This window comes from Nicotiana sylvestris, chromosome 8, assembly GCF_000393655.2.
Source record: "Nicotiana sylvestris chromosome 8, ASM39365v2, whole genome shotgun sequence".
Taxonomy (NCBI): Eukaryota; Viridiplantae; Streptophyta; class Magnoliopsida; order Solanales; family Solanaceae; genus Nicotiana; species Nicotiana sylvestris.
The window spans coordinates 30,191,195-30,263,283 of record NC_091064.1 but is presented as its reverse complement, the minus strand read 5'-3'; the positions used below and the strand labels follow the sequence as shown (position 1 = coordinate 30,263,283).

At 39.6% G+C, this 72,089-nt stretch overlaps 3 protein-coding genes across 3 annotated transcripts; 1 reads left to right on the top strand and 2 right to left on the bottom strand.

The window, feature by feature from the left end:
* Positions 1-19,181: 19,181 nt before the first annotated feature.
* Positions 19,182-28,502, bottom strand: LOC104240134 (cytochrome b561 and DOMON domain-containing protein At3g61750-like). Its single transcript, XM_070155661.1, has 4 exons — positions 28,042-28,502; positions 26,688-27,084; positions 20,579-20,874; positions 19,182-19,734 (listed from the first exon to the last, which is right to left on the bottom strand). The coding sequence occupies exons 1-4, from the start codon at positions 28,261-28,263 to the stop codon at positions 19,459-19,461; spliced, it is 1,191 nt and encodes a 396-aa protein (XP_070011762.1). The 5' UTR covers positions 28,264-28,502; the 3' UTR covers positions 19,182-19,458.
* A 5,722-nt stretch (positions 28,503-34,224) lies between these two features.
* On the top strand, positions 34,225-35,188 carry LOC138874847 (uncharacterized). Its single transcript, XM_070153633.1, has 2 exons — positions 34,225-34,829; positions 35,119-35,188. Exons 1-2 carry the CDS (start codon positions 34,225-34,227, stop codon positions 35,186-35,188), a joined length of 675 nt encoding a protein of 224 aa, XP_070009734.1.
* Positions 35,189-67,920: 32,732 nt separating this feature from the next.
* LOC138874846 (uncharacterized) lies at positions 67,921-68,336 on the bottom strand. The gene is made up of 2 exons (XM_070153632.1): positions 68,241-68,336; positions 67,921-68,148 (listed from the first exon to the last, which is right to left on the bottom strand). Exons 1-2 carry the CDS (start codon positions 68,334-68,336, stop codon positions 67,921-67,923), a joined length of 324 nt encoding a protein of 107 aa, XP_070009733.1.
* Between the last annotated feature and the right edge of the window lie 3,753 nt (positions 68,337-72,089).

Here is a 72,089-nt window from a genome sequence, read left to right as displayed (position 1 = left end):
CTCCCACATATCAGCCCACTTTACCCAGATATTCCCAACCCGCACATGTTTACCAAACCTACAATACTCAACCACCTCCCACCCACTAAAACTTTCCTAGACCCCGAACAAACTTCGACCGCAGACCCCCCAAACAGTATACCGCCATTGCCGAACCTATCGACCAGCTATATGAAATCGAGGAAGGTATCAAAAGTGGTATGGTCACTAACTTTGAAGCTTTGCAGGCCACCAACAAGGCTCTACAGTCTGGTGGCACGTCCAAGAAAAGGGACGTGAGCACCGTGATGGTTGCACAAAGAACAAAATCCCCAATTGAATACCAAACCTACCCAATACCTCCACTCACATATCAACCTACCCTAAATTACCAAGCACCCTCGCCCTATTACCAAACTCCACCACCTACTTACCAATCACCTCCACCTCCCACATATCAGCCCACTTCGCCCAGATATTCCCAACCCGTACATGTCTACCAAACCTACAATACTCAACCACCTCCCATGCGCCAAAACGTTCCTAGACCCTGACCAAACTTCGACCGCAGACCCCCCAAACAGTATACCGCCATTGCCGAACCTATCGACCAGCTGTATGAAAGGCTCAAAGCTGCTGGTTACATCACCCCTATTCCTGCCATAAACCCCGAAAACCCCTCCCAATGGGTCAACCCAAACAAAACCTGTGCATACCATTCCGGCATGAAGGGGCATACCATTGATGAGTGCCGCTCTATGAAGAATAAGATCCAAGATTTGATTGACAACAAGATCATCATAGCAAAGGAGCCAGCTCCGAATGTCCGCAACAACCCTCTGCCTGACCACAAGGGTATGGGCATTCACATGATTGAGATAGAGGACGATTGGGACTCCAAAGTGTTGATCGGATTGATTGCTAAAGGTGACGAGCCAAAGGAACCAACGGTCACACTCAATCCAATTGTGGTCCAGATCCAGCCTTTTGAAAACGTTGAAGTAAACATGTCCATACCACTTGAATTCGAAGCACCTTCTTCTGTAAAGACACCAGAACCTATTGAGGTCGAGTTTGGGTCTCCAAAGACACCTGTACCATTCGAAGTGGCTGTGTTACCATCCAAGGCAAAGGTACCCATCCCGGTGGCCATGACAGCCGTAACACCATTCCACCCAAAGGCCATACCATGGGATTACACCGCCGAGGCGAGAAGGAAAGGGAAAACCAAATCTGGAGAAGCAATTGAAGCATAGGGTATGACAAGAACCGGCAGGGTTTATACCCCAGAACACATAGCCAAGTCCAGTAAGTAGGACTCTAGACGACCAACCGTCACTGAAACCGGTCCTGATGATCTCTGGAGGAAGATACAAGCCAAAGAGTATTCGGTCATTGATCAGTTGAACAAAATGCCAGCCTAGATCTCTATCTTGGCTCTGCTACAAAGCTCTGACGCACATAAGAATGCCTTATTAAAGGTGCTGAGCGAGGCATATGTACCCAACAACATAACTGGAGGAGAAATGGCAAACATGGTGGGGCAAGTATTGGAGAGTCACAAAATCACTTTCCACGAAGATGAGCTGCCACCTGAAGGGCTAAGCCACAACAAGGCCTTGCACATCATTGTGCAGTGCGAAGATCATTTCATCACCAGAGTCCTGATTGACGGAGGGTCCAACCTCAATATTTATCCATTGGTGACTCTCAGAACATTGGGAATGAGCTTGCATAAGATCAAGGATGGAGCCATCAATGTCAAAGCTTTCGATGGATCCCAAAGGTCCACTATTGGGGAAATCAGTTTGTGTCTGCAAATGGGACCCACTTGGTTCGACGTTGATTTTCAAGTGATAGATGTCCCAACATCTTACAACTTGCTATTGGGACGGCCCTAGATCCATGCCATTGGGGTTGTGGCATCAACCCGGCATCAAGCAGTGAAATTCGAGTGGAACCACCAAGAGGTAATTATTCACGGCGATAGTAGCAATCCCATATACAGTCGCCAGGCCATCCTAACAATCGGATGAAGAAGGAAGATAGGCAGAGAAACCTACCATCACATTGAGCGAGTCAATGCCGTGGACAAGGACAAATGGTAGGATAGCAAGATTGAAAGTATACTGAATTGGTGTGGATAAAAACCTGACAAGGGACATGATAAGAATCTCCAAGGAATCGCTAAGCCTATCAAGTTGAAGAAACACGGTACCACTTTCGGTTTGGGATATGAATACACTTTGGAGGAATTCAACCATTGGTCGCCACCATGGCATAGTACCTACTACCCACTGGAGCATCCAATACCTCGCTTGGAACAGACTTTCCAGCCCGCCAATGTCATATATGGGTCGAGAGAAAAGGAAGCACTGGCGGCAATGAGGAATTTGTTTTTGGAAGATGATAATATGGACTGTTGTGTCATTTTTGATGAGGAGATGGAGGAAAGCCCTTCTACACAAGCTGTGAGCCGAGGGGCATGCCTCAACAATTGGTCCATCAGAACCACCAGGGCCCCAAAAGCTTCGGGGTAGCAAGGTTGAACAAAGCACCATGCATTATCTTTATTTTTTCGCTAATTGACTTTCTTTCCGCATTTTTAATATTGAAATAAGAGCTCCAATGTTGAAAACAGTTATAAAAACTTATCAAAGCATTTCAGTTTCTTATAAATCTTGCTCTTATTACTTTTTATCATTTACTTTATTCACACAACATTACTATTACTTATCTTGATAAACCGACGATTGTGACGTGCGACGAGGCAACGCAACAAACGGATATGGACTCAGAAGAAGATGATATACCAGAAGAGGTTGTTAAAGAGGTTGAGGGTTTTGAGAACAGACCTAAGTCTAACCTGGACTAAACTGAGATTGTCAACCTGGGAGATGCAGAAAATGTCAAAGAAACACGAATCAGCGTTCATTTGTCACCATCAGAAAAGAAAGGGTACATGGAATTTCTAAGGGAATATGAGGACATATTCGCCTTGTTTTATGATGACATGACTGGTCTCAGTACATCTATTATAGCTCACAAATTGCCAACCGATCCGACATGTCCACCAGTAAAATAGAAGCTCAGGAAGTTCAAACCTGACATGAGTTTGAAAATCAAGGAAGAAGTCACCAAGCAAGTCAAAACCAAGGTTCTCAGGGTTGTAGAGTATCCAACATGGTTAGCCAATATGGTGCCAGTGCCAAAGAAGGACGGGAAGGTTAGAGTCTGTGTCGACTACCGGGATCTCAACCGGGCCAGTTTGAAAGACGACTTCCCCTTGCCAAACATACACATTCTAATTGACAACTGTGCCAAACATGAACTACAGTCGTTCGTTGATTGTTTTGCTGGGTATCATCAGATATGGATGGATGAGGAAGACGCGGAGAAAATGGCTTTCATTACGCCGTGGGGGATGTATTGTTACAAGATGATGCCTTTAGGGTTAAAGAATGCTGGGTCCACCTACACGAGAGCCATAGCTACTATTTTCCATGACATGATACACAAAGAGATTGAGGTATATGTAGACGACGTCATCATCAAATCCAAGAGAGCAAATGACCAGGTGGAAGATCTGAGGAAGTTCTTCAATAGACTAAGGAGGTACAACTTGAAGCTGAATCCCGCCAAGTGTGCATTCGGGGTTCCTACCGGAAAACTACTTGGGTTCATTGTGAGTCGTCGAGGAATAGAACGGATCCGTCAAAGGTCAAACCCATCCAAGAATTGCCACCACCGAAGAACAAGAAAGAGGTTATGAGTTTCTTGGGAAGACTTAACTACATCAGCCGGTTCATAGCTCAATCCACTGTTATTTGTGAGCCAATCTTTAAGATGTTGAAGAAGGACGCCGCTACCAAATGGACGGATGATTGTCAGAAAGCCTTTGACAGAATCAAGGAATACCTTTCAACGCCGCCAGGTTTGGTCCTGCCCGAGCCGGGTAGACCTCTATTACTCTACCTTACAGTATTGGATGGAGCTTTCGATTGTGTTCTGGGGCAGCATGATGAAACAGGAAGAAAGGAGCAGGCCATCTATTATCTCAGCAAGAAGTTCACCCCGTACGAGGCCCGGTATTCTCTATTGGAACACACCTATTGTACCCTGACTTGGGTAGCTCAGAAGTTGAGGCACTATTTCTGTGCCTATACTACTTATCTCATATCAAGAATGGATCCTTTGAAGTACATCTTTCAGAAGCCCATGCCCACTGGCAAGCTAGCCAAGTGGCAAATCCTGCTAAGTGAATTTGACATTGTTTACGTGATTCAGAAGGCAATCAAAGGACAAGCGATGGAAGATCATCTTGCTAAAAATCTCGTGGTTGGAGAATACGAGCCTCTAAAAACATATTTTCCCGACGAAGAGGTATCTTTCATAGGGGAAGACATTGCAGAATCCTATGACGGTTGGAGAATGTTTTTCGATAGAGCAACAAATTTCAAAGGAGTTGACATAGGAGCAGTCCTAGTATTAGAAACTGGTCAACATTATCCGGTGTCTGCCAAGCTTAGGTTCCCGTGCACCAACAACATGGCCGAGTACAAAGCCTGCATCTTAGGGCTCAAGATGTCAATTGATATGAACATTCAGGAATTGCTAGTGATCGGAGATTCAGACCTACTTATACATCAGGTCCGAAAAGAATGGGCAACCAAGAACTCCAATATACTCCTTTATCTGCATCATGTACAGGAATTGAGGTAAAGGTTCACAAAGACAGAGTTCCAACATGTTCCCAGAGTTCAGAATGAGTTTGCCGATACATTGGCTACCCTATCATCCATGATACAACACCCAGACCAAAACTTCATTGATCCTATTCCGGTAAAGATCTATGATCATCTAGCTTACTGCACTCATGTAGAAGAAGAAGCGGATGTAAAACCTTGGTTTCATGATATCAAGGAATATTTGACGAAAGGAGAATATCCAGAACTCGCAAATCCTACCCATAAATTCACATTTCGGAGATTATCTAACAACTTCTTTCATAGCGGAGAAATCTTGTATAGGAGGACTCCTGATTTGGGGTTATTAAGGTATGTCGATGCAAAGGAAGGATCCAGGCTATTGGAGTAAATTCACGCAGGGACCTGCGGTCCGCACATGAACGGCTTTGTCTTAGCCAAGAAAATACTCCGAACTGGTTATTTTTGGATGACTATGAAAACGGACTGCATCTAGTATGTCCGAAAATGCTATCGCGTTCAGATACAAGCAGACATGATAAAGGTATCTCCAAACGAGCTTACTGCAACAAGCTCGCCATGGTCGTTCGCCGCTTGGGGAATGGATGTTATCAGACCTATCGAGCCTGCCGCATCAAACGGTCACAAGTTCATTCTAGTGGCAATTAATTATTTCACCAAATGGGTTGACGCAGCATTGTACAAAGCAGTGACTAAGAAAGTGGTAGCAGATTTTGTCCGCGACCGCATTGTTTGTCGGTTCAAAATTCCGGAGTCAATCATCACTGATAATGGTTCCAATATCAATAGCGGCCTGATGAAAGCCATGTGTGAAACCTTCAAGATCAAACACAAGAATTCTACAGCTTACAGACCTCAGATGAACAGAGCTGTAGAAGCTGCCAATAAGAATATCAAGAAGATACTGAGGAAGATGATAGAAAAGCATAAGCAGTGGCATGAGAAGTTATCATTTGCCTTGTTGGGATACCGCACCATAGTTCGCACATCAACCGGGGCAACTCCCTATATGTTGGTTTATGGTACAGAAGTAGTCATTCCCGCCGAGGTAGAAATTTCCTCCTTAAGAATCATACAGGAAGCCGAACTTGACGATGCAGAATGGGTAGAGAGTCGCTACGAGAAGCTAGCTCTTATAGACGGAAAGGGAATGAATGCAGTTTGCCACGGTTAGCTCTATCAGAACAGAATGGCCAGAGCCTTCAACAAAAGAGTCAAGTCGAGACAGTTTACACCTGGGCAGCTGGTATTAAAGAAGATTTTCCCACATCAAGAGGAGGCCAAAGGGAAGTTCTCTCCCAACTTTCAGGGTCCATACATGGTTCATCGGGTCCTCACCGGAGGAGACCTCATACTTGCAGAAATGGACGGTGAAGTTTGGCCGAAGCCGATCAATTCAGATGCAGTGAAGCGATACTATGTGTAACTTTAATGCTTTCCTCATATGATGTAATTTGAACTACGTCTTACCTGATTCCCGTTTAAGAGGAGATACGTAGGCAGCCCTATGGGTTCGGTCATAATTCAATAAAAATTTCATCTCCCCCGCTATTGGAAACTGGGGCAGAATTTTGAGGAGGACCCATAAAATTCCGAAGTGATTTCAGCCATTCGATGCAAGCGGCCGTCGGAAGCAGAGCCCGGTAAACTGGGGCAGAATTTTGGGGAGGACCCTCAAAATTCCGGAGCGAGAGAAGCTGCAGTATCTTGGACCACGTTGCAGTCGTCAGTTCATCTAAAGAAGACTATTCTTAATTATGTATTTACTATCACATTTCTTTACTAAATCATGCATTCCTGTTACTAAAGTCGTTTCGTTTAGCAACGCTACCCCAATGATACGCCCAATATCATCGGAATGGAGCCGAGCAGGTCAAGCAGAGCCAGCGGAATACGAACTAACCTCCCTTCTTTACAAAACTCACGATTTTTCTTTGAATACAGGCACTTGAGTTGCAAAATCACCAAACATACTATACACTCACGAGACTCACATTGCTCAGGAATATAACTCTCAGGACCGTTGCACTTACTCACAACTGCTATCCGCACACAGTGCTCCCAGTAGACACAGTATCCCCAGTAGTCACAATATTTTGATCCGCTATCAGCTAAGAAAATTCTATCATCATTTTGCCCTTTTACTCCTTGCATAAGGCTACCTTTCTGCCTTCCGAGACTAAGCATTATCTCTATCTGCATTTCCTGCATTGCATAAGGCTACCTTTCTGCCTTCCGAGACTAAGCATTGTCTCCATATGTATTTCCCTGCATTGCATAAGGCTACCTTTCTGCCTTCCGAGACTAAGCATTGTCTCCATATGCATTCCTGCATTGCATAAGGCTACCTTTCTGCCTTCCGAGACTAAGCATTGTCTCCATCTGCATTCCTACATTGCATAAGGTTACCTTTCTACCTTTCGAGGTTAAGCTCTACCTCCATCTGCATTTCCTGCATTGCATAAGGCTACCTTTCTGCCTTTCGAGGTTAAGCTCTACCTCCATTTGCATTTCTCTGCATTGCATAAGGCTACCTTTCTGCCTTCCGAGACTAAGCACTGTCTCCATCCTGCATTGCTCTGTATTGCATAAGGCTACTGTTCTGCCTTCCGAGACTAATCACTGTCTCCATCTTGCATGACTGAAATATCGCCACTTTATCACTTTTGCATCGGCTGAAATATCGCCACCTTTTATTTATGTCTTGTATCGGTTAAAATACCGCCACCTTCTGCATTTCAAGGGCTGAAAGATCGCCAAATTGTCTAAAGGCGTCATTGTTTGGAGGCACCATTTGCATAGCCCAAGAATGCCATGCCATGGCCTAAGGACCTCATTTTATCTCTTGCATATCATCATTCAAAGGCATCATAGTTCGGAGGCATCATTCTCATAGCCCGAGAACATCATTCCATAGCCTGCGAATCCTTTATCATACGCTTCATGGCCCAGGACGTCATAGTCCGAGGACGTCATCCTAACCGTCCGAGGACAGCATTCATGGTCCAATGGGAACTTGCATCACATTTAAATTTATGCACAATGTATGCTCCCTTGCAGGTAAACTGTCTAGCAATGGCCATCTCAGCATGGGCGATCTCGCTCTAGTTCCCGTAGCCTATTAGACTCTGACCATCCTTCTCAACCCAAACATCGCGTCCGCTTTTCGAAATTACCATCGGTATATTCCGCCAATGGATCCTGAACTACATATGGCCTGATTTCTATAAGACCAGGGATATGTAGGCAGCTCAGAAACCAAAACTCGGTCAAAATTCTTCAAATCGTTTCATTCGATCAAAAATTGGCCATCATATCTTTACCCGGCAACTCTTTCATCCTTCCCGGGTAAAGAGGGGCAGCTATTGATACCCAATTTCTTTTCTATGTATTTTTATATACAAAATACTTTCAAAATAGCATATATATGCATACATAAGCTTACCCAAGTGTTTTAGTATTTTTTCCGATCTTTTGAAGAGTTTTTAAAATCAATTTACTATCCATTTTAGCAGGTCAAAATCCATAATTATTCCCAAAATCATCAATTTTGGTGAATAATTTATTTTATTCCCATACTTATACCAAAATATAGTTAAGATAATTGTTGTACATTTTTACAAATTATATTTGGTATTTAAAAGACTAAATTGCATATAATTGCAATTCTAGCCTACTTTAAGATTAATAGCATTTTATAATTGTAAAATTGGTTCCAATATTTTTAAATTGATATTTATGTATTATTAATTGGCTCAGTACTTTTAATTTACTTTTAAAATCATTTTTACTATTTTTTATGAAATAAAAGGAAAAACTGGCTACTTAACATTTAGCCCCATTTCATTTCAATTACAGCCCCATTTCATTTCAATTTTAACCGCAATTTGACCCCAATCCTAACCCCAACCAAACCGGCCCAATTCCAATTTTTACCCAACCCACGACCCGATTTTAAATGACCCAACCCGTTCCCCACCTACCCTCTTAGATCTAGGCCGTTGATCATACAGATCAACGACCATAATTCACCCTTCCATAATTAAACTCGAATAACCTACCCTAATCCTTCATTTCCACCTCTCAACCGCCTCTGAACTCTCTAACTCTCTCAAAACTCTTCGGAACCCTAGCCTCCTCCTACCCCTTTTCGACCGCCTTTCACCAGAATCCATGGCTTCTCAGGCTATGGATGGTTGGTACTCACCCTCTCCACCATCAAACCATGGTTGTTCGAAGCTTCTAGGCCCGACTCCGATGGCTATCTTCAGATCCTTGTTAGATCTGCAGTTCTATGGCTTCTCCGGCCATGCTCCGGCATATTCAAGCATTAGGAGCCTGATTCTAACTCATCCGACTCAAGATCGGACCTTCTTCCAAGCCTTTCTCATTTTTAGGGTTTCGCCGAAACCCTAAGCTATTAGAGGTTTTTCTCTATTTGTTTGCTTAGATCTGTGTTCTATCTATGCTTTACTTGACATTTAAAATGTTTTCCCCAAATTTTCTTTTCAAAATCGTTTGTCTGCAATTTAGGGTTTCTGAAAGGTTTTAAAAAAACATCTTTTTGATTCTTCTTCTTCTTTTATTTATGTGTGTTTGTATATATCATGCTCGTGTGACTTCTTTTTACTATGCATGTATTGTCCTTCTACTTTTCTTTTATACATGTTACTCATGTGCTCACATGATTATCCTTGTTATGTTTTCATTACTCTTCTACTAAATGTGTTTACTGTTAAGTTCTTCAATTTTGTTTGCTTTACTGGACTCTGTTCGTGTTCTTGCTAAATGTGTTTCATCTACGTCTTCTTAAATTTGTATCACTTTTTCTTCTGAACTTGTTTAAGTTCTGAGTTTTTCTCAAAATGTGTTCTCTATGCTCTTGACTGTGTATCATGTCTGTTTGTTTCTCATGAGTCTTTGAAAGAGACCTCTGAGCCTGTTATCTATCCTTTCGTCTCTGCTTCTGATTAAATTTGAAAACCCTAGGCTTGGGGTTTTGGCAAGTTTTATCTTGGACTAGGGTTCTACTTTGGGACCCTGGACTCTCAGACTCATTATGAGTCCACAAACTGAACTCGTATCCCTTTGCTTATGATTCTGAACCTTTCTATGTTAGACTATTTTCTAAGTAACATGACAGTTCCTTCTTGATTCACATATTTGTGTGCTTTATATATGAGAAACTCTGCTTTCAAAAGGTTTACCAACTAATGATTGATTCTGAAATCCTCTAATGGGGGTTTGATTGATTGTTACTGATTTTCTTTGATTAAACCTTTCTTCACCTTTTTTGATTGGATTCATTCGTACTAAAACTCAATTTCTGATTTTTACTGGCTGATGATTGATTGGCTTTCCTTATTTGCACAAACTGTGTTGCTATCAAACTCTTTCCTTAAATAGTTTCTATGTATTTGCCCTTCTTGTGTTACTTTGGAAAAGATTTTAATCCTATTCTTTCCTTAATTGTCTTCTACCCGTTTGAAATCAGAATCCCTTAACTGAAGGGAGATTCTGTGTGATTGATTGCAAACTATTTCCTTACCTTTTCTTACTTGTTTTCTGCACTATAAAAGGGGCACGACCCTTCTGCACTTAGACACCTTGAACCTTCAGTTCAACACTTTACACGCACACCTCTCAATTACAATACTCTTTCAATACTCTACTCTCTTTTGAGATCTTCTGTTTGCTTGCAATTTGGTTTACAAGACTTCAACTTTCACTTATTTATTTTCCTGAAACTGGTATGCCTTAATTTCGATTTTAGCACCATCCCTATGTGTTTATTTTACCGTTGATGCACTCTTGTCTACTTTGTTGTTCATGTTCTGTACTGAGAATGCTACTCTCTCTTTGCATCTGCTGTTTGTTATGAACTCCCTATACCCCTACCCCCTTCTATGTGTTTGAGTTAAGGTTCATGGCTTGACAGCATCCCAAATTGCCGCTTAGGTCTGAACCTGATCATCAATGGATCCCAACTCTCAAAAATGGCTAATTAGCTAGTCAGAGGTGTACCAACACTCCTGATTGCTGGGCATGACCACCAGCCTGCCATGGCACTCCCTAATTCCCCCTCTATGCACTTACACATACTCTTAGATTCTAAGTTCTTCCCCCCTCTTATGAGCCTTGCTTTGGGACCTTGAGTTCCCTCTGAACTTGGACATTTGAGGGTTGGCATTTCCACACTGCACTATGCTCTTAATTCTGCAATATATTTGGGTTGTAAGCACTGCCCGGAGTCCATTTGAGGCTCTTGAGGAACTTTGACACATCCCAAATAAGAGAAGGCTTTGGAAACCTAATCCTGGAAGTTGGTTCACCTCATATTGTTGGACCTTGAGTCTGAATTAGGCTCCTTGGTTGTAGCTTAACTTCTGATGTAATTTTACTTTTCTTAATTCATTCTGATCTGTAATATATTGTAATAACTTATGGGGTTTTAGTGAAAAGGGGGGGGGGGGTTCACTCATATATGCAAAGGGTAGACAACATGCTCATAGGTGTTGCTATTTACAATTTCTGCACTTCCGCATTAGAAATCCTGCCTCTAAGTTTTCTGCATTCATGCACGCCATATAGAAATCCTGCCTATAAGTTTTCTGCATTTGTGCACGTCATATAGAAATCCTGCTTATAAGTTTCTGGCATTCATGCACGTCATATAGAAATCCTGCCTATAGTTTTCTGCATTCATGCACGTCATATAGAAATCCTGCCTATAGTTTCTGCATTTCTGCATTTTACATCTATCATTAGGCAAACAGTTGTAGGTTAAGTAATAATCAATTTCATTCTAGATACCATGTCTATATGACTCATGCACTTTTATAATCGTCTTAAAACCAACAACGCTTAGAAATCATGCCTATAGGAGTAACCAGTTGAATCTGATTCGTTTATTTCATATACAAGTCTAAAATCAGTGGTAATGTCGTTTAACGTCTGCAGAGCTTACGTGTTTTCTACAATCAGTAAGCCTTCTTTAAAATCGGAGTAAGCACTGTTAGATATCATGCCTATAGGTCTCACTTAGGCAAACCATTATGTAATTAATTAACTGCATCAGTCTATGATAAATTACAATCAGGGAAGGCTAATTCAGACTCCTCATCTGAGAAACATGTGATGAATCAGCCTATCCTACGCTTTAATTTGATTTCAGACCATAACCAGTACTTGTAAGTCATGCTAGCCAATTTGTCTCTTTAAATGAGGAGGCCTATTTGATCCCTTTAAACTGTTATGTGTTCTCCCCATACCTGCCTTATATGTTTTGATTGTCGCCCTAGAATTTTATCCTTTTAAAACTCTGAAAAGCCAAATTTCCTTTCCTTTAGGACTAGTAGTCCCAAATGCCTGCGGGACTGATAGGATTGGGGCGGGTACTAGCATGCAATAAGTAACGACACCATTCTGTGCTTTACTACCTTAACGGGGTGGGAATGGTAGATATGGATATGATAACCGGTGCGCTAATACCACGCGTAACCCCTCTTCTGAGGAGCGATTACCGGGTATTGCATTGATGTGATCCATATTGTTTGTAAACCTAGAACCCCCTCTCTTTTAACTTGTTTTATTGTCCGAACTATTTCTGCTTTCCTTATTCTCTTCAAACTCTCAATTTGCTTGCAATAATATGTGAAAATCCCCTTCTATTTGAGGCCCTTAATTGCTTATTTGATTATGTGAAGTCACAATTGTAACATGTCCGGGAACCACACTAGTGGATCTTGAGGGGTGCCTAACACCTTCCCCTCGAGATAATTTCTAGCCCTTACCCAAACTCTGGTTCTTCAAACTCAAACCCTTCTTAGTGTCCTAATGCACTTAATCATTAGGTGGCGACTCTTCAAGTTCCAAAACCCAATTCCTAAGAGGGAACGAGTTGTCCTTCCAAATGTCACAAGCCCTATTTCGCGAGAAAAAGGGGGTGCGACATCAACTCTGGAGGGGTCATGTGGTATGGCGGAATAGAAATGGGTTGGGTGCCTGGAACCAAGTCAGTACATAAGTTAATATCCCTATCGGGTGGCATCCTCGGCAGGTCTACAGGAAATACATCTGGAAACTCTCGAACAACTGGTACAGAATCCATGGAAGGAACCTCTACACTAGAATCACAAACATAAGCCAGATAAGCTAGACACCCCTTCTCGACCATACACTGATCCTTTATATAAGAGACAACCCTGCTGGTAGAATGACCAGGAGTCCCTCTCCACTATAATCGAGGCAACCCAGGCAAGGCTAATGTCACTATCTTGGCGTGACAGTCCAATATAGCATGATATGGTGACAACAAATCCATCCCCAAAATGACATTAAAATCAACCATACCGAGAAGTATGAGATCTACACGAGTCTCAAGACCCCCAATAATGACCACAGATGAACGATATACATGATCTACAATAATAGAATCCCCCACAGGTGTGGGAACATACACATGATCACTCAAAGAACCACGAGGCAAAACTAAATATGAAGCAACATAGGATGACACATACGAATAAGTAGAACTCGGATCAAATAATACCGAGGCATCCCTACTGCAAATTGAAACCGTATATATGATAACCGCATCACATGACTTAGCCTCATGTTTGACTGGAAAAAATAGCATCAGGGTTGAGGCCCACCACTCTGAACTACATCTTGAGGACGGGCCCTGTCTGGCTAGCCTCCACCTTTAGCGGCCTGACCTCCACCTCTAGTTGTCTGACCCCTACCTCTAGCTTGGTAAGCAGGCGGTGGAACACCCGGTGCCGGGACCATGGCGCAAGAACTCTGATACTGAGAACTGCTCGATGCTCGAGGGCAAAACTTAGCAATGTGCCTCGGATTGCCATAAGTATAACAAGATCTCGGCTGTTGTGGCTGATGACCTTGAAACTGACCCTGGCGGCCTGAGTAACCACCCTGAAAACTCTAGAGCAGAGGTGCACTGATATGAGCTGGTGGTGCACTGTAGGCTAGCTGATCGGAATACTGCATATGAGGGCCACAACCACTTGAAGCATCGTGAGAAGCCTGAATTACTGAATGAAACGGCCTGGGAGGATGACCTTTGCCAAAAGTACCACCTCGACCTCCAGATGAGGCCCCACTAAATCCATCGGAATGACAGGGCCTCTTGTTAAACCCCTGACCACTCCCCTGAGCTAAAACCATCTCAACTCGCCTAGCAACATTGGCTGCATCCTGGAAAGAAATCTCACTCCTAGTCTCCTTAGCCATCTGCAATCTGATAGGCTGAGCAAGTCCCTCAATAAACCTCCTCACCCTCCCTCTCTCGGTAGGAAGTATAATAAGAGCATCACGTGCCAAATCAACAAATCAAGTTCGTACTGAGTGACGGTCATATTCTCCTACTGAAGACGCTCGAACTGCCTGTGATAGTGCTCTCTCAGTGTAATAGGAAGGAACTTCTCAAGAAATATCTGAGAGAACTGGTCCCAAGTCAAAGCAGGCGACACAGCTGGTCTAGTCAACACAAAGTCATTCCACCATCTCTTGGCGAACCCTATCATCTGGAATATGGCAAAATCGACCCCATTGGTCTCCACTATCCCCATGTTCTGCAGCACCTCATGGCAGCGGTCAAGTTAATCTTGTGGGTCCTCAGCAGCTGCCCCACTGTAATGAACTAGAAAGAACTTGGTGAACTTGTACAATCTCAATAAGGTCTCGGAAAACATAGCTAATCCACCAGCGGCCTGTGCCGCAACAACTAGCTAAATTGCTCCAACTGGCTGAGCTGCTAGAGTCTGGTACTGGGGAGCCATCCGCTCCGGAGTGTGAGTAGCAGGAGTCTGTGCTCCTCCCCCAGCCAGAGAAACGGTTGGTGCTATAGGAAATGTGCCGGTCTGGGCCACACTCTCTATGAGGCCCACTAGACGGACCAAAGCATCAATGAGTACGGGCACAGCAATGAAACCCTCTGGGACATGAGCCGGTCCGGCAGGAACAGTCTGGGCTGGAACCTCATCATCAAACTCTACCTAAGGAACTACTACTGGTGCTGCTGCTCGAGCTCTAGGTTGAGCCCTACCTCTACCTCGCCCTCTAGCACGGCCTCAGCCCCGATCTCTGCCCCTCGTAGAAGCTGCCACTGGGGGCTCTGGCTGCTTCTCAACTGAAGACGCGGTACTTGTTCTTGCCATCTGCGAAGGACAAGAGTTGAAGAGTTCGATTAGTATTGAGGGAACAAAATCGCACGACAGAGAAGAATAGAAGTGAAATTGTTCCTAAACTCTGTAGCCACTAGGAGATAAGTACAGATGCCTCCGCACCGATCCCCCAGACTCTAGTAAGCCTGTTCGTGAATTGTGAGACCTAAGTAACCTAGTGCTCTGATACCAACTTGTCACGACCCGGATTTTCCACCGTTGGGACCGTGATAGCCCCTAACCTTTCAGGTCCTAGGCAAGCCAACAATTAGAAATTAAATATGTTAACTCCTAAACGAAGCAGTAAATAACATCAATTATATCATAACAGATTAATGAAGTGCGGAAGTTCATAATAACCCAAATATTTATACACAACTACCCAGAATCTGGTGTCACAATTCACAAACTTCTAAGAGTCACTGCAAATAGTAGCTGAAGGAAAATACAACTATTTTCGAATAAAAGAAATAGTAAACTGAAATAACTGGAAGGGGACTCCAGGGTCTGCGAAAGCCATCATATTTACCTTGGGTCTCTTGTGGGATTGAAGTTAGCAGCTCAACTCGGGTCAACACGGTCCAGTACCGAATCTGCATAGAAAGTGCAGAGTGTAATATCAGTACAACCGATCCCATGTACTGGTAAGTGTCGAGCCTAACCTCAACGAAGTAGTAACGAGGCTAGGACAAGACACAAACATAAACCTGTGCAGTTAAAAAATATATGAGCAATAACAACTAATAAAAGCTAAAAAGATAATAACGGGAGAGGGGAAACATGTTGAGGGGAGTACAAGATCATGGAAATGGTAACAGTAAAGAAACACAGCAAACAACATGCTTTGCACCAATGAAAATATTAAACTTATCAAAAATAAGTGCACGACATCACCATTCATATTTTTACGCTCAATCTCACCATAATAAATGAAAGAAACGATGATAATGAATATAAAATGGCACGACATCACCTATACGTGCCATTAAAGAATACCACGATTACAAGAATAAGACTCACTCGCATGCTATGACTCGACAACAACGCATAGGTACTTGTCACCTCACCTATGCGTTGTACTCAACAACCAACACGTAGCAAATAGGCAACAATACCTAATCTCTCAAGCCAAGGTTAGACACAATACTTACCTCGCTCCAACGGCCAACTCAAAGCTCAATCACTGCTTTTTCCTTCACACAAGCCTACAGACCAATAGAATCTAGTAATTACCAATCAAACAATTCAATTTAAGTCGTAGGAACTACCCACTATTACAAGGAATTCAATTTAGGCCATTTTTGAAAAAGTCAACAAAAGTCAACACCCGGGCCCCCTGGTCCAAACCCGAAATTCGGACCAAAACTCGATTACCCATTCTCCCCCGAGCGCAGATATATATTTGATTATGAAATCCGACCTCAATTTGAGGTCTAAAACCCCAAATTTCGAAATCCCTAGTTTCTACCCAAAAATCCCCAATTCCACCATGAAAATCTTAGATTCTAGGTTGAAATCTTGTAAAATAAGATGAAAGATTGAAAGAAACTAGTTTAGAATCACTTACCTATGATTTGGGGAAGAAATGGTCTTTGGAAAATCGCCTATTGTGTTTTAGGTTTTGAAAATTTGAACAATGGATGAAAATCTCGTCTAAGTCCCTTTTACACAGCTGCAGATGTGGCGTTTGCTACCTATACCGGGCTCCGGAACCAAAATACGGACCTGATGTCGACAAGATCAAACATTAACAATCTCTTAAAAACCATTAAATTTTCAAACTTACAATTTTTAACAAAAACTCATAACTCAAGCTAGGGACCTCCGAATCCGATTCCGGGCATACGCCCAAGTCCCATATTTCGATACGAACCCACCGGGACCTTCGAAATACGAGTCCGGGTCCGTTCACTCAAAACGATAACCGAAGTCAACTAAATCAACTTTTAAACGCAAAAATTACTATCTTCATCAACTTTTAACATAAAAGCTTTCCGGAAACACGTCTGGATTGCGCACGCAAATCAAGAAAGGATAAAAATGAAGTTTTAAAGGCCTCGGAACACAGAATTTAATTTTAAATTATAAGATGACTTATCAAGTCATCACAAGTTCAAGATTTAAATACTCTGAATTCAATAGCACAAAATATTGATTTTGATTGGGGTGACGGTGAAAGTTAAAAGCATAAGTTTCTAAGATTGTTGGATTTTTTTATTAAAAAATTATTACATCAGCGGAAGGGAAGTGTTCTGAGTTACATAGATTGTGTATGTATGAATGTTTCATTCTTCATTATAAAATAAACATTTAAACCCTCTAAAACTCTTGACTTTGGAAAGTCCTCTTGCACGATCTAAGAGGAAATATCAGTGGATAAAAGTTGATCAAATAATCAAGAAAAAGGAATACATACTTTGCGTTTTAAATTCCAAATTGCATTATATCTTGTTATATAAAGGTTAGCCCAGTGCACTAAGCTCCCGTTATGCGCGGGGGAGCCGGACCACAAAGATCTATTGTATGCAGTCTTGTATTTTTGCAAGAGTTTGTTTCCACGGCTCAAACACATGACCAGGAACGGAGCCAATGAAGAAGTTATGGGTTCATCTGAACCTAATAACTTCGGCTTAGACCCTATGTATGTGTTAAAAGATCCAGCTAATTAAGTGCAATAATAGATTTTGAACCGAGTAAATTAGATGCGATGTGGTAGCATTTCGAATTTGAACCCATAAAATTTAAATTTTGAATCTGTCTCTGCACATAACCTCCTGATGATATGGTAGCAAACTTTATCAGATACTCCAAGGCTGACCTTCAATATATCTTGCTATACTTGTACTAAATATTTCTCTACTTGACATGGGACGTGCCTGATTGTACAGCTTGTGAAGATAAATTCGAGTTTTGTGGATTTGAAAACTCTATGAGCAAAGAAATTCGTTGTCTTACAGGTAAAGATTCTTGTTCTGCTCATGATCTTGTTTTCGTGATATATGAATTTTGTTCTGCTTTATCACACGAAAAAACAGGGTAATTTGGATCTTAACTTTTGCTTTATTTGGATAATTAGGTCACTTTTTCCTATTAATTGGACTCTAATTAGGTAAGATTTTTCAAGGAAGATGTTTTTCCCTTCTTTCATCTTTTATTCGCTATGGGAGAGTGAATGCAGTTGGGTAACGGAAGCAGACCTATACTTGGAGAAGAGTGGTCACCTCGGTAAAAATTCTGAATATATAATATATATGTGTTAAAAATGATCATATATTTTGTTGGGAGCTCTTACGATTAAAAGTCCAAATTTGAGCAGTTTGCTCATTTGCCCAGTAATCTTCAAATCATGGGTCCGCCTCTATTTGCAAAAATCGGGTTTCTAGATAGGTAATAACCAGATTTGCACGGGGCGCATGCATCAAAATAATGTTTTTAATTTTACTTATAGTCGCTTAATTTTACTTAGTAGTTAGTATAACGGTAAAATTGCAACACTATTCTTAGAAATAAACCACCACGCTGAAATTATAATTATAGAGCGACACATTGGCGCAAAATAATATACATATAATATATACAATATATTTATACATCTTTTGTACATTTTGTTAAGGAATATAATTATTTTTGGTTGATCGGCTAAATATGTAACTTGCCCTTAATTTAATGTTGCAGGAAGCTCAGGGAGTCAGTCAAATGCTAAAGTGATAGCTATGTCTGTGGCCATTCCAATCAGCCTTTTGCTACTGTTAATATTTGCCATATCATTGAGGATATATTGTAATAAAAGAAGGCAAACCAGCAGCTGAAAATCCTGATGCTTCATTGTGGATTATGGATTTCAAGGCATTAATCGCTTTATTTTGTTTTAATTGTACATTTTTTTTTTTTTTGGTTTTGTGATTGTTCGAATTTTATTTTGAGGTAACTGTTTCCCAGGTTTCTTGAGAGAGAATTTGGTTTCGTTTTGTTGCCTTTTGCACAATAAGTGATATTGTGAAACTATTTATATCCGGTAGCCGTAACAATGTGTAAAATTTGTATATAACATATGGAAATGTATATATACACAAAAATATATATTTTTCAATTATTATTTTGCGAGTGGTTTTTTTCCTAAAAACAAAAACGTTAACTATAAATGTGGACCATGACAGGATTCACTTAAATCATATTCAATTACAAGTATAATTGCAATTCTGCTCTCATCCTCTTTCTATTTCTCTACTGTGTATTTCCTTTTAGCTCATTTCCGTCTTGTAATTGTGAGTTGGTTTATTTGCTTAGTATATTGCACCTGTTGGAATTGCACTCTTACATTATTTATTGACAGTGTTCTTGTATGGATTGAGCTCATTACAAACACGGAAAATACACATTGATCAATACATACAACTTTGCATTCAATCTCTACAAACCAATCTTCACTCCAACAAAATTGCCAATACATTTAACCTTTCAAGAACACCAAAAACATTTGTAATATACAAAACTGGAAGTTCAATTTTTAACATGTTCAGAAAGAGAAGCACTAGCAAAGGCATTTGATCAACAATTAAACAATTCTTCTAAATTGAATTCATGGGATAGGTTGGAGGAAGAGTTGGCTCGTCCAGTTTCTTAAGCCTCAACAGCGTTTCCAGAACGATACACACCAGCATTATTGTGCCGAGAAGAAATCCATAACCTATTTTCCAGCTTTCCCCTGCGCCAGCATAATGCATCCCCAAAACTATGTTCACAGCTCCAAAGAAAAGGGCAATCCTCCCGGTCCAACCATGATACAAATTCCAACACTTGCGGTATTTGCTGTCTCTATCTGGTCGTAGAAAGAACGCTAACACCTGCATATTGAGGCGGAGCCAGGATTTTAAATTTATGAGTTCTGAACAATCCCCGGGACACATAGCTCTTCCTAGTTACTGAGTTGGCAATTAGATAGTGAGTGGCAGTGTTAGTAAAATAGGCTTTTACCATGATCTGAGATACATGACATCAGAAACTGTGACACAATATAAAAGAAGAAAAACATCAGTTTCTCAGAATGAGGATTGTAATCATTTCAACTATTTTCTCTCTTTGATATTTGATGATGCAGTTTGGTACTGCTGCTATTCTATTTGTCCCCAATAATTAATTCTCGCTGGGTAGGTCCTAGTAGGAATCATCAAATTAATAGTGGTAAGGCTGGCTTGAGATTGCTCATCTATGGAACAGCACAAAATAGTACCCCGGGGAGCCTCAATTAATAGAAATTCAGAAACTGAAATTTCACCCCTCCTATCAATAGGTTTAGCCAACGTGTTTATAGAACGGCCCAAATAGGCCTCACTCATAGGTATCTGGGAAATTCTTCCTAAGCAGCTACAATAACAACTATGCCTCGGTATCAAACAAGTTGGAATTGGCGTTATGAATCCCATTTCTTTCTTAAGCTCAACTCATATCATCATCATCATTACCAACATAAAATAAAAGTGTAGTAAAAAGTTATAAATCTTTTAAATGAAGAAAGCTATCTAACCGATAATATCCATGGGAAATATCCACCCAACTCCCACACAACAAGAGAAAAATATAAAAGCACAATACAGTACAACAGAAAATTCTTGTTAGTTAGGATCCCCTCCGGCGTAAGGTTAAAAAACTTTTGAGAAATCAATTTGCTGATTCAGATAAGAGAAAAACCTGAAGAATGCTAAGAACAAGAACAAGAATGCCAATGCCTTCATGTGCTGCAATATGAACCTGCAGCTTGTTGTGAAGTTGAAGTCCAAGAACCACTCCAGCAAGTCCTAATATGAATCCGATGAACTGAGCGGATACATGAAAGTAATACCAAAACTTTTGTTTTTTTAAGTATCTCGCAAAAATTGCTCCGAAGGGGGAGAATAGTCCCCATCCCAATATACCCAACACGCCATGAGTCTTTGTTGAGCAAATGTAGTTATTAGGTGCACCAGCATTAACATCAAATGAAGTACCTGAGGAGAAGAGAAAAGTAGCCCAGTTGAAGTAATCAAATATCTTACAAGCAATACAGACTGCATTTCAAAAACAGAGAATAAAGCTAACATGTATATATTGAATTGAATCAATCAAATGAAAAGTAAATTGAAAACATTATAAAGACAATTCATTAAGTGCAATTTCCCTTCCTCTTGAAGAAAATTAATCAGTGATATCAGTCAATACAAAGATGCAGGTAAAAAAAGGTCAAATACATCGACAACCCGTTAAACATTGCACTGATTTTCATTTAGATATCATAACTTAAGATTTGACCTATTGAACATATTATATTATCAGACATGAGTTCATTAGACGCATATTTGACAGTTCATGCCTGTTGCGGAAGCCAAATGTATATAGTGTGAATAAGTCACAACTACTATACCAAAATTATGACAGCCACCAAATAATAAATAAGACAATAAAGCAACAATAAAGGGAACACCAGAATTTACGAGGTTCGGCTAATTTTGCCTACTCCTCGGACACAACCAATATTTTATTTCACTCCAAAAATACAAGTGAAATAATACTAAAGAGAGAAGATACAAATGTCTTAAACAGATGAGAAGGCAAATGAGAGGTGTGTCTCAATCCTAAACATTAGGCCTTCTTTTATAGGGGAAAAATCCCCTCCAAACTTAACTCCCAACCAATGTGGGACTTTGGCATTTTGCCAAACTTCAACAAATCTCCACCTTGGCAAAATTCCACATTTTCAATTCTCTCTCAATAACAAATTTTGGTTGTGTCTTCATCTTCAATCTTCAGTGTTCAACAATGTTGATCAAATCCAAACAATGTTGAAACTTGACCGCAGTCACCACCTTTGTCAGCATATCAGCAGGATTCTCTGTAGTATGAATTTTCTTCACCGTGACTCCACCTTCTTCTATGATTTCTCGTACGAAATGATACCGAACATCAATGTGTTTCGTCCTTGCATGATAAACTTGGTTCTTCGCTAATTGAATAGCACTTTGACTATCACAAAAAATTGTGATACCTTTTTGTTCAACACCAAGCTCCTTTAGCAATCCTTGAAGCCAAATTGCCTCTTTCACAGCATCTGTAATAGCCATGTACTCTGCCTCTGTTGTAGACAAAGCAACTGTTGACTGCAAAGTAGACTTCCAACTAACTGGTGCCTTTGCAAAAGTAAACACATAACCAGTAGTTGATCTTCGTTTGTCCATATCACCCGCAAAATCTGAGTCACAATATCCAACTACAGACTGATTGTCTTCCTGCTCAAAAACTAACCCGACATCTACAGTATTATGAATATACCGTAGAATCCACTTCACAGCTTGCCAATGCTCCTTCCCTGGATTGTGCATATATCTGCTAATAACTCCAACAGCTTGTGAAATGTCAGGCCTTGTGCAAACCATTGCATACATCAAGCTACCAACAACATTTGCGTATGGTACCTTTGACATATACTCTCGTTCAGCTTCATCCATTGGCGACATAGTAGTACTTAGCTTAAAATGGGAAGCAAGTGGAGTACTAACTGGCTTAGTCTTGTCATCTATGCCAAAACGTTGAAGTACTCTCTTCAAATATTCCTTTTGAGATAAACAGAGTTTCTTTGAACGTCTATCTCTAATTATCTCCATGCCAAGAATTTTCTTTGCCTCACCCAAATCCTTCATCTCGAACTCCTTCTTCAGTTGAATCTTCAACTTATCAATTTCTTCCAAATTCTTGGAAGCTATCAACATATCATCAACATATAGGAGAAGATATACAAAGGAACCATCTTTAAGCTTGTGCAAATACACACAATGATCGTATTTGCTTCTCTTGTACCCTTGCCGCAACATAAACTCGTCAAATCGCTTGTACCATTGTCTAGAAGATTGTTTCAATCCGTACAACGATTTTTCAAGTTTGCACACCATATTTTCTTTTCCAGCAACTTTGAATCCTTCTGGCTGAGTCATGTAGATTTCCTCCTCCAAGTTTCCATGTAAAAACGCAGTTTTTACATCCATCTGAACTAGTTCCAAATCCAATTGTGCTACCAAAGCCAACATAATTCTAATGGAGGAATGTTTTACAACTGGAGAAAACACTTCATTGTAATCAATTCCCTCCTTTTGAGCATATCCTTTGGCCACCAATCTTGCTTTGTAGCGAACATCTAATTGGTTAGGAAATCCTTCTTTCTTTGCAAATACCCATTTGCACCCAATTGCTTTCTTTCCCTTCGGGAGATTGGCCAATCTCCATGTATGATTCTGATGAAGGGACTGTATTTCATCATTCATGGCAATCCTCCACTTATCTTCTTCTGAACTTTGGACAGCGTCTTTATAAGTAGTAGGAACATCATCAGCTACAATTGAGGTTGCACAAGCAACCGTCTCTATGAGACGAACAGGTTTCGTTATTGTTCTTTTTGGCCTGCTGGTTGCTATTGATTCAAGTTGTTGTTGAGATTCCTGAGTTGGAATCTCCTCTACTGGCTCTCCTTCCAGAGGGTAATCTTCATTTGTTTCCTCCTCTGCTTCTTGTGTAGGAAAAATAAATTTTCCCTCAAACTCCACCTGCTTAGAAGCACCTTCATTTTGTTTGGTATCTTCTGTTACCTTATTTACCATAGCAAATTCATCAAAGGTAACATCTCTGCTGAATATTACTTTCTTTGTCATAGGACACCATAAGCGATATCCTTTGACTCCAGAAGTAATTCCCATAAAAATAGCCTTCTTTGCCCTTGGATCCAATTTTGACTCTGTCACATGATAATATGCAGTTGAGCCAAACACGTGCAAAGAGTTATAATCTACAGCAGGTTTTCCGTACCATTTTTCAAATGGTGTTTTGCCATCAATAGCAGCAGATGGTAGACGATTAATGAGGTGGCATGCATATGTAATTGCCTCAGCCCAAAATTCTTTGCCCAAGCCAGCATTGGACAACATACACCGTACCTTCTCCAGCAAGGTCCGGTTCATACGTTCTGCCACTCCATTCTGTTGTGGTGTATATCTAACAGTGAAGTGTCGGATGATGCCATCATTTTCACAGACCTTATTGAAATGATCATTTTTGTATTCACCTCCATTGTCTGTGCGAATACACTTGATTCTCCTGCCTGTCTGATTCTCCACCATCGTCTTCCATTTGAGAAAAATTCCCAACACTTCATCTTTGCTCTTCATTGTATACACCCATACTCTTCGGGAAAAATCATCAACAAAGGTTACAAAATAGTGCTTCCCACCCAATGAAGGTGTTTTGGAAGGACCCCAAACATCAGAGTGTACATAATCCAAAATGCCTTTAGTATTATGGATCGCTGTACCAAATTTAACCCTTGTCTGTTTCCCTTTAACACAATGCTCACAAAACTCCAAGTTGCAAGCCTTTACTCCTTTTAACAATCCTTGATCTGATAGAGTTTTCAAGGATTTTCCTCCAGCATGTCCCAAGCGCATGTGCCATAGCTTGGTTGCTTCTGCCTCTTTGTCGTCACTGGATGTTACTGTCGCTGTCCCAATAACTGTACTGCCACGATAGCGGTACATATTATTATTCTTCCGATTAGCCTTCATTACCACTAGTGCACCGGAGCATACTCTCATCACTCCATTTTCTGCAATGATTTTGAACCCTTTTGATTCTAGGGCTCCCACAGAGATGAGATTCTTCTTCAAATCCGGTACATATCGAACATCTATCAATGTTCTGATCATTCCATCATGGTTCCTTAATCGTATTGAACCAATGCCATATGAGGTAAGAGGGCTGTTATCCGCTGTGTGGATGACTCCATATTCTCCTTCTTGAAATTCCACGAACCAGTCCCTGTTGGGACACATATGATAGCTACAAGCCGAGTCCATCAACCATATGTCTGATGATGTTGATGACTCTGTTGTAACTAATGAGAAGTCTGAATCATCACAATCAGCTACATTTGAATCCATAATAGCCTTTCCATTGTTATGTTTGGCCTTATTCTTCAACTTCGGACAGTCTTTCTTCCAGTGCCCTTTTTCTCGACAAAAGGCACATTCATCTTTGCTGGGTCTGGATCTTGACTTGGATCTTCCCTTCTTTGTCCTCGTTTGATTTTGAGGACGACCCCTCACAAACAGTGCTTCTCCTTCTCCGCCCTTCTGTTTTTCTCGCTTTCTTTGTTCATAGCTGTACAAAGCTGAACAAACTTCTCTGAGAGAAATTTCGTCATTTCCATGGAGTAGAGTAGTTTCAAGGTGCTCGTACTCATCAGGAAGTGACGCCAACAACATTAAGGCCAAGTCACCATCATCATAAGTTGTATCCATATTTTGCAAATCTGTGACCAACTTATTGAAACTGGTGATATGTTCATTCATCGTGGTACCAGGAACATAGGTGAAGTGAAACAGTCTCTTCTTCATGTACAATTTATTTTGACTGTTTTTCTTCAAAAATTTATCCTCCAGTGCTTTCCATAATTTACTTGCAGAAGTTTCCTTTGTGTATGGATATTTCTGCTCTCTAGCAAGGTAGGATCGAATGGTACCGCAAGCAACACGGTTGATAATTCTCCAATCTTCTTCTCCAATAACATCTGGTTTCTTTTCTTCAATGGCCAGATCTAGCCCTTGTTGAAAAAGGACATCTAGAACCTCGCCTTGCCACATCCCAAAATGTCCGGACCCGTCAAAAATTTCTACCGCAAATTTCGCATTTGACACAATTCTTGTCATAAGCGAAGATGCCAATGATGACGTATTGTTGACACTTGATGTAGATTCTTCTTGTTTATTGTCCCCCATATTTGACACAAATATTATTTAATAGCTGACGACACAAATCAAGATTATTTCCTTTCTGATGTAGAAGATCAGACTAAGCTGCAACTACAGAGCATACTCAGACAGAACCTTGACTCAGTTACCAAGATAAATCTTTTCTGATGTGGAAGATCAGACTATGCTGCAACCACAGAGCATACTTAGACAGTACCTTGGCTCTGATACCAATTGTTGCGGAAGCCAAATGTATATAGTGTGAATAAGTCACAACTACTATACCAAAATTATGACAGCCACCAAATAATAAATAAGACAATAAAGCAACAATAAAGGGAACACCAGAATTTACGAGGTTCGGCTAATTTTGCCTACTCCTCGGACACAACCAATATTTTATTTCACTCCAAAAATACAAGTGAAATAATACTAAAGAGAGAAGATACAAATGCCTTAAACAGATGAGAAGGCAAATGAGAGGTGTGTCTCAATCCTAAACATTAGGCCTTCTTTTATAGGGGAAAAATCCCCTCCAAACTTAACTCCCAACCAATGTGGGACTTTGGCATTTTGCCAAACTTCAACAAATCTCCACCTTGGCAAAATTCCACATTTTCAATTCTCTCTCAATAACAAATTTTGGTTGTGTCTTCATCTTCAATCTTCAGTGTTCAACAATGTTGATCAAAACCTACCCTAATACAAGTATTTGTGGCTGCTTCCACGGCTAGAACCCGTGACCTATAGGTCACATGGAGACAACCTTACCATTGCTCCAAAGCTCCCATCAATGAAAAATACACATTTCAGTGGAAATGAAAAAAAGAAGAGAAACAGGCGGGTGAGAAACAGGCGCTCTTCCATGTCAGCAAGGCGTGTTTAGTAAGCAAACTCTCGACAACATAAGGTGTTCAAAGGTGCAGCTCCAAGAACCACAATTGATTAATTACTTCTGTTTTGACCCTCTTGTCGCTATTTCTAATGGTAAAAGAAAATTTTGCTCGAGTAAAGAGACTAAGATATGAACGAACCTGAAGAGAAGTCGAACAGTTTAGTCGTTTTGTCATCATGTACAGTAAGATGGTGATGATGAGGATACTTGGTTGCAAAAGCTAGTAAAATCGGTTGGTTTTTGAGACGATTTGGATACTTCAATTGGAAGGCCACGTATATTGTGGCACCTTGAAGATATACGATGGGTGGAATGCTCGTCAATGGCAGCTCACCTTTCTCAGGTTTGATTTTTGAAGGTGTTAAGCCCTCTACATAATATTGCTTGATTTTTCCCTGTCCTCCTGGAGTTATCCACCCGACCATACAGCTAGAATTGATCATCTTTCCATCGCGCGAGAATCCCATTCCTACCCATCCACTTGTGTACACAGTTGATAATATGATTGTGACGACATTGTCTTTAGTCTGTGAGTACTGTAACAATTTATGCAGAAGTTATTACTGCAACCAATTTAGCATGATAAAACGATTGACTAACAAAAGCAGTACTCGCAAAAAAGCAACAAGCTAAGGTCGAGGGGCAGAACTAGAGCTTCGTTAACGGGTTCTTACTTTAGAAACTTATGTGTATACCTTATATTTGTCTTAAGAAATCCATTGAATATGTATAAATTCTTACTTTAGAACCCAATACATAAAAAGGCTAGAATCCCACCCAATTACTTCAAATCATGGCTTCGTCTCTTATAAAATGCATAAGGCTTGAAATGAAAAGCGAGAAGTGAAGTACAAGCTACTTGAAAGTGAAGCGCATAAATAATGAAAATCTAGAAAGTACCAAACATATATGAATTCTGGTACTATATTAATCAAATTTCAAATAAGGTGAACTAATTTCAGTATCATATATACAATAGTTTCAAACTTCATAAATTTGACCATTCATTAGGATATATGAACTTTTCAGTATTTTGAATAAAATTGGCTCTCTCTATCTAAAAAAGATTGGCACCTTTCAATATTTTCTTAATAAGAAGCATTTATATTTGCACAAGTGATATAATAGATTTCAAACGATAAGTTTCAAAAATTTTACAACCACACAAATGTTATGGCTTATTTAAGACCACGTATCTCAAAATTCTTCTCTTCTTTATTAAAGTTTGTGTCAAATCAAACAAAAACAATTTTTTTTGAAACGAAGGCCGTACATATTTAGAAACTACATAAAAAGTACAATAAGTCATAGTAATAATTAATAATTCAAGATATTTAAAAGACATAAGAAAATTGCGGTCAAAGGATAATTCCTTTGATTCTTGAAATCCGAATACCTTCACATAAGTTGGGACGGAGGGAGTAGTATGTAAAGATATCATGTTAGTTTATATAACTTAAATCCTTTCGGAAATCTTGGTTAGTAGAACTTACACGAAGCAGGAAAGAATTCCAAACAGGTTGGCAAACCATATTTTCAAGACCACCATAAGGAGGAGGAAGAAATTCGGCAAGATTTACACTACTACATAGCGCTTTGCCATCTTCCTCAATAGCCATAACAATTCCTTTACGCTGTGCCAATTTACCATCTCTTTCCAAAGAGACTAACATGATAAACAATGACAGTACCAATAATCTTGAAACCATAGCCATATTTTCCTACAATAACAAAACAGGGAAAAATTTGGTCTATTGTGAGAAAAAAAATTGGAAATGAAGAATTGTAGATGATAGATTTAGGTGAAAAAAATGTTTTCTTGGAGTTGAAGGTTGAGTGATTGAAGATGGTGGGGTGGTGGTTGATGGTGGCGGGTGTTGATCATCATTATTATTTTCTTCCCGCCGTATTCTTTAACCAACGACAATTATAATAGAAATAAGATAAAAACCTTTGAAATTTCTGTTATGATAAATAACTGTTAACAGGAATTAGGATAAAAGAGGTTTTGCGTGTAAATGGATCAACAAGGGGATATTTGAGGTGAACTGTCACTTCGGTTTTTGGAAATTTAAAACGGAGATAATACTCCCATAAACATTGGGATGGACGATTCCAATATTTCCTGTTTGCAAAAATTTCACTGAAAAGTCAAAAGTAACAGTAAAGAATAGCAAAAATAAGCTCTCTTAAAATTTATGAAATTTTTTATTTTGTGCCTCGAGGCTAGTTGAGACCTCCTTTTTGTCTCACAATTTTGTGGTCCCAAATTGTTGTGGACCCAAATGTGCAAGATATGCATTCACAAATTTGGAAGATAAAAAGAGGTCTCCCACAACTAATGTCAGTTGTGTGAGCCACACCATAAAATCACTCAAAATTTAATTTATAGTGTTAATACCATAAAACTCCCTTAAACTATAAACTATTAAACTTTAGTTAGTTTTCTGCTTTAACTATCCGGTGTTCTCAAAACCCCCTCAATTATATTCTCCTTAAAAACCTCTGATGCTTATCTGACTAAATGTGTGAAGTACCTCGCCAAATGGCGCGTGAAAGATAATAATAGCGATCAAATTGGCCCTACCAAACCATGTATAATGCCTAATTAAGCTTACCCTTTTTTTTAATTTTTTTCTTTATTTTCTTTATATTCTAAGCTTTTTCTTCATTTTTTCACCTTTTTTTTTTTAATTTTCTTCTTCAGTTCTCCTAGGAAGTGATATTTTTGAAGAATTTTCATTGTTCTATTTGAAGCGAATGCTAAAAAAATGTTATAATCTATAAATCTAATCACCTTCTACATTAATTGTTTTTTAATCCAAAATTATAATCGTTTGATTAATTTGTTTATGATGGTAGATAGACATCAAGTTGATAAGAAAGGGAATTATTATACAAATCGATTGAATAAAATTGCCTTACATGCAACACAATTGTCCGTCTTAAATTATTGAAAGAAAACCCATTTAAATCTTTTTATTAAATCCAACACCTTATAAAGAATGAAGTTAAATCTCTTGAAGCTTATTTGTATAATTCAGAGTTAGAAAATGTCATTGTTGGCTGATTGATTTTTTATTTGTGGATTATTATTATTTTTTGATTTTTTTCGTGTAATATAAGATGATTTTTTCATAAATGCCATACGATATACCTTTATTTATATTTTTTCTTTTCCAGCAAGGTGAATGTAATCAAGGATTTATTCAATTGGAATCTAGCATAAAACACAAGTACAATTAAATTTGAGTTTACACCACAACAAAATGAGCCACTAATAGTGATGTGAATGCATCGTATTATTCCTAAGCACCGTGCTAAATAAAAGGGTGGTATTAAATTTAATGTGGTCACATGTATTCAATAATAAACACCGTATTCAGTAATAAACATTGTCATAAAATAGAAAAAAAAAATTGTGTTGATATTTGATGTTCGGCCAAAATGTTATATTTATAGTACATTACTCGCCCTATATTTTGTTGGTTTAGTGATTAATTGTGCGACATTTGAGCTAAATTATGTTGTTTTATGTATAGGAGCATCGGAAGAAAGAGCCAAATGAAAGTTGCACAAAAATAGAGCACAAAAGCATCAAGTACCCAAACTGTGCTATAGACCAAATAAAGCCAGCTCTATAGCCTGCCTTACTGCGCTACAGACCAAGTAAAGCCAGCTCTATAGCCGGTTTTACCGCGCTACAGGCCAGGCAGAGCCAACTCTTTAGCCAGGTAGACCGTACTATATGCCTGGCTTCGCGAGGTCTATAGACCGGTAACTAAAAGTCGCTGGTTAAAAGACTCCAACTCGGATTTAGACTGAGGGATTTCGGCCCTAACATATAAATACTCCCCAAACGAGTGATGCAAGGGTGGGACACTATTTTGGAGAAGAAAAAGGCTACAGAGCACGGTGGAGCAAGAATCAAACGAGTTTCCCTCCGTTTATCTCTGTACTTTATAGTTTAATGTCTTTGAACATTATGATAATTGTTGATACATTTATGAGTAGCTAAATTTTCTAATCTAGAGTTTGATGGAACCTATTGTGGGATGATTTTCTACTACATTTAATATAGATTTGCCTTTGATTTTTCTCTACTTGTTCAAGTACGTTTACATTGTGGTTGATTGAAGAGCTCTCAGCCGACTGTGCCTATTTAGTGTGTATTGCTTGGAAAAGGGTACATATTTAGGTAGTTTTTGAACAATATCACTCCTAACATATGTGAGGAATCAATACAGAGGGTTTAAAGGTGGGATTAGGAATAACGAAACTTTCGTGCGATCCTAGTGAGCGGTGAATTAGAGCTAGCTAGCGTAGTTTGGAAGAATACGTCTAGTAAATTATGGTAGTTACTTTGAAGAGAATTAGGACACCCAAAGTACTCACAATCGGTAGAGAATACTTAGGCAAATTTATAGAAAACGTAGCGGGAAGGATTCCGACAATAGGGAAAATTATAACCCTAGACTTTTCCAAATCATGTCCACAACATTTCATCTGTTAGTTATAACTTAGTACTGCATTTTAATTACTTTTCTCTTACTTAGTAAACATTCAAATCATTATTTAATATTTTTGAAGGTTGATTACTTGAATTCGTGTGAATCTATTGGTTGTAATTAGTAGGTTAATTCCATGTGGGATTCGACTCCGGACTTGTAAACCAGATTAAATATGCAAACCGCTAGACCTCTTAGGAGGCATAGTTGAATGATCAAAATTTGGCGTCGTTGTAGGGGAATTCACGGTGTTATTAATTACGGCTAAAATAATTGCTAGAATTTGTAGTTTATTCAGCTTTCTCGACTTGAAATTCATTATATTGAAACTCTAACGTTTATAGTCTTGTGTGTTACAGGTGCATGCCTAGAAACTCCCCAAGAATTGGTGAATTGTATGAAGCATTACCGGACCCTGAGAAAGATTTCATGGCACTAAATCGAGCAAACAAGAAAGACAAACAAAAATAGAACTCAACAGAACAAATCGAACTAGACATGGGTGACATAATAAACAACCAAAACAATGTGAATGACCCGAATAATTAGGGTGTGGAACCTCTTCTACCAGAAGCAGCCTTGTATGATTGGGCACACACCGCTAAAAACCTGGCAACCGCAATTGCATTCCCTCCGATATATGCGGAATCATTTCAAATTACAAGCAACATGCTATATTTGTTGCAGAGCAAGGGACTGTTCTCGGGGTCTTATATTGAAAATCCACAGTATCATCTAAAAGATTTCCTGTCGATTTGTGTCACAAAAAGGCAACCGATTATGACATTGGAAGCAATAAGACTGTTGTTGTTTCTATTCTTAATGACGGGAGAGGCTCAGACTTGGCTCAATTCACTCCGCATAAACTCTATCAACACTTCGGAGGAATTAGTCAAGCAGTTCTTGAACAAGTTCTACCCACCCAATAAGATTGCCAAGAAAGTTGATGAGATATTAAGTTTCACGCAGAAACCAGCTGAAACATTGCAATAACGCATTGGGTCCAGTGGGAAAATGGAAGAAAAGGTCCACCAGATGCAAAAAAAGGCACACCAAATGCACGAAAAGGTAGTACCACACGACTTAGCTATCAAGGGCATTGAGATTCAACTAAGGCAAATATCCATGGCCCTTAACAATCATCCTCAAAGGACATTACCTGCGGACACACATGTTAACCCAAAAGAGCAGGGCCCAAAGCAGTTGATGGCTGTGAGTCTGAGAAATGGTAGAGATCTTGATCTAGAGCAAGAAATTTCTCGCGAAAGCCGACCAACTAAGATACTCGGGGCAGTACCAATTAAGGTAGATGAGTCAACTGAGATAATAGAAGTAAGAGTCCAGCCAGCCTAGGAGGAAATGAACAAGGAAAAAGAGGTTGCAAAGGAAAGTGCAAGATAAGGTGCTAGAAAAAGTGCCTGAGCAGGATCGAACTCAAGTCACAAGAAATAAGCGACCGCCGGCACCCTTCCCGCAGAGGTTGACCAAATATCAGAAGGACGAGGATTATAAGAAATTAATGGAGATGTTGAAGTAGATTTAGGTAAACATTCCACCGATTGATGCCTTGAGGGAGATGCATGGTTATGAAAAAATGATGAAGGACTTGATGTCTCGCAAGTTCTACTTTCAAGACTTGGCAACTGTTACACTAACTCAGACATGTAATGTTGTCATGACAAGACCCATAGCTGAGAAGCTATCCGACCCAGGAAGTTCCACAATACATGCATAATAGGCAGCTATGCTTTTGCAAAAATATTGTGTGATTTGGAGGCGAGCATAATCTTGATGCCTTTTTCTATCTATAAAAGGTTAGTCATTGGAAAAGCAAGACCCACATCCATGCCCTTTTCCGCTAGATTTTCTCACTATGGACTGCCAGGTTGATGAGGAGATTCCCATAATATTGGGAAGACAATTCTTGGACACTAGGAGAACTCTAATTGATATTGAAACTAGGGAACTAAAGTTGAGACTGAACGATCAAGAGATAACATTCAATGTGCAAAAGTCTATGCGACGACCAGTGAGTTTTCTAACTGCTCTCTGATAGAAGATGTGGATGTGATTTTGGAGGAGGAAGATGAGGCACTGAATACAAAAGACCCCCTAGCAGCTTGCCTGATGAACCTAGAAGAGGTACATGGTGAGAACTTGGCGGAGTGGGTGTTGGCCCTTGAAGGCCAATGATACTGGAAAAGTGTTGGCCCAAGTAAATGTGAAGTTTTGAAAACTGACAAAAGAACTCAAACATGGACCATGTCCATCTTGTGAAGCACAGTCGTGATCAACCCAAACATGTGAGATGTACGTGAAGGAGATAAATCTAACTTATCAAAAGTAATATCTCCTAATCATGATTGAAAAAGTTGCATATTGGATAGGGAGAAAGACTTCTTACACAAAGAGAACATAGTTTAGGAAAATGATAAAGTTAAAGTATGAGATCAACTAGAACTCTTCAACCATGGAAGAGTAGCAATTGTATCGTAGTCAATCTCTGATTGCTAACTCCTTAAATATCAGTGTTACAGGTAATGCACATAAGCAGAAGTTAAGCGTGAATTGAGAGCAAAATAGCAAGGCAATTTTGCAAGCAATTTATGTGTGATTCAAGCATGCAATCCTGAAGCTACTTGAACCAGATAGAAGAACCAGTTCCAAGTGTCTATCTTTTACTCTAGTTCAAATAGTAGGTGATTTTACATTGTACCTTTCAACTTTTATAGAAGCAATTGTATTAAGTACTTAAAGTTTTCAAGTTAGATTTAACTTGAAGTTGTCGCAAAAGTTGAGGCTCTGTGCCACAGCGGGATTAGAGTTAATCCTAGGTTTAAAAAAAAGTTTTTGTAAATGCAGATTTTGGCTCAGTGATTTTAGTGGAGAGTTTGGGAAAATCCTACTGGAAAATAGGTCGTGATTTTTTCACCTTTTGATCCAGGTGTTTTCCACGTAAAAATCTCTGTGTTTTTTATTTTCTGTACTTATTATTCCGCAACAGTAGTAGTTGGAACACATAGAAGAATCATGTCCTTCTATAATCAAGTTAAGCAAAAATTGGGTACCATACAAATCACCCCCTCTTGTGTTATTGAAGTCTAAAATATCAATTGGTATCAGAGCGGGTTATCCTTAAAGAGGCTAACACCTTAGGAACAGATCAAGATGAGTGCACCACCTGGAAATTGGGAAGGGAAATCCACTGCTAGGCCCCCACTCTTTAATGGACGGTACTATTCCTGGTGGAAGAACATGATGAGAGACCACATCATAGGAAAAGACTATGAACTCTGGGACATAGTTACTGATTGTCCCCTGGCTATTACAAAGAAGAATGCTGAAGGAGTGGACGTGCCAAAAACAAGAGCTGACTGTACTGTTGACGATTTGAAGAAATGGGAAAATAATGCCAAGGCCAAGAAATGGCTTGTGTGTGGACTAGGTCCAGATGAGTACAACAAGATTAAAAGTTGTACCACTGCTAAGGAGATATGGGACATTCTACAAGTGGTCCATGAAGGTACTCCTCAAGTAAAGAGATCAAGAGGAACACTGCTATATTCTCAATATAAGAATTATACCATGAATGAAGGAGAAACTTTCCAAGAGATGTACACAAGGTTCACAACACTAACAAATGAACTTAAGTCTCTTGGAAGAATTATCCTTGAAGAAGACAAGGTTGAGAAAATCTTGACTAGGGTCTTGCTAGTAACTTGGGAAAGAAAAATCACGGCTATTCAGGAATCAAAGAACATTGCTACTCTTAAGTTGGATGAGCTGATTGGAAATCTCACTACCTATGAACTGAGAAGGCAAACCATGAAGATGGATGCACCCAAGAAGGAAAGAAGCATGGCTCTCAGAATAGCTGAAGGTGCAAACTTAGAGGATGATGAAATGGCTATGATCACAAGGGATTTCAAGAAGTATCTAATGAAAGGAAAGGGTTCTTTAAGAGGTGAAACCTTCAACAAACTAAGGGCTCCTGAAAAACAAACCAACGAGGGATGCTACAAATGTGGTAAGACTGACCACATGATCAAGAATTGTCCCCAGTGGGGAATTGAATGGAAGAAGGAAAGGACTGAACGAAGAAACAGGAAGAAGGAACAGGTTCAACCACTAAGGAACAAAGGATCAACAAAGTCTATGGTTGCTGCTTGGGGAGAAACATCAAATGAGGATTCAGAAGATGAAGCTGGAGATGAACAAGCATTTATGGCCATTAGAGAATCAGACGATGAACAAGAGGTAAGTGTTATTCATCTCAAAGACATGATTAAATTTTTGTCTAAAGAAAGGCTATCTAAATTATTTCTAGACTTCATTGATGAGTCTGAGGTCATAAACAATGAGAAGGAATGACTGTCTAGGGAATGTGTGATCCTAAAAGCCAAGTGCAAAAATCTGGAATTTAGGGCTAGTGAAAGTGATAGTAAAAATGTTGAGTTGAAGAACCAGGTTCTTGAACTTACCAGTGTCTTAGAACTTAGATCTGGAAATTTAAAACTGAAATGAGGAATAGTTAAGAAGAAAACTGATCACACACATCTCACCTTAGAAGAAAATGTAGGAAAAATGAAAGATGAGTTGTTCAAGAAAGATGAGCAGATAAGAGTCCTAAAAGAAGATCTAGGCAAGGTGAAACATGAACTAGATAGAACTTGCAAATGGAATAAGTCCTCTGATGCATTATCCTGGCTACAAGAGCACCACAGTAGCAACAAGAGAGGACTTGGCTATGAGACCCCAGCACCTAAGTGGGATCCTAAAAGCAAATACATCACACTTCCTGAAAACAAAATATGCACACACTGTGGCAAGACTGGTCATTACAAAAGTGAATGTAATGTAAAAGAAAAGGACAGTCAAAAGAACAAAACCTTTGTTCAAGAGAAAAATAGGCTACCTGAATGGGCCAAAAGGAATTTAATTCACCCCTTTGCCTATAGAAAGGGACCCAAACTAGTTTGAGTTCCTAAGACTAATCCCTGATTTCGTTTTGTAGGTCCAAGTGAAGGGAAATAGCTAAATATGGTACATGGATAGTGGTTGCTCCAAGCATATGACTGGAAGTAAGAACCAGTTCCTTTCACGTGAGGACCTAAAATGAGGTAATGTCTCCTTTGGAAATAGGAAGAAAGCTGAAATCATTGGGGTTGGAAAGATAGGTAAGACAGACTCACATTCCATTGAGAATGTCTACTTGATAGATGGCTTGAAATATAGCCTAATCAGTGTATCAAAACTATGTGACAGAGGTAACCTGGTAGCATTCACCTCTACCAAATATTTTAAGATTAATCTTACCACTAACAAGATTGTTTTGCAGGTGTTAGAGACTGTGCGTCCACCAGACTGTATATAGAACCTGGTTTTCTATATGTTTCCTCTGAAAGTACTGATGGACCAAACTGTATAGCAATCTAGTCCTATATCAGTTTGGTACAGTGCTAAGTTTGTATGAGTCCACCAAATAGTAGAGTACCTGGTCCTTTATCGGGTTCTACAGTGAATGCTAGTAAAGCTGAATGCAAATAAGGCCGAGGATTTTTACGTGGAAAAATCCCACACAAGGGGATCAAAAAACCACGACCTACACCTGTAGGCTTTTAACTTCACTAACTTGCAATCTCCCTATTACAAGCCACTTTACAATAACCCTATTGTAAAGACTTCAATTAGCTTGTGATGCTCTCATCACAAGCCACTCTATAACTATCCTAGTCACAAAGAATTTGACTAACTTGTGGTATTTCCACCACAAGCCACTTTGTCACACTACAGTTACAAAGGCTTTGACTAACTTGTGATGTTTCCACCATAAGCCACTTGTCACACTATGGTTACAAAGGCTTTTTCTTATGACTCAACCTAATCAATACTTCTAAGAAAACTGGATAGGAGTTACAATGAAGAACAAATATCAAATACTCTACAAACCTAAGGACTTAAGATATCTTCGATCTTGGAACAAATCCTTGAGGTTGCATTAGCTTTTTTCTTGAGAGAGGTTCTTGAACACTTGAGAGAATATTTTCCTTTTTGATTTTGCAAGCATTGAACCATAATCTTGTGCCTTGCATGAGGTTTATACTACACAAGATATTACTTAGTGATGTCAATTCACAATGGTGATGTCCAATCTCAATGGAAAGTGACTGTTGCACTGTCTGTTGCTCTGTCTACTTTCCAACTGTAGTTGACTTTGTACTTCTGTCAGAGAACCCTAAGGGACCAGGTCCCTGTTGTGTTCCTCTTTTTACAGTTGCGGATAGTCACTCAATTGTGTTCCGGCTATATAGTTGACTTGTACTTCTGTTAGGGGAGCACCAAGGGATCAGGTTCCTGATCTAGTACTTGTGCACACTCCCCAGATTGTCTTGAGTTGATAACTTGATTCATTGTACTTTAGTTGACCAAAGAATAAGTGGGCGCTGGAAACAGTGCAGTGTGGCAGAATCTTCATTTCCAGCTGTGTCCAATTGACTTTGTACTACCATGAGGAACCCACAAGAGTATCAGGTCCTTGTCTGGGTTCCTACCTCTTAAAGCTGTAGCAAGTTTACATTTGGCTAGAATCCGTTAGTTGCAGTGAAATCCAGTTGAGTCAGGTTCCCTATCTGGTTCTTGATATTAAGTTTGTTATATCATCAAAACACAAGGCAAAGATATTGAAAACCTATCAATTTCCCCCCTTTTTGATGACGACAAACTTAGAATTGATATTCCCCCTGAGAACCAGATCTCCACATTGTCCCCCCTACGAATCAGCCATATTCCTCACGAGAACTGAACCTAAGGAACTGATCACAACTGGTTCCTCAAGATTGTTTGGCAAATCATCAAAACTCAAAGTACCATAGCTTATCAATTTCCCCCTTTTTGATGAATGACAAACCCATAATTATTCCCCTTGAGAATCAGGTTCCTTATCTGCACTAATCACATCCGATCTGTACCCAGTATGTTGAGACCTAGATTTATTCCCCCTTGAGAATGAGGTTACTTATCTGCACTGATCACATCCGGTCCGTACCCAGTATGTTGAGAACGTTTGTCATCATCAAAATATGACATAGAGTAACTTAGATCAATTTCCCCTTTTTTAATAATGATAAACCTAAAATTATTATTCCTCTTGAGAACTATATTCCTCACATGTTTCCATGTGGATCAGACCTATAATCAACATATTATCAACACGTTCCCCCTGCGAAGCAGAACCATCTTTCATGCACAACACATATATCAATTCGATTCTGTTCCTCCCCCATGTGGACACCTATATTACTTCCCCCTTTTGGCATCATCGAAAAGAATAATAGAAGAAGTACCACCAAAAAGAAGTTCAGCAACATTAACTCAGGCCACTTGGGCAACACAACATAAATAATAACAAAAACAACAAGTGAATGTCAATGCACAAAATAGAGTGATTGCCCATAGTGGAGTAATTATAATAAAAGCATAGTACCTTCAACAATACATAATATGACAATTTAAACCACTTAACATCAAATATAGGGATCAAAAGAGGATAAGAATTCAAGGGAATTTGGAAGGAGTGAAAGACACGGATCACTGGGCAGGAGGAAAAGTAAGGGGCTAAGGCCATGATGAGTTTGTCCATTCGTTCATTTACTCTCCTTTTATCAATGATCATTTTATCTCTCAGTTACTCTACCTGTTTCCTCAATCTTTCATTCTCACCCTTCAACTTAGCATTCTATTCTGTCAAAAAGTCCTCGAGGACCAGGTTCTCAACCTATCTGAGTATGTTGAGCCATCAATCAGATCACCAAGAATCTCCCCAAGCTTTGTCTCATCAAGATCAGACTCAGTCCTATGCACATATAGCATCATAGTATCACATAAAACATAGAAGTGTTTACTTCTTCTTCAGAAACATTGGGACTTGTAGGAACAAAAAGGTGATTCCAATTTTTGGAACTCAACAATGTCGAGAAGTTCCTCCATTTTTCAGCGGTATTAGAGTCAACACTCTTCCTTATAGCACCTTTTGAGACTTCAACGTCTTCTCCCTCCAAACCTAACAGCTCAACCTTTTTCTTCTGTAATGAACCAGGTTCCTCCCTTACACTACCCTTTCTATCCCTGAGCAGCCATGTCTCCCTCTTCATCTTCTCAATCTGTTTACCTTTATCATCTGCTGCATCTTTCTCAGCCAACTTTCTTTTCTCCATTTTTTTAATTTTAATTCTTTCTCACAAAAGGAGATTTTATTTCACTTCATTCTCTATTTTCCACAGTCACCACATCAGTAGGTTACACCACTTCATCATCAATCAGCCTACTTTTCTCAATCCTCTTTACTGGAACAGAAGTTCGTTTAAACACATAACTCAAAGAGAAAGAGATCATCATTAAAATTGACTTCATGAGAAGGACTTGTGGGATTAGGTCCCTAATTTAGTCCTCACATTTACCACTTTCTCTATCCTTCAAGACTTCCACAAATCCAACCACAACTTCAGCCTCACGCTCTAGAATATTAGATCTACCATGTTCCCTTTCAGTTAATCTTTTATCAAAATCTACCAAAGACTTATTGGGGTTTTGATTCTGATGGAGTTAGGTTTTTGTTTTGGAAAGTGAGAGAGTTGGGTTCACTCCTGGAATATTTTGAAAGAATGATTATTTTGAGACAAGGTTGATTTTGGTTTTGAAGAAAAAGAATAGATTTTATTTGGGTGTAAGATAGAAAAGTTCCTTTTTGGGGTAGCGGGTCAGTTCAGAAAGGTTTAACATTTTGGACTTCAAAAGGTAGAATGAGAGGAAGGATAAAGGCAGAAACAAATTAATTGCATATCACTTCAGTAGCTAAAAAGGCATATAAGTAATGAAGAGACTACAAACTTGAGTCATAGGAACCAGGTTCCTTGACGGTTTTTGAAAATTTTGAGCAAAGACTCCTAGAAGTGCAAAGTCACTCTTACTTATTTTTGTCCTGAAACTGCCGTATGTGTATACGTGTAATAGTATAGATTTGAGTTAGATATCACCGAAAAACACTATTTAGAATTGTACCTTTCCTTCTTAACATAGCCAATCATCGAGGGACCAGGTTCCTCTATGCCATTTTGGAGATTCTACCGCATCTCCTTCATCCTTCTGCTTGACTTGACTCATCAAATCAGTCTTTCCATTTGCAATATCTATAGCTTTACCAGGAGCATTTGTGAATTCTCCATCTTTATCTGTTTGGTTTTGTGACCCTTTTTCCATCATTGTTGAGAACAAAACATTTGCATCCAAAGGCTCTCAGGTAGGTCAACTTGGCTTTTCTCCCATTGAGCAGTTCATAGAGAGACTTCTTGAGGAGGGACCTGATCATGCATTTGTTAAGTAGCAAGCAGTGTTGACTGCTTCAGCCCATGAACCAGGTCCTCCATAACCAACTTGTTCAACAAGTAGAAACTCACATGCCCAGTCATCTTCACCTTAATTCAGCATCATCATTAATGACACTTAGGCATGTTAGATCACCACCATGCTACGACTTAAATTCAGCATTGTAGACATTCTTGTATCTTTTGGCCACAACACCACCTCACTAGTCACAAGATTTGTGACTGTGCATATCTTGGACAAGAATTCCACTTTATTTCCCTTGTCACATATATGAGAAACACTCAAGAGACTTTACTTTAGGCCATTGATAGAGTGCACGTTTTCAGTTGAGTGAGTGAGTGACATCCCAATCCTTTCTACTTCTAGAGTGTACCCCTTTTAGTTATTTCCAAAGGGTACACTCTCTCCTTGCAGGGCCTTAAGTGAAAGGAGTTCATTTGTACTTCCAGTCATATGCTCTAAGCAGCCGCTATCCATGTACCATTGTAGGTTGCTCCCTTTCATTGTTCCATGCACTAGAAAATCAAGAGTTAGATTTAGGAACCCAAACAAGTTTGGGTCCCTTGTAATGATAGAACGGGTGGATCAGACTTCTTTTTGCCCATGCAGGCAACAAATATTTTCTTTTCTGGGAACCATGTTCCTCATCAATATGCCTCTTTTCAACAAAAACTTTATTGTTCAGCAACAACTGAATTTTAACTTTATAGGAGTCCTTGCAATGAGAAAAGAGGTGAATAAGGGTTATTTTGGTCCAAGTAGGCATTATACGTTTTTTGCGTGAAGGACCAGGTTCCGTAGCAGCAGTTACTTTTTCAGCAAAAACCTTATTTTTCTGCAACGACTGAATTCTGACCTTACAATTTTCTTTAAAGTGTCTAGTATTGCCACAGTGAGTGCAAAGACAATTGTCAGGTACAGTGACGTACTTGCTATAAGGGTTGTAGGGAATCTTTTCCCTTTGGAACTTGATTCCCTGCCTGTTTCCCCCATTGTTTATGTACAAGGTAGTGATAGCATCAGAGGACCAGGTCCACTTAAGTGATTTTTCAAGATCACTTTTCACTCTTCCTAGTTCTTCCTGAAGTTGTTTCTTTCTCTCAAGCTCAGTGCACAGACTAGACTTCACTGACTTCAACTCACTTTCAAGCTTAATGTGTGCCTCACTTGCAGCTTCCTTTCCCTTTTCAGAATTCTCAGGCCTACTTTTCATTTTAAGTTCCCCAATTGTTCCCTTTAAGTTTACAACTACCGCCAATAGGTCATCTCTCTCGTGCTCAATGTTAGCATTAGTCTCAGTTAAAAACTTCTTTTATTTCTTCATACTCTCAATGGTTTCCTCTAAGTCTACAATGGAAACTCTCATATAATCCCTCTCTTGTTCAATGCCACCAATTTCTTCCATTAAAGAATTCTTCTCATTAATAAGGTTGTGAAAGGCATCAATCAACATATTTGCTAAGGACATAAATTTTTTCTTAGAGTAAGTTTTCAAATTTCTTTGAACATCAAGAAAACTTACCTCATCTTCCTCTTTGTCCTTATCATCATCATCACATTTGGTCATGAGTGCAAAAATTGACTCATATTTTGAAGATCTGTTTCTCTTGAAGTTCTTGGAGAATTATTGCTTCAAGAGAGGACAATGTTTCATGAAGTGTCCACCCTTTCTGCACTTGTAGCAAAGATCATCGTTCTTTGATTTGTTAGAGCTGTCCCTTTTTACCACTTCTCCATTTCTTCTGATCATCTTCTGAAACCTTTTGGTTAAGTAAGCTATGTAACTGTCTTTCTCACTCGAATCATTGTTAGAAGCTTTAAGTACCCGATACTTTTCCTTCTTTGGTTTTCTCCTTTCAAGAGTTGGTGGAGCAGACATGAGGATCCTTCCTAGGTGTTAGCCTGATAGGAAGAACCTACTCTGATACCACTTGTTAGAGACTGTGCGTCCACCAGACTGTATAGAGAACCGGGTTCTCTATGTGTTTCCTCTGAAAGTACTGATGAACCAAACTATATAACGATCTGGTCCTATATCAGTTTGGTACAATGATAAGTTTGTGTGAGTCCACCAAATAGTAGAGTACCTGGTTCCTTATCTGGTTCTGCAGTGAATGCTAGTAAAGCTGAATGTAAATAAGGTTGAGAATTTTTACGTGGAAAAATCCCAAACAAGGGGATCAAAAAACCACGACCTACACCTGTAGGCTTTTACTTCACTAACTTGCAATCTCCTTATTACAAGCCACTTTACAACTATCATAGTTACAAAGAATTTGACTAACTTGTGGTATTTCCTCCACAAAGCACTTTGTCACACTACGGTTACAAAGGCTTTGACTAACTTGTGATGTTTCCACCACAAGCCACTTGTCACACTATGGTTACAAAGGCTTTTTCTTATGACTCAACCTAATCAATGCTTCTAAGAAAGTTGGATAGGAGTTACAATGAAGAACAAATTACAAAGACTCTACAAACCTAAGGACTTAAGATATCTTCGATCTTGGATCAGGTCCTTGAGGTTGCAACAGCTTTGTTCTTGAGAGAGGTTCTTGAACACTTGAGAGAATATTTTCCTTTTTGATTTTGCAAGCATTGAACTAGAATCTTGTGCCTTGCATGAGGTTTATACTACACAAGATATTACCTTAGTGATGTCAATTCACAATGGTGATGTCCAATCTTAATGGAAAGTGACTGTTGCACTGTCTGTTGCTCTATCTGTTGTACTGTTGTAGGCAGTGACTTTCTGCAGTTGCTTTCCAGCTGTAGTTGACTTTGTACTTCTGTCAGAGAACCCTAAGGGACCAGGTCCCTGTTGTGTTCCTCTTTGTGCAGTTGCAGACAGTCACTCGGTTGTGTTCCAGCTGTATAGTTGACTTGTACTTCTATTAGGAGAGCACTAAGGGATCAGGTTCCTGATATGGTACTTGTGCACACTGCCTAGATTATATTGAGTTGAGTAACTTGAATCATTGTACTTTAGTTGACCGGAGAATGAGTGGGCACTGGAAGCAGTGCAGTACGGCAGAATCTTCATTTCCAGTTGTGTCCAATTGACTTTGTACTGTCGTGAGGAACCCACAAGAGTATCAGGTCCTTGTCTGGGTTCCTACCTCCTGAAGTTGTAGCAAGTTCACATTTGGCTGGAATCCGTTAGTTGCAGTGAAATCCAAGTGAGTCAGGTTCCCTATCTGGTTCTTGGCATTAAGTTTGTTAGATCATCGAAACAAAAGGCAAAGATATTGAAAACCTATCAATTTTCCCCTTTTTGATGATGACAAACGTAGAATTGATATTCCCCTTGAGAACCATATCTCTACATTGTTCCCCCTACGAATCAGCCATATTCCTCATGAGAGCCGAACCTAAGGAATTGATCACAACTCGTTCCTCAAGACTGTTTGGCAAATCATCAAAACTCAAAGTACCATAGCTTTTCAATAGGGAAAAATAGTTAACAATATTTACATTGTAGATTTGTCCACTCTTTCTGAAAATGAACTCACTTGCATGAGTGTGTTGGACAATGATCCCCTTCTGTGGCACAAAAGACTTGGTCATGCAAGTCTGAATCAACTCAACAAATTAGTCTCCAAGGAACTGGTGGTAGGATTACCTAACATCAAGTTCAAGGAAGACATAGTTTGTGAGGCCTGTGCAAGGGGGAAGCAGGTAAGATCATCTTTTAAAAGCAAGAAAATGGTAAGCACAACCAGGATGATAGAATTGGTTCATATGGATCTCTGTGGTCCAATGGGAACATTGAGCAGAGGTGGTAAGAAATATGTGATGGTACTAGTTGATGATTATTCTAGGTTTACTTGGGTATTGTTTTAACATCTAAGGATGAAGCATTTGGCATATTTACTGCCTTTGTTAGAAAAACTCAGAAACAACTAGGTAATCAACTTGCATCAATTAGGTCTGATCATAGAACTAAATTTGAAAATGCTAAGTTTGCTAAATTTTGTGATGAGCATGGTATAGATCATAATTTCTCTGCCCCTAGGACTCCTCAGCAAAATGGAGTAGTTAAAAGAAAGAATAGGACTCTTGAAGATATAGTCAGGACTATGCTTCTTTCTAATAAACTGCCCCATAACTTCTGGGCAGAGGCTGTAAATACTTCATGTTACATCATTAATAGATGTATGACTAGACATCTTGTAGAGAAGACTCCTTATGAGTTACTTAAAGGGAGAAAACCAAATATATCCCATCTTAGGGCATTTGGATGCAAGTGTTTTGTGCACAATAATGGAAAGGATTCCCTAGGTAAGTTTGATCCCAAAAGTGATGAGGGAGTATTCTTGGGATATTCTTCACATAGTAAAGCTTATAAAGTGTACAACAAAAGAACTTTGTGTGTAGAAGAAAGTAAATGTATTTTTTGACAAAACTAACATTCTTTCTGAGAGACAGGAACATGAAGATTAAGCTATTGGGCTGGTAAAAGAATTGAGTGAAATCACAGCTCAACCTGAAGATGCACCAAAAGAAGGAACAGGTAATGGAACATGTTCCTCCATCCAGGGCACCTGACAGGGAGAACTAAACAAAGAAGAACTGAAACCAATCCCCTAATGGAACTTGTCAATGAGCCTGTTCCTCAGCAACAGACCATAGGAGAAACATCAAACAAAAACCAATTGGTTGTGAAACCTTATAAGTATCAAAGTTCTCATCCCATTGAGAATATAATTACTGATCCAACATCTGGAGTTAAAATTAGATCACAATTAAAGAATTTGTGTGCTTTTGATGCTTTTTTATCTCTTATTGAACCTAAAAATGTTGTTGAGGCTTTGCAAGATGCAGATTGGGTAAATACAATGCAAGATGAACTCAATTAGTTTGAAAGAAGTCAAGTTTGGCATCTAGTTCCAAGACCCAATGATAGATCAGTAATTGACACTAAATGTGTCTTCAGAAACAAGCTTGATGAAGATGGAACAGTTACAAAGAATAAGGCAAGGCTGGTGGTCCAAGGTCATAGCTAAGAGGAGGGCATAGATTATGATGAGACCTTTGCTCCAGTTGCAAGGCTGGAGGCAATAAGACTCCTCATAGCCTTTGCAACACACATGGAATTTACTCTTCATCAGATGGATGTCAAAAGTGCCTTCCTAAATGGCTAACAAAAAAAAGAAGTGTTTGTCAAACAACCTCCAGGGTTTGAGATAAAGGAGTGTCCGAAACATGTGTACAAATTAGACAAAGCTTTCTATGGACTCAAGCGGGCTCCTAGAGCATGGTATGAACGACTGTCCAAATTCCCGCTTGAACATGGCTACAAGAGAGGTAAAATTGATAGTACTCTACTCATGAGGGAAAAAGGTAAGGATTTTCTTGTAGCATAAATATATATTGATGACATAATTTTTGGGGCAACCACTGACAAACTGAGTAAGGAATTTTCCAAATTAATGGGGAGTGAATTTGAAATGAGTATGATAGGTGAGCTTAACTTTTTCTTAGGCTTACATATCAAACAAACCCCAAATAGAACCATGACAATTAGCAAAAATATGCAAAGAAGTTGATTAGGAAGTTTAAAATGGATGAATCAAAAGAAATAAACACACCCATTGCAATAGCTACTAAATTAGATATAGATGAACCTGGTTCATCTGTTGATCAGAAGTTGTATAGGGGTATGATTGGCTCACTTTTGTATCTTACTACTAGCAGACCTGACATAGTTTTCAGTGTAGGGCTTTGTGCTTGTTTTCAAGAAAATCTTAAGGAATTCCATTTGACTGTTGTCAAGAGGATACAGAGATATTTGAAAGGCACTACTGATCTTTTTCTTTGGTACCCTAAAAGTAGCAACTTTAATCTAGTAGGATATGCTGATGCTGACTATGCAGGTTTCCTTGTGGATAGGAAAAACACCTCAAGTATGGCTCATTTTCTTGGTTCATGTCTGGTATCATGGGCCACTAAAAAGCAGAATTCAGTGGCCTTATCCACTGCCGAGGCTGAATATGTTGATACTGCCTCTTGTTGTGCTTAACTGTTGTGGATCAAACAACAACTAATAGATTTTGGCATTGAAGTTGGTTGCATCCCTATCTTTTGTGATAACACTAGTGCTATAAGTATGACAAAGAACCCAGTTCATCATAAGAGGACTAAGCACATAGATGTTAGACATCACTTCTCAAGGGACAACTATGAGAAAAGATTGATTACTATAGAATTTTGTGCTATTGATAAGCAAATTGCTGACATATTTACTAAAGCACTGAGTAGAGAAATCTTTGAAAGAAACATGTTGGAATTAGGGATGATTAAGATCACCTAATGGGACCAGCTTAGAATGTACACTAAAAAATGAGGAAAAAAATTGAAAAAAAAAATTTGTTTAGGAAATCTGGAACTTGTGTAAATACGTAGATTAATTTTTAATCAGTTTCATACTGTAAATAGTATACTCCCGTGACATGTGTAGATATGAGTCACTAATCTCTAACAAATTTTCTCTATTATGGTAAATTGAGGCATGATCAAGAGAATTCTAAATGAAGAACCTGGTCCATCAGTATTGGTCATCTGACAAATGAGGTATGTTTTCTATACTTTGCACAATTAGAAATATAAATATTTAAATCATGAGCAGAGTCCTACCTATGTTCAAAAAGATCAAAAATTCCTACCTGTTTACTTTTTGAACTAGTTCTGTATCTACTAGAATTCTCACCACATAAAATGCCTAAAATCTAGGGAAACTTAATCATTCTTTCAACCTGAAATTTTAGGTTGATTAGACCTCTAATTGACTGCTAAAAGCTACCGTTAGTCATTAAATAGGTCTATTTCTTTAAATACCCATCATCACCCTCTGCCACCCTCACTATTCCAAACCGTCAAAAATCTATTTCACTCTCAATTGTTCTCTCTTCCAAAAGCCTAAGTCACAAACTCTCTCAAGAAGTCAGTAACAATGTCGAACCCTCAAGATAATCTAGGCATGCCTCCACCACCCTCCCCTTCTGGTTCCTCCATACCACCTCCACCCAGTACAACCACTCAACCTAGGAGAAGGCGAGTAAAAATGTTTGCTCGGAAAACAGTGGCAACTGGTGCTCTTTCAAAGAAATTGAATGAGAAATTGAAGTCAAGCCAAGCCCAAGAGTCTAAGAACTTAGAAAATTCGTTCAAATCGACGAGTAAGGGGGAAGGAACTGGGTCTTCTGACTTTGAGAATGCTCAAAACTCCCCTTTTAAGGTAAGTTCTACTTTGGCTGAAAATTTAGAAAATAGGTTTGTTTTGGTTGGGTCTGTCAGGAATGTGAAATTGCCTGAATTGGGAAGAAGAGGAGGTAAAAAGAAAGATGAAAAAGAAAAAGAGAGAGAGGGTGTATGTGTTGATGTAAGGGGAAAAGGGGAAGGAGTGGCTGGTTCTTCACCCACTTCTGAATTGATGGTACCAGCTATCTGTGGGGTTGAACATGCAACTGGGGAAAAAAGTGGCAAGAAGTCAGGGGAAGCGGTTCAGGGGAGGCTGCTAAAGGGTTGGTTAATCTAAGTTCACAGGCAGATGAACCTGGTTCATCTATTGAGGAGATCCTAGCAGACCTTCTGATGAAAGCAGGTTCTAGTTATGATCAAAAGAAAATGAGAACTCCAACACCAAAATTCCCCAGTACTACAAAACCTTCAAAGAAATGAAAGGCTTCCTCCCCAACAACTACTGAAATTCCCTTGCCAAAGGGAAGAGACACAAGGAGTAGGGTGAAACATAGTGAGAGTGAACTACAAAAGGCATTGGCTGAAAGTAAGAAGAAGAGGATGGATAAAGGAAAATGTAAGGTTGCAGAGTCCTCTGAAGCTGTTGATGTTGAGGAGATGGAACAGGTCCATCAGGAGGACCATACAACAATGGAGGTTCAGACCCCCATGCCCAAAAAGACCAAGACTTCCTCCAAGAAGTCTTCATCTGTGTCTAAGGCTGCTAAACCTTCATTAGCCAAGAGGACAAGGCCTGCAGTGAAAAGCAAACAAGTTAGAGTTTCTGAAAATGAAGAATGGAGTGGTGAAGAAGAAAGTGAGTCTGATGGTGAACAAGATAAGCTGGCCAAGTTTGGCAAAAGAAAAATTTTGAAGGGAAGATTGCTGAAAGACTTAGTGGAGCCAGGAATGGTTCGTTTGGTTGATGCCCTAGCTGTTCGGGGATGGAAGAACATGGTCCTTCAGATGGATGGAAGGCTAGCCAGGAATGAGATCATTGAATTCATAGTAAATGCTGAGGTCAAAGATGGCAGAGTCACCAGCCAAGTAAAAGGAGTTCAAGTGACCTTCGATGCGGAGAAGCTGGGAGAGATTCCTGACATCCCTGCAGAGGGATATGTTGACTACACCAGGCAAAGATGGCCAAGTCTGGATTCCCTTCTTCCTGCCCTTGAAATCACTTGGAGATTCTGTGATGTTGAAGAAGTGAATGAGGCTAAGTTTGTGCACAAGAGTGAAATGAAGCCACATCATGAAGTCCTCTTTGAGTTTGTCAACAAGTACCTACTGCCCAGGCAGTAAAGAAGGCATATTTCTAACTACATGGACTTAGTTCTGATAGAGTGACTTGAAAGTGGAAGGCAAATCAACTGGCCTGCATTCATCATCAAGCTACTAGACAGAGTGATCAATGGCTCCAAAGCCCATGCCACCCCCTATGGATTTATTCTGACTACTGCTCTGGATCGATGCAAGGTGCCTCTGAATAAGTGGGAAATGGCCACAAGCAAGGACTACTTTGGAATTAGTACTCTGATTGCTTGTGACTATCTAGTCAAGGCCATTCCAAATGAACCTGGTTCATCCAAGAAGACACCTATCAACAGTAAAGTCAGGGCTTTAGTTTAGGAAAGTGAGGCCAAGGATGTTGAGATAGCTAGGCTGAAGGCTCGCTTAGCTGAGGTTGAATCTGAGAGGGATGCTCTCAGAACCGAGCTTACCAAGGAAAAGGAGAAGAATGATGGGATTCTTCACAATATGTTGAATCTTCTCCAAGCCCAAAACCCACCCTCTAGCTTCTCCAAGACTTAGGAATACTAGCCTTTATCTTCTGCACCTGTCTAGTATCATTAGTGACCCGGATTAGGGATTTCGCTTTCTTTTTTCTCATGATTTTAATATTTTTGCTTTCTGTTTGTGGATTGTGGTAGCAACATATCTTCTATCAATGATATCTACTATTTTTGCTCTTGTTGACTATTACTATTTCCTTCATAGTTTAAATATGTTTGCCTGATTACTAATGATTAATCCATGATTGCACTTGCAGTTTCCCCAGTGGCCATGAGTAGTTATTAAAATCTGGGACTCACACTTTGTTTATGCAACTTTTCGATGATTCCAAAAGGGGGAAGAGATATTGTGCTTCACATATTCTGAATATGTGATATTTATAACCTAATTAACCTGGTCCTTGATAATAAGTGAATTTTTCTAAACTTTGTATTGATGAATAAGTTGAGTTCTTACAGGGCCTAAATGAGGGAAAAGCACAGAGTTTGTCATCATAAAAAAGGGGGAATTTGTTGGCCCAAGTAAATGTGAAGTTTTGAAGACTGACAAAAGAATTCAGACATGGACCCGGTCCATCTTGTGAAGCACAGTCGTGATCAACCAAAATATGTGAGATGCACGTAAAGAAGATAAATCTAACTTATCAGAAGTAATATCTCCTGATCATGATCGAAAAGGTTTCATATTGGATAAGGAGAAAGACTCCTTACACAAAGAGAACACAGTTTAGGAAAAGGATAGAGTTAGAGTATGAGATCAACTAGAACTCTTCAACTATGGAAGAGTAGCATTTGTATCCTAGTCAATCTCTAATTGCTAACTCCTTAAATATTAGTGTTGTTCTCTTTCAGAGGTAATGCACATAAGAAGAAGTTAAACATGAATTGAGAGCAAAATAGCAAGGCAATTTTGCAAGCAATTTATGTGTGATTCAAGCGTGCAATCCTGAAGCTACTTGAACCAGATAGAAGAACCAGTTCCAATTATCTATTTTTTACTCTAGTTCAATTATAGTAGGTGATTTTACATTGTACCTTTCAGCTTTTAGAGAAGCAATTGAATTAGGTACTTAGAGTTTTCAAGTTAGAGTTAATTTGAAGTTGTCACAACAATTAAGTTTGTGTGCCACAACGAGATTAGACTTAATCCTAGGTTTACAAAAGAACTTTTGTGAATGAAATTTTTGGCTCAGTGATTTTAGTGGAAAGTTTGGGAAAATCCTACTGGAAGATAGGTCGTGGTTTTTTCACCTTTTGAGCCAGGTGTTTTTCACATAAAAATCTCTGTGTTCTTTATTTTTTGTACTTATTATTCTGCAACAGTAGTAGTTGAAATACATAGAAGAACTAGGTCCTTCTATAATCAAGTTAAGCGAAAATTGGGTACCACACAAATCACCCCCCTCCCCCCTTTTTGTGGTATTGAAGTCTAAAACATCAAAAAGAGAGCTCGAATTCGAGCTTTTACACTTAGAAGAAAGAAAAACCCCTCCAGCTAAGCCATCAATCGAAGAGCCACTAAAGTTTGAGCTAAAACGGGTATGCTTTCTTGTGACCTAGTTCAACATTGCCTGTTATTATCTCATCTAGTTTGTTAGATGTGAAGGTATAACAACTTTTGCAAGTTCTAAAAGAGTGCAAGATTGCAATTGGGTGGACTATTGCAGACATAAAGGGTATCAACCTAACATTTTGTATGCATAAAATTCTACTGGAAGATGGGCATAAACATTACAGAGAATATCAAATAAGGATGAAACCCAACGTGAAAGAAGTGATCAAGTGGTTAGATGCGGGAATCATCTTCCCCATCTTTGACAGCAACTGGGTCATCCTAGTTTAGTGTGTGCCAAAGAAGGGTGGAATAATTGTAGTGCAAAATGAGAACAACGAGTTGATCTCAACAAGAACAGTTACAAGATAGTGAATCTATATGGATTACAGAAGTAAGGCCACCCGAAACGACCACTTTTCGTTTCTATTCATTGTTGAGATGCTAGATAGATTGGCGGGGAGGTCCCACTTTTTCTTCTTGGATGGATACTCGGGGTATAACTAGATCTCTATTGCCCTAGAGGATAGAGAGAAAATGCGGTTCACCTATCCGTATGGCATCTATGCTTTTTGGAGAATGTTATTTGGCATATGCAACGCACCCACCATATTCCAAAGGTGCATAATGCCCATCTTTATAGATATGGTAGAGGCAATAATGGAGGTTTTCATGGATGACTTCTCAATGTTGGGGAACTCATTCTATGATTGCCTTATGAACTTGAAAAGAGTATTGAAGAGGTGTATGGAGACTAATCTGGTACTGGACTGGGAAAAGTTCCATTTCATGGTATAAGAAGGTATAGTCTTCGGAAATGCAGTGTCAAGTAAGGGCAGTGAAGTGGACCATGCTAAGGTTGATATAATTGAGAAGTTACCTCAACCCACTTCCGTCAAGGCCATAAAAAGTTTCCTTGGTCACGCCTGTTTGTACAGGCGATTTAAGAAAGCTTTTTCCAAAATTGCTAACCCTTTGTGTAAATTGCTTAAAAAAGATCATCCATTTGTATTTTTTGATGATTGTAGGGTAGCGTTTGAAGAGTTGAATAAGAGACTGGTAACTGCACCAATCGTAGTGGTACACGACTAGGGACAACCTTTTGAGCTGATATGTGATGCAAGAGACTATACTGTGGGAGTAGTTCTAGGGCAGAGAAAAGATAAAGTCATGCATCCAATCTACTATGCAAGTAGAGCCTTGAATGGTGCCCAACTGAATTACACAGTGATAGAGAAAGGGATGCTAGTAGTGGTGTTCGCATTTGATAAATTCAAGTCATACCTGATAAGCTCGAAGGTAATTGTGTATATAAACCATGCTACTCTTAGGTACCTAATTAAGAAGAATGAGTCAAAGCCATGCCTAATTCTATGGGAGCTACTGCTACAAGAGTTCGACCTGGAAATCAATGACCGAAAGGGGACGAAAAACCAAGTTGCTGATCATTTGTCTAGGCTTGAAGGAGCTGAAAAGAGGAGTGAGGTGGAAGAGATTGTGGAGACTTTCCTAGCTGAACAACTTTTAGCCACGAGCCTTGAGGTAGCACCACAGTATGTAGATATTGCAAACTACATGGCAAGCGGTATTGTTCCCTATGACTTGTCCTCTATGCAGAAGAAAAAGTTCTTTCATGATTGTCGCATGTATTTCTGAGATGAACCATATTTGTATTGATAACATGATCCGGAGATGTATTCCCGAGATAGATCAAGCTTCTGTTTTGTGGGCATGTCATACTTTTCCATATGGAGGACATTTTGGAGGAGTAAGGACAGCTACTAAAGTGCTGGAGTCAGGCTTTTATTGGTTGACAATGTTTAAAGATGCACACTTTTGGGTAAAAAGCTATGATGAGTGCCAACAGACGGGGAATATTTCCCATTGGCATGAGATGCCCATGAACCCAATTCAAGTAGTGGGAGTATTTGATGTATGGGGAATTGATTTTATGGGACCATTTGTCAGCTCATATGGAAACAAGTACATACTGGTAGTTGTGGACTATATCTCAAAATGGGTAGAAGCCATGGCACTCCCAACAAATGATGCACATGGAGTTGTTAGTTTTCTAAGAAAAACATATCTTCACCCGATTTGGTACTCCAAGAGAGATCATCAGTGATGGAGGTACCAACTTCTGCAACTGAGCCTTTGCAAAGTTGTTGGAGAAATATGGCGTTCTCTATAAGGTTTCCACTCCGTATCACCCACAAACAAGTGGGAAAGTGGAGGTGTCGAACAGAGAAATCAAGAGTTTTTTTACCAAAACTGAAAATGTTATTCGGACTGAGTAGGTGAGAAAATTAGATGATATAATATGGGCCTACCGCACTGCATTCATAACTCTGATTGGTATGTCACCGTACAAACTGGTGTTTGGAAAGGCATGTCACCTATCGGTGGAGTTAGAGCATAAAGCTTTCTGGGTGCTAAGGTAATTAAATCTGGACTTGGAGGCTACTGGAACGAGTAGAGTCATAGATCTGCATGAACTTGATGAGTTTTGTTACTGTGCTTTTGAGAGTTCAAGGCTATATAAGGAAAGAATAAAGATGATGCATGAAAAAATATTTTTGAGCGAAATTTTAAACTTGGAGATGTGGTATTGTTATACAATTAGAGATTGAAGTTGTTTCGGGGCAAGTTAAAGTCAAGTTGGTCAGGACCATTCCGTATGGTAGAGATGCATCCTGCCGGAGCCGTAGAAATTGCATCAGTAGATGGATCTCGCAAGTTTAGAGTCAATCGGCAAAGGTTGAAACATTACTTGAGCATGGATGAGGAAAAAGTTGTATCGGTGACTCATTTGCAGGAGCCTCAAATGTTGAGTGAACCTTAAGTTCGATTGCATGCGTCATGCCACAATTTTAAATTAGGCACTTCGTTGGAGGCAACCCATTGTAATGTTGTATTTTTCATGCATTGACGTTAACTAACGCGCTCGTTGTGAGGCAACCCAATTCGTAGTTTATCTTAGCTTAACTAGAATTTCTTTTTTGCTTTTAGGCACTAACAAGTTGTAGTTAAGTCTTAGTGTTTGAATAGGTACTGGAGCATGCTGGGAGGTCATAGTGCTTGGAGTCATTCACAACACAGATTGAAACTACGTGCGTATGCTCCAGACCTCGATGTCTACCTTGTGCCACAAATCCTAAAGAATAACAGACCCGATAACAGACCTCGCATCGCCAGGATTCCCAATTGCTACATAGCTCGCGCTGCATATCATATAGCGCAGTGGACCTCGCTACATGCCTCACGTTTCCAGTGCCATCGCGAGGACAGGTAAGTTGTAATATTTTTTCTATTTTTATCCCCACTGGTTTAAAACACCATATACACACATAACTTAATTAAAACACAACACTGAAAGCCCTAATCCCCCCTCTCGCAAAACACAAACTCCATTGAACACACACAAAAACTCCACTACCTGCCCAATTTCCCCATCCCCTCACACACAAATATTTAAAGCCATTCATTCATCCATTCATCCACTCACTAGAAACGTCAATTGAAGAGAAATCGCCCTCCTAAGCATCTATGGTATGGTTTCTAACTCTTTTCTTTTCCAAATTTTGAATTGAGTAAAGTAATAAAATCAAATTACTTTTGGGTATGTTCTTCATAGCAATAATGTGCTTATTTGTCCTAACCCCATAAACCACATAGGAATGGTATTGTTGTTGTGTACAAAAAGTTGTAGCACAAAATTCCTAAGCCGAATTAGGAGGGCGAGGCAATCCCTCATTCCTACAAGAACTTCCATGGCACTAGTGCATGCAACGCGTTTGTCAAAATGCCTCAAAGGAATTCTTTGTCCCATTGGAGCTCGAGTCACTGAGATTGTTATATTAAGTGCTATGGCACCTTGCATCACTTGAAATGTTAAGTGTGGGGTGGCTCACCGGTAGCTATATGCATCGCAATTGTAATAGACATCATTGTGCCATTTCTTGATTCTCATGCTAAAATAAAGAGGTGAAGTCTGAGTAGCCTCAAAATTGTTGAACATCATGCGATGAACTCTTAAGTGTGGGGTCATAAGACCATGTTCTGAATTGATTCAATTCCTATAAGACTGATTGATGTCTACTTGTGTAGGTAGGAATATGCCTCCTAAGAAGGACAACGGTAAAGGAAAGAGCAAAGCCACTGCTCCTACCAAAGCCAAGGCTTCCTCCACACCCCCACCGAAAAAAGAAAAGGAGGGGAAGCCACTACAAGTCAGGGTGAGGGGTTTCATGTAATTGTAGCTATAGCAGCCTCAGCTATATGCAATTACTTGGGAGTTCCGGATGTTCCCCAGGAGCCCCTGGATAACTTGATTGCCCGTCCAACATATCTGGCGTTGAGACACACTCTATTTGGTGCTAATTATGTGGATGCTTGGGTTCGTGACAAGAATACCCAACATCACAGGAAATTTCCAAAGTGGAAAATGAAGCTGGAAGCTCAGGTGTGGTTGAAATTAATTAACACGCGGTTACTACCATGCAACCATGAGACTCTGATTGGCCGTGAAAGGGTCTGCCTGCTATACTTCCTAATGACTGGCCAAAAAGTGAATGTGGGTCAATTGATATGCTACCAGATGTCGCAGGTGAATACAAGCAAGAGAATTGATAAATTGTCCTTCGGTAACATGCTGACTCAGTATCTGAGAAAAGAAGATGTAGAGGAGCAACGAGCTTTTGATGTATTCATTCCACCACCAGCATCCAGGCGAAGGAGGAGAGTGATATGGCCTCACTGACAAGTGGCAAGTGCAATACTCGAGATGACAACTTTATGGCCCATTTATATGGGATGATGGACTTGCAGCTTAGGATTGGAGGTAGGCCGACCACTACAGAGGAGACGTCAATCTTAGAGGAGCGTTTTCCACTCAATGCTCATTCCCAAATCTGGTTGGGCTTGGTGATGGCCAATGACTACCAGAGGATAAGGATGTCAACACGTCAGAGTGTTCCGAGGCCGAGCCAGAGAAATCCAAAGAGGATGATGATGATGATGTTGAGGAGGGAGCAGAGGATAAAGAGTGGACAATTGCAAATGGGGCCTTCGACGATGAAGGCGATGACGATGATTGATCAGGGAGTTGTTCCTACAACCCTACTCTTTTTTTATGAATTTATATATGCACTGAGGACATTGCATGAATTAAGTGTGGTGTGGGAGGTTGTATATTCTCTGTGACTTGTAAATATTAGATAAACTAATTACTTCTTTATTTTTAGCTTCGCCTTTTCTATTTTAGCATTAAAAAAATAAACAAAAAAATTAGTTTAGTATTCTAGCTTTAGTCTTTAATTAATTTTTAGGATTACTTTAGTAGTTAATCTCTTTAAAGAAATATATATATATATATATATATATATATATATATATATATATATACAAAAAAATGAAAAAAATAAAAATATTGAACTTTTCCTGACGATTGACCTCCTTGGCAGTTTTCTTGAGGGACTAAAGTTTAACAAAAAACACAAAAAATTAAAAAACAGAAAAAACCAAAAATATGTGTTTTTATTATTTTAGTTAGTAATAATCCCTCGTGGTTTTTCTTTGTGTGTCGGTTCTTTTTCCATGGGATGTAGTTGAATTGAGTAGTAGTTTTTTTCTTCTTTTAAAGTAGAGTAGGATTTAGGGAATAAAAGGATGGGAAAAATGAGATTTGCTAAGAGCCTTTGACTAGTTTGATAGTAGCATATTTAGGCTCTAGCATGTGTAATACCTTTCCTATGGTTTGAAAATGCTTAAGATGCCTTGTTGATTAGATAATATGTTTATTGATGCCTAGATCTCGTGTTCTTGGCTTGTGTCATTTTGTGCTTGAGGCTTAATATTTTATAGCTCTATGAATACTTGCAATTGTATGAGAATTGGAATGGAACCATCCTTAGTGAGTCATGTGCCATGTGTGGTGAGAATTTTATAGTCCGTGTCATTGCATTAGAGTTTAAAACTTACCCGGCATGTGAGTTGAAGCGAAATTTTAGGTTTTGCTTGGTTTGAAAAATGATTTTAGGCTTTTTATGGTCTTTTTGAACTTAATGCCTACCACAAATAAAATCTCTCCCTAGTCAACCCTTTTGAGCATGTAGACTTTTTATTTGAAAACTCATTACAAGCTTATACCCCTTTGTTCTTAATTATTATTATTTTGATCTTTTTACCTCTTAAAGCACTTTAATTATAAAATGAGCGGTAAAAGAAGTAAGGAGGGAACTTAGGTGGATTTTGAGTGGAATAAATAAAAGAAAGAAATGTGCACTTGTATAGTAAGGATTACACCACTAGCAGGAATGGTAGAGGAAAAAAAGGTTATGGTAGAAAAGAAAGAAAAAAAATGTAGCAAAGAAGAATAAGCATATCTTGTCCTTGCCAGTGAGTATGAATTAAAGTAGTGCTTAATGAAAGAGAAAATATTGTGGGGGTGATATTGTTTGTGAAATTGCAGTTGGGTTGAAGAAAAATGCGCTTAAAATTAATTTTGTAATGTGTTAAAGTGCTTAGGAGGGTTAGTCACTATTCCTTAATTTATCCTACCCGTCCTTTAGCCCACATTACAACCATAAAAGTCCTAATTGATTTTAGATCGAGCAAGCCTACATTAGTAGAGGTTTATATAATGGGCAAGCCTATGTTACTTTGTGCATGCATGTGACTTCTTGTAACGACCCGACCGGTCGTTTTGAGCATTTACACTTTCCTCGCCAGTTCTCGAGCATGAGTAGCCCCATATTATGAATTATGACTTATGTAAATTGTCGATTTTGGTTTTCAAGATAATCAGAATAGATTTGGAAGAACAATTCTTAGCTTGAAGCTTCAAATTTGAAAAGTTTGACCAAGTTTTGACTTTTTAGTATTCGATCTCAGATTTGGATTTTTATGATTTGGTTAGCTGTGTTAGGTGATTTTGTACTTGGGAGCACGTCCGAAATGTATTTTGGAGGTCCGTGGTAGATTTAGGCTTGAATTGGCGAAATTGGAAATTTGGCATTTTCTCGGTCGGCAGTGGAAATTTTGATATCGGGATCGAAATGGAATTCCAGAAATTAGATTAGGTCCATTATGTCATTTGTGACGTGTGTGCAAAATTTCAGGTCATTCTGGTGAGGTTTGATAGACTTTTTGATCGATTGCAGAATTCAGAAGTTTGGAAATCCTTAGGCTTGAATCCGATGGCAATTTGATGTTTTGATGTTATTTTGAGTGTTCCAAAGGTTGGAACAAGTTTGAATGATGTTATGGGATGTGTTGACATGTTTGGTTGAGGTCTCGAGGGCCTCGAGTCTGCTTCGGTTGCTCAGCGTGGCATTTATGATCTTGAGGAGATAGCAGGTTTTCTGGTATTCTGTTGCAGACATTTTTGTTCTTCGCGATCGCGTAGAAGAGTCCGCGATCATGTAGGCTTTGTGGCATAGAGGTGAAATTGTTCAATGGAATCGCGAAGGTCAGAACGCGATCACAGTTGGTTGTGAGGTTATGGTTCGCGAACGCATGGCTAAAGTTGTGTTCACGTAGAAGAGAAAGAGTTGGTGTAAAGTGGTAAGGGTTGTTCTATGTGGTCACGTGGGAGAGACCGTGATCACTTGAGTTAGCAAAGGCAGTGCTTCACAATCACGTGGAGTTTTATGCGATCGCGTATAGTTAAAATGAGGGCCAGTCAATTTTTGTGCTTCGCAATCGCGAGGGTCTTTGCGCGATCGCGATTAAGGAAAATTATCTGGGCAGAATGTATGTAAGGCCATCTTCGCAATTGTTAGCCCATTTTTCACCATTGTTGAGCGGTTTTGATGCTTTTTGAGTGGGATTAAAGAAGGATTCGAAGGGAAACACCTGGAGGTAAGATTTTTGAACTCAATACTCTATTCTATGTGTTCTATGATTACTATTGAGGTGACGCAAATGCCAAGTGACGTGCATGTGGGCGTGCACCATGAGAGTTGCAACCTAGATCATTACATGGCACCGCTTAGTGGCTATTTCTTGCTGATATTTGTGTTGTGATTATGTGACTAAGTTAATGAGCTGTAAATCATGCTAATTATCATGTTAAGGCTTCACGCCGATTCTATTGAGACTCGAGAGGGCATTTCTTGTTATCATATCATTAGGTTCATTGATATTCTATACTCAGTCCCTATTCATGCATATTATATCTTGCCTCAGTCTTGATTATTGTTATTTGGCATATCATATCATTGTTTCGGGCTAGTATCATGGCATTTTGATCCCGTGTGTGTGAGACTGGAGAGTGATGACTGAGTGAGGCCGAGAGCCTGATATTGAGTGCCAGTGTGGGATCGGGCTGCACGTCGCAGTGGGATATTGATTATGCCTTCGTTGGCTTGTTATAGTGCTTGGGCTGAAAGGAGTCCCTCCGGAGTCTACACACCCCTAGTGAGCGTAGATGATATTATTGAGGTATGGATCTTCCCTGGACATGGATCTTGTCCGAAGTACTTATACTTGGAGATGGATCTTCCCTATAGAGGTGGAATGGCCTTCCTCAGTACTGGATGACTATTGTCAGTGATGTGTATCTATTCTGGGATAGATCTTCCCTGGGCCTTGAGAGCCATATACAGTACCGAGTGGTTGTGAGGTTGTTATTGTCATTATCTGGAGATGGATCTTCTCCATAGGTTGGAATGACCTTCCTCAGTACTGAGTGACTGCTGTCAGAGATGTATATATTCCAGGATGGTTCTTCCTTGGGCCGTACGAGCGATATACATTACTGAGTGGACGAGCATTTGAGATTGTGGGCACATGAGGCACTCAGCAGGTGCATTTCATACAACATGTGCATTAGCATGTAGGCGTAGCAGATTTACTCTTCCTTATCCTGTATATACCTACTCTGTTTTACTATTTGAGCTATTTATTTAACTGAAAGCATGCCTACATTTCCGTACGATATTTCTGTTACCTTTGATGAGGTTGAGTTCGTCACTACCTATCAGTCCAAAGGTTGGACTTGTTACTTATTGAGTTGGTGTACTCACGTTACCCTCTGCACCTTGTGTGCATATTTAGGCACTTTTGGATCCAGTGGCGGTTGTTGATCGAGGCTTCTGACTTCGGAGATTATTGAGGTATCTGCACGACGTTCGCAGGCCTTGGCTCTCCACCTTAATTTTCAGTTGCATTTTAGTTGCCCCCCTAGACACTATAATAGGCTGTGTATTTGCCTTAGACGCTCACACACTCTATGACACCCCGATTTTTGGGTTGGATTGTATTATTCTTGGAATTTCTTATGTTTTAAATAGTTCTTTAATTGTTAAAAGCTTCCGTAAATATTTTCAAACTTATTATTATCATGTTGATTGTTGAGTTGAGTCTGGCCTAGTTTCACGATAGGCGCCATCATGACGGGTTGGGTTTTGGGTCGTGACATGTTGGTATTAGAGCCTAGGTTACATAGGTCTCACGAGTCATGAGCGGGTTTAGTAGAGTCTCGTGAATCGTTACGGAGATGTCTGTACTTATCTTATAGAGGCCGCAGAACCTTTAGGAAATAAACTTCATATTCTTGAATTCCTATCGTGCGACATTGATTCAGCTTGAAGCTTAACTCTTTGAATTCCTTCCACACATTGGTGTATGCGCATGGGCGCTCGGTATCAGTTTTGCATCGACGGCTTGTGATTCCCTGATGGAAGGGTGAGATGTGATTTCTGTGTGTTGATATTGGTCCAGTTTGGAGGACTTGAGGCTGAGTTTTGCCTATAGCTTGAGTGCTGAGGCGTTGGTTGTGTGGGCACATGCTTTTGGATTTATATGTTTGCTAGTGTCCCTATTAGTCAAAGTGATGATCAGATGGCTATGTGATGAGTATGATGTGACCATGAGATGTGTTTATATGATTTGAATGTGACGAGAAGGGCCTGCTTGAGGGTAGAAAGAAATATTTGGTGCTTGATTTCCATCGTGATTTGATGTATAGCCCGAGTTAGGGTGAATTGAAGAATTTTTTCATGTTGTTAGTTAGGGAGTAAGGTGGATTTTATGTCGCGATTTGAGTTCAGACTCAGGAAGATTGGGTGATTGCATGATGTTTATGGCGGTGGAATGGTATAAAGAGAAGTTAGTTTGAGGCGGAGCAGGTGGGTTATCTCATGCGGAGTGTTCTGAAGTTGCGTGATCCTTATGTTGTTTGTTGAAAGTCCTCTTTTACCAGTAAATTATATGTGCTTCAGTTTGAGTTTGGATTGCGTATGAGAGTTGTCTTGATTATTACGAGGATGAATGTGAGATTTGCAGAAAATTTGATGTACTAGATAGTTAGTGTTGCACGAGCTTATGAAGGATTTAATTTAACCTCACCATGGTATTATGGCAGTAGTAGAGTATGGGCATTGTGAGTTTTGTGTGTTTTGACCTATGGCTTTGAGCCAAGTGGTGGAATCCGCTATTAATTAGTTGATTGCACGGTTATGTGTTGTATTGGTTTCAGTTTGAGGTATATTAGTGAATCAGTTGTGGCTTGCAGGGGTTGAGATCGAGGATGGCTCAAGTAAAGGAAATTTTAATAAAGGTTATGTCATGCTTTATGGGTGAATGAGAATCACAGAATGACTTGAGTATCGCGCCCCCTTTTTCTTTTCCGCGGAAATCGGGTTCATGACATTTTGGTATGGGACAACTCTTTCCTTTTGGAAAAGAGGTTTTGCAACTTTAAAGAGTCGCCACATAACGATTTTAAGGTGCGTTAGGGCACCTATAGGGTTCATTTCTAACTATGTTTGGTAACCAGAGATAGGGTAAGGGCTTGAAATTATCCTAAGGGGAAGGTGGTAGACACCCCTCAGGATCAACTAGTGTGGTTCCCGGCCAGACAGGTTTTTGTGAATTTGTACAAGTAGCAAATAAACAAGTATGGCTCAAATAGTAGGGGATTTAAATTTAAATACACAGGTGTTTGAAAAAGATTAGTAAAAAGCAAGATTTTTGAGAAAATTACAATCTAAGCCTAAAAGGGGGAGGGGGTCCTAGGTTTTATAATAATATGGATCACATCAATGCAATACCTGGTATGACTCTCCTCAAAAGAGGGGCTACACGTGGTATTAGCGCATCGATCATCATATCCATATCTACCCTTTCCCGCCCGTGAAGGTAATTAAAGCGAGGGTTGGTCTCGACCCCTATTGCATGTTGTTACCCATCCCTTCCTATCAGTCCCGGAGGAATTTAGGACTCTTATCCTATAAGAAGGAGGTTCTAGGCAGACCCTTAGGTTTAAAGGCAAAATACTAAAGTGACATACAAAACATATAAAACTGCACTTAGGGGGAAAACATAGAAGCAAGTAGAAGGCTCAAGTATACCTCCACAAATAATGCACATAGATAGCATGACTCATACATTGCTAAAGTCTGAATTCATAATCCTAAACATGATCCTAAAACATGATATTCTAATATGCAAATGGCAGGGTTGTTGAAAACAGAGCCCCTAAGGCATGATTGCTAAATGTGCACATGAGTTGCAAAATTGTTTAGATACGACTTCATGAGTAACAACTTTTATACCAATGTTGTTATTGCCCTAGGAGCAGGATTTCTAAGCGATAGACATAAAACATGGATTAATGAATGAGATGCTGAAGCAAGAAACATGGATCATAAGAATATGATTTCTAATGCACGTATGAATCCTAAGTATGGTTTCTATTGCACAATTAGGAATATAAACCTAATGACATGTTTTCTACCCTTAAAATATTATAGCATGCATATTTTCTCTACCTCTTTTCACTAGCCACCCCAATACTTGTTTACAAATTATTACAGGCCATGTGAGGGAATTAAATAAGTAGAAATGAAAAATAAGAAGCTACACTATAGGAAGCCTGATTAGGACTTCCTCTCTGAGTTATGTAATAAACCACCTTAAGTGCCAATATCATTCCATAGCCTTTCTCATATCTGGGTGTGTCAGAGTTCCCTAAGGACCTCCAGAGATCCCCGAGCAGTGCTCACACCTAGATTGCATAACCAAGAGTAAGTGCAGTGTGGAAGGGCCATCTCTTATGTGTCCAGGTTCAGAGGGAGCTCAAAGGTCTCAAAGCAAGGCTCACACAAAAGGGGCAGAACCTAGTGGTCTAAGAGTATACGTGAGAGTGGCTGACATAGATTTAGAGGAGTTGAGTTGGAAAACAGTTTTGAAAATAGTCATGTTTGAAGTGAGTTTGCAAAAAGACAACAGAACAATTGCTTAAGGAAAACAGTTTTGAAAAGGGAAGGGGATGGGAGCAACAACAACACATACAGAACAAGTTCAAAGAGCAGTACAGCTTCAGAAGTTACAAACAGGAAAGTAGGGGTTGGGGACACAGAGGATCCAAATTAGAAACACATAATCATGGCAGAGAAGAGATACACATAGACCAACAAATACAAGGGGTGAGTAGAGGCTAATTGGTCTTCAAAATACAAACAACTACTTTAGGGGAATCATGCTTGAAATTATAACAGTAATAAAACATAGGGACAGGGTATGGGTGTAGTCATGCAGGGGGCCTATTACACATAATCAGTCATGAATTAGTATTAATCAAGTACATTAGGAGACATACTGGTTGAGGGACATAAACAGGAACAAGTAAACATGCTGATTACATTTGAACAAGGGAGGGCAGAATTTTAGGCATGTTGAGTAAAGCAGTAAACAAGAAGTGCAATTTAACAGCATGAGCCATTAAATCAGTGCAGAAAGAGATAGGGATTGACAAACAAGGGAATACATAGAGTTGAGTTTTAGAATTTGAACAAGGAACATACCAGTTGAAGAAGCAAAGTGCAGAAAAAGTAAAGCAATCAGAGTTCCACAGTCTAGACTTGGCTTCCAGCAGGCTAGACAAAGCAGTAGCACAAGTAGTAGAGAAAGAAGAGAGAGTTTGAGTGTATATGTGTGTGTTCTGAACTAATTGTTCGTGTGTTGAGAGGTAAAACAAGAGTGTATATATAGCACTTTAGGAGTAGAACTAATAAGTAAAGAGAATCAGAGTTCAATCAATTAGGGATCAATCAACCAATCACAGAATCAATTATCATAAGGGAGTCGGGAATAAACCCCTTAATTAGGGGTAATTGATTAACGGTAATAACAAGAGAGTCTAATTAAGGCAAGAATCCCAATCATACAAAGTAAAGGATCAGTAAAAATCAAAAAATCATACTTACAGATAGTTAAGGCAAGTGTGACCAATTAAAATTACAAATAAGGAAACAAGTAAAGTTCATGCATACGAATCTTTAACAGAACAAACCAGGCAACCTAAATTTAAAAAATAATACTGATTTGAAGAGAGAGAAAATATCAGTTTCCGTAAATAGACAAATAGGCAAAATAGAATTTCATAAGCATGCATAAACTAGCCAAGGGATCGACTCAGAAACTCTAGTAGAGATGAACTAGGGTAAAAGTCACGAGATACTGAATTAGGCTAAAGGAAGAAACCATGAAAGACAAAGCACAACACCAACAATGTAACAAGTAGATCGGAAAGACTCAGAGTCAAAGCAAAACATAAGAAAATTAGGGCTTTAACACAAACTAGTTAGGGTCCAGACAATCTTAGCAGAAATCAGTCAATAATACCTAAGAACATATGATTAACACTTGAAAATCATGAAAACTTTGAGAAGACGAGTTTCAGTAAACCCTAGTTTAGAAAAGAGCTACTAAAATTGAAATAGCTACTCAAAACAGGAGATTTTTTAAGGAAAATGTTTAATAACACTTGAATCATCTCAGATCTATAAAGATCTAAGAAAAATCGAACAGTAGTGAGTTAGGGTTTCAAAAAAAAAAGCAAGGATGAAGAAAAAATCGGTTAAAACTCATGGACACACTTAGATCTAAGACAGATCTACAGAAAAAATAGAAAATCTCAGGAGCTAGGGTTTCAGAGAACCCAAGGAAGATGAGAAAACATTAGATCGTTACCGATTTCAGCCGAAAAAGCCATGGATCTACTCGAATGGCCATGGATGGCTGGAAAGTAGCATAAGAGACCATGGGTGGAAGTTGAGCAAGATCTGGACTAGATCTCTTCGAGATCTTTACACAAAATCACAAAAACTGGCAGCCAGAAGACGTAAGAGACGAGTATACGTCTCAAACAACCATGAGAATCCATGGATTGACTGAGGATCGAAGAGGATTAGGGCTGGTTTGGATGGCGGCGACTAGGGTTTGAGTTAGGTTTTCAAAGAGAATTGGAGAGGAAAGGGGATTCAAGGGCGGCGGATTGGTAAGAATATTTAGGTTAGGGGGTCGTTTGGGTTAAAAAAAGGTAAGGGGAAATAGGGGCCATTGATCTTAGAGATCAACAGCCATGATGAGATGGGTAGGTGGGGATCCGGGTTTGGGTAGGATTTCAATTGGGTAGGGTCAATTTTTAATTGAAATTGGGGTTTGATTTGGGCTATAATTGAAAGCCAATTTGGCAACATTTTAAATAGCCATTTTTTCCGTTTTTAATTTGTAAAAATAGTAAATAGTTTCTAAAAACTAATTTAAAGTACTAAAATGATTTATAATACATAAACAACAATTTAAAAATACAGTATCCAATTTTATGCATATAAAACATAATTAAATCTTAAAAGGTCTAATATTGCAAATATGTGCAATTTAGTTTTAAAAATACTAAATAAAATTGTAAAAATTACCTTAGCCATACTTTGGAATAAATATAAAAAATTCAATAGATGAATTATCATAATAATAATTTTGGAAATACTTATTGGGGATTTTATGGGTAAAAAGGGAGAAAATAAATCAATTTAATGCTTTAAAATTATGGGAAAATATAATAAAACACTTGGACATGCTTATATATGCATATATATGCCATTTTGAAGATATTTTGCATATTTAGAAAATATATAGGGAAAAATTGGGTATCAACAGCTGCCCATCTTTACCCGGGAAGGATGAAAGAGTTGTCGGGTAAAGATATGATGGCCAATTTTGACCGAGCGAAATGGTTTGGGAAGATTTAGGCCGCACCCTGGATTTTGAGTTACCTACATATCCCTGGTTTTACAGAAATCAGTCCATATGTAGTTCAGGATCCATCGGCGGAGTATACCGATGAAGCGGTTTCAAGAACAGACGCAATATCTAGGGCCGGGTAAGTGGGCAGTTTACGGGAATGGTTAGATTCAATATGGCTGCGGGAATTGGAGTGGGATCGCTCCTGCCGGTATGGTCGTTGCTCGCCGTCTTACCTACAAATAAGCAATACAAGCATATATTGTGCGTAAATTTTAAACATGATGCAAATTCCTGTTGGACCATGAATGTTGTCTTCGAACGATGAGGATGATGTCCTTAGACCATGATGTCCTGGGCCATAAAGTGTATGATAAAGGATTTGCAGGCCATGAAATGATGTTCTCGGGCTATGAGGATGGTGCCTCCGAACCATGACGCCTTTGAATAATGGTGTGCAAAAGATTGAGAGAGATCCACAGGCCATGACATGGTGTTCTCGTGCTATGAAAATGGGGCCTCCGAATGATGACACCTTTGGATAAGTTGGCAATATTTCAGCCCATGAAAGATGCAGTAGCATTATGCGGACAAGACAGAGCTTATTCTTGCGAATTGAAGGGAAGAGCTTAGTCCGTAAGAAAAGCGAGGTAAATGGTGCTTGAGATAGCGCTTAGTTTCGAAGAGAATGGGAGGCAGATCTTAGCCTCAGAAGGCAGAATGATAGCCTTATGCAAAGATGTGAATGCAGATGGAGGTAGAGCTTAAACTCGGAAGGCATAATGGTAGCCTTATGTGATAATACACATGGAGACAACGTTTAGTCTCGAAAGGCGGAATGGTAGTCGTACGCAAGAATGCATATGGAGACAATGTTTAGTCTCAGAAGGCAGAATGGTAGCCTTATGCAAATTGGAAGGAAGAATGGTAGCCTTATGCAAATTGAAAGACAGAATGGTAGCATTATGCAATGCAAATGCAGATGGAGACATCGTTTAGCCTCAGAAGGCAGAATAATGGCCTTATGTAAATTGGAAGGCAAAATAGTAGCCTTATGCAATGCAGATGAAGACAACGTTTAGTCTCGGAAGGCAGAATGGTAGCCTTATGCAGATTGGAAGGTAGAATAGTAGCCATATTCAAAAAATAAAGTAACAAATGACAATAGAGTTTTCTTAGCTGATAGCAGATTGCGGCATTGTGATTACTAGGAGCATTGTGACATACGGGACATCACTGGTGTATGCTGATAGTAAATGTTTGCGAGTGCAATGGTTAGGAGAGTTGTATACTTGATCAATGTTTGTTCCATTGGCGTATAGTATGTTTGATTATTTCGCAATCCTAGTGTCTGCATCCAAAGAAATATCGTGAGTTTTGTAAGGAAGGGGGGAGGTTAGTTCATATCCCCGCTGGCTTTGCTTGATTCATTAGGCTTTGATCTGGTGATATAGTCTGTATCATTGGGGTAACATTGCTAAACAAAGCAATTTCAATAATAAACATGCATGATTTTGTAAAAGTATGATATAAGTGTATAATAAAAAAACTTTTAGATGAATCGACGACTGTGACGTGGTTCGGGACATTGCAACCTCTCTTGCTACGGAATTTTGAGGGTCCTCCTCAAAATTCTTCCCCAGTTTGATGGGTTAACGTTTCTGACTATTGCTCGTGCGACGATCGGCTGAAGTTACTTCGGAATTTTGAGAGTCCTCCTCAAAATTCTACCCTAGTTTCCTATTGCGTGGGGAAATGAAATTTTTATTGAATTGTGACTAAACCCATAGGGATGCCTACGTATCCCCTCATAAGCGGGAATCAGGTCAGGTGTAGTTCAATTTATCTCATATGAGGAAAGCATAAAAATTACACATAATAGCGCTTAACTGCATCTGAATTGATCGGCTTTGGCCAGACTTCTCCTTCCATTTCTGCAAGTATGAGTGCTCCTCCTGTCAAAACCCAGTGAACCATGTATGGACCCTTCCAGTTGGGAGAGAACTTCCCTTTGCCTTCATCTTGAGCGGAAAAATTTTCTTTAACACTAGTTGTCCCAGTGTGAAATGTCTTGGCTTTACTCTTTTGTTGAAGGCTCTGGACATTCTATTCTGGTAGAGTTGACCATGTCACACTACATTCATTCTCTTTCCATCTATAAGGGCTAGTTTCTCATAACGACTTTTTACCCACTCTGCGTCGTCGAGCTCAGCTTCTTGTATGATCATTAGGGAAGGAATTTCTACCTCAACGGGAATAACAACCTTTGTACCATAAACCAGCATATAGGGGGTTACCCCGGTTTATGTGTGGACTATGGTGCGATAACCCAGTAGAGCAAATGATAACATCTCCTGCCACTGCTTATGCTTCTCTATCATTTTCCTCAATATCTTCTTGATATTCTTGTTGGCGGCCTCTACAGCTCCATAAATTTGAGGCCTGTAGGCTGTGGAATTCTTGTGTCTAATCTTGAAAGTTTCACAAATAGCTTTCATCAAGTCGCTGTTGAGGTTGGAGACATTGTCAGTAATGATTGACTCTGGAATCCCGAATCGACAAACAATGCGGTCGCGGGCGAAGTCTGCCACGACTTTCTTAGTTACTGCTTTGTAAGATACTGCTTCGACCCACTTGGTGAAATATTCTATGGCTACCAGGATAAACCTGTGTACGTTGTAAGCGGTAGGCTCGATTGGTCCAATAACGTCCATTCCCCAGGCGGCGAATGACCACAGTGAGCTTGTTGTGTTAAGCTCGCTTGGAGGTACCTTTATCATGTCTGCATGAATCTGACAGCGATGGCATTTTCGTACATACTGGATGCAGTCTGTTTCCATAGTCATCCAAAAGTAACCACCCCGGAGTATCTTCTTCGCTAAGACAAAACCGTTCATATGTGGACCGCAAGTCCTAACATGAATTTCCTCTAGTAGCTTGGATGCTTTCTTTGCGTCAACACATCTTAATAGTCCCAAATCAAGAGTCCTCCTATACATGATTCCTCCGCTGTGAAATAAGTTGTTGGACAATCTTCAAAGTTTGCGTTTCTGAATTGGATTAGCAAGCTCCGGGTACTCTCCCTTTGCCAAATATTCCTTGATATCATGAAACCAAGGCTTTCTGTCTGCTTCCTCTTCGACATAGGCACAGTAAGCTGACTGATTATGGATTTTCACCGGAATGGGATCAATGAAATTCTTGTCTGGATGGTGTATCATAGATGATAGGGTAGCCAATACATCGACGAACTCATTCTAGATTCTGGGAACATGCCGGAATTCTGTCTTCGTGAACCTCTTTCTCAATTCCTGTACATGATGCAGATACGGGAGTATCATGGATTTCTTGGTTGTCCATTCTCCTCGTACCTGATGTATAAGCAAGTCTGAATCTCCAATCACTAGCAGCTCTTGAACGTTCATGTCAATAGCCATTTTGAGTCCTAAGATGAAGGCTTCATACTCGGCCATATTGTTGGTGCAGGCGAACCTGATTTTGGCAGACACTGGATAATGCTGACCGGTTTCTGATACTAGGATCACTCCTATGCCAACTCCCTTGAAGTTTGCTGCTCCATCGAAGAACATTCTCCAACTGTCATAGGATTCCGCAATGTCTTCTCTTATAAATGATACCTCTTCATCAGGAAAATACATTTTCAGGGGTTCATATCCTCCATCCACGGGGTTTTCAGCAAGATGGTCCGCCAGTGCCTGTCCCTTTACCGCTTTCTGAGTTACGTAAACAATGTCGAACTCACTTAACATGATTTGCCATTTGGCTATCTTGCCATTGGGCATGGGCTTCTGAAAGATGTACTTCAAGGGATCCATTCTCGATATGAGATATGTAGTATAGGCACAGAAGTAATGTCTCAGCTTCTGAGCTACCTAAGTCAAAGCATAACAGGTGCGTTCCAATAGAGAATACCGGGCCTTGTACGGGGTGAACTTCTTATTGAGATAATAAATGGCTTGCTCCTTCATCCCTGTTTCATCATGTTTCCCCAGAGCGCAACCGAAAGCTCCATCTAACACTGCAAGGTAGAGTAATAAGGGTCTACCTGGCTCGGGCGGGACTAAGACTGGTGGTGTTGACAGGTACTCCTTGATTTTGTCAAAGGCCTTTTGGCAGTCATCGGTCCATTTGGTAGAGGCGTCCTTCTTCAACATCTTAAAGATTGGCTCACAGATAACTGCAGACTATGCTATGAATTGGTTGATATAGTTAAGCCTTCCCAAGAAACTCATCACATCCTTCTTGTTCTTTAGCGGTGGCAGTTCCTGAATAGCTTTGATTTTCGATGGATCCAGTTCTATTCCTCGTCGGCTCACAATAATCCTATGCAATTTCCCAACAGGAACCCCAAATGCACACTTTGCGAGTTTCTGGTTGTACCTCCGCAGTCTATTGAAGAACTTTCTTAGATTTTCTATGTGGTCAGTGGCCTTCTTGAATTTGATAATAAAATCATCCACATATACCTCTATCTCCTTGTGTATCATATCATGGAAGATGGAAGTCATGGCCCTCATGTAGGTGGCCCCTGCATTCTTCAAGCCGAATGGAATCATCTTGTAACAGCACACTCCCCACGGTATAATGAAATCCGTTTTCTCAGCATCTTCCTCATCTATCCAGATCTGATGATAACCAACGAAGCAATCTATGAATGGTTGTAACTCATGCTTGGCACAATTGTCAATCAGGATGTGTATATTTGGCAAAGGGAAGTCATCTTTCGGACTAGCTCGGTTGAGATCCCGGTAATCGACATAGACTCTGACCTTCCCATCCTTCTTTGGTATTGGCACAATGTTGGCTAACCATGTCGAGTATTCTACTACTCTGAGAACCTTAGCTTTGATCTGCTTGTTGACTTCTTCCTTGATTTTCAAACTCATATCATGCTTGAACCTTAGCTTTTGCTTTACCAGTGGACACATTAGATTGGTTGGCAGTTTGTCAGCCACAATGGACGTACTTAGACCAGTCATGTAATCATATGACCAGGCGAATATGTCCTCATACTACTTTAGAAATTCTGTGTATTCCTTCTTCTCTAATGGCGATACGTGAATGCTAATTCGTGTTTCCTTGACGTTTTCTGCATCTCCCAGGTTGATAATTTCGGTCTCGTCCAGGTTGGACTTAGGTCTATTCTCCGAATTCTCAACTTTTTTGACAATCTCGTCAAATATGTCATCTTCCTCTGAATCCATGTCCGTTTGTTGCGTCATCTCATTGTATGTCACAGTCATTGGTTCATCAAGATAAGTAATAGTAATGCTGTATAGGAAAAGTAAGCAATAAATATTAATTCATAAGAAAAACCAAACATGCTTTTGATAGATTTAATAACTGTTTTGAATATCAAAGATCTTATTGCGGGAATTGAAAAATGCAAAAAGAAAATCATTTAGTAAAAATAGTGAATAATGCTTTTTTTAGCCTTGCTACCCCGAGGCATGTCGGGCTTTGGTTGTCCCGATGGTCCAATTCTTGAGATGGTCCCCTCTGCTCACAGCCTGTATGGAAGGTCCTTCCTCCCCCTCTTCATCGAGAATAACAAAAGAGTCCATATCATTGTCCTCAAAAAACAAGTTCTTCACTGATGCAAGCACTTCTTCTTCATATGACCCATAAATAATGCCAGCTTGTTGGAAAGTCTGCTCCAGATGCGGTATTGGCTGCTCAAATGGATAGTAAGGACCCCGTCATGGTGGCGACCAGTTGTTGAATTCTTCCCAGGTGTATTCATATCCAAAACCGAAGATAGTGTCATGTTTCTTGAGATTTATGGGTTTAGAGATTCCTTGGAGGTTCTTGCCGAGCCCTTTTCCAGGTTTGTACCCACTCCAACTTAGTATACTCTCAATTTTGCTATCCCACCATTTGTCTTTGTCGATAGCATTGACCCGGTCAATGTGGTGGTATGTTTCTCCACCCAGCTTCTTCCTTCCCTCGATCGTCGGAATGGTCTGGCAACTATATATAGGGTTGCTACCGTCGTCGTGAATGATCACTTCCTGGTG

Excerpts from the sequence above, each read along its gene's own strand:
- LOC138874846 (XM_070153632.1), bottom strand. The coding sequence starts at position 68,336 with ATGCTGGTTTATGGTACAAAGGTTGTTATTCCCGTTGAGGTAGAAATT. Across the intron at positions 68,149-68,240 it reads AGCTCGACGACGCAGAGTGG|AGCCTTCAACAAAAGAGTAA; the intron begins GTAAAAAGTCGT and ends TAGAATGTCCAG.
- LOC138874847 (XM_070153633.1), top strand. The coding sequence starts at position 34,225 with ATGAGTGCACCACCTGGAAATTGGGAAGGGAAATCCACTGCTAGGCCC. Across the intron at positions 34,830-35,118 it reads AAGAACATTGCTACTCTTAA|TGGGGAATTGAATGGAAGAA; the intron begins GTTGGATGAGCT and ends AATTGTCCCCAG.
- LOC104240134 (XM_070155661.1), bottom strand. The coding sequence starts at position 28,263 with ATGGCTATGGTTTCAAGATTATTGGTACTGTCATTGTTTATCATGTTA. Across the intron at positions 20,875-26,687 it reads ACTGTTCGACTTCTCTTCAG|GTACTTCATTTGATGTTAAT; the intron begins GTTCGTTCATAT and ends TCTTCTCCTCAG. Across the intron at positions 19,735-20,578 it reads TTGTTCTTAGCATTCTTCAG|GTGTTAGCGTTCTTTCTACG; the intron begins GTTTTTCTCTTA and ends CTCAATATGCAG.